We start from the raw sequence: 58,271 nt of genomic DNA on the forward strand, positions 1-58,271 counted from the left end.
TAATAATTTGCTTTTGTATCTTAGGGGAAGTCAAAATGCAATTTCTTGGAGCATTTTTCAGAACAACCTCATTAACCTCTTCATTATTTCCTGCAAGCCACTCCAAAAGTTCAAGGAAGTTTCCTTTATTGTTAGATTCCTCATTTTCATCATGTCCACGGCATGACAAACCTTGACGCAAAAGAAACCTCAAACATCTAAGTGAATGGGTCAACCTAACCTTGTAGAGACTTAGATCATGTTGTGACACCTCCAGAATAACATCATCAATTGGTTTACCTTGTACAAATAAATCATATCTCTCTTGCGCAGCTTTGTGAGCACTATCTATACCTCCCATATGTTTGTCAAGTACATCACTACCTATGTTCCAATTTCTCCAACCACTCTTAACAAATTTACTGCCTCACTTACCAAACAAATAACATACCATGCAAAATGCTGCATCCTTCACAATACTATATTCAAGCCAAGGATATTTATGGAACCAAATAATACTAAAGCGACGATCTTTACCATATATGTTCCTGGTTGGGTAATCATGAGCATAAGGTTGGCATGGACCTTTTAGAATATATGCTCTCCGAACCGCATTTTGATCATTGGCATTATAGCTTGCAATAGACACTCTTAAGCCAGGATCATGTTCGAGACGATCAACATCACAAATTGGAGGTGGTTCTTGTTCTTGAGGTCGCCCTTCAGCCACAACCGGAATCAGAACATGATGTGGTTGTTCTTGAGATGTCTCTTCAGCCATAGTTGGAACTGAAGATGGTTCTTGTTCTTGAGTTTGAGCATGCTTTTCAGCCGCAATTTTCTTTGCTTTTGCTTCATGTTTCCTCCGGAAAAGTGAAGCAATATCTCCCTGCCTCTTCATCTCTGTGAAGCAACTCGGTCCTGCTCCTGCTACTACAAAAAAATTGAAGCACTAGTGCACCATGTAAACCGGCGGTCCATATATGATAAAACGATCCAACGAAATCATGGAACCGGGGCTGCGGATGGACCAATGGTCAATGGACTTACCAGCCACCAGGTGCGGCGGATGGACCGATGGATAATGAATTGATGCTAGTCCTGATTGATGCCTTGATGGAAGTACCAGGGGAGCAAGTAAGCATCCGATGCATAATGAATCGATGCCTTTATGGAAGTACCAGGAGCAAGTAAGCAACCGATGGATAATGAATTGATGTGATTGATGCCTTGATGGAAGTACCTCAACGGCCACCTGTTCGGCGATGGCGCTGGGCGCTGGTTGTGCTGCCTACTGCGGACTGCGGAGCAGTGGCTGGACCGATGGATCGGGCGCCAAGCGGAGCAGTGACCGCTAAGGCGCTGACTGGCTGACTGCGTGAGGAACGGAGGACGTGACGAGGAGGCGAGGAATCGCGACGGCACTCGACAGCGGCGTGAGGAGGCGAGGAGTCGCGACGAAGAACGAAACTTCCATGAGATTTTTTGATTTTTTTTTACAACCAGACTAACTAATTACTAATCGAACTGGGCTAGACTAGGATAATCCTGAGTCTACCAAGACTACCCTATGGGTCCGTCCCTGGAACGAATACGGCTTACCGCTTTTTACCATCCAACAAAATAATTGCAATGGAAACAAATTGATCTGGCTGCACGCGTGGAAAATCGAACGGCTGGGATCGAGTCCAAGACGTCGAAACTAACCGCAGTGCCCGGGCGGGCAGAAACCAAACGCCACCAGCGCACCACGCCGCCGTACGCCGGCGCGTTCCAGCCTTCGTGCGGCAGCACGCCTCCCCCGGTGGGGGCGCGATCCAAACAAAGTCCAAGCCATCTACGCACACCCGAAGCGCGTCGCCATCGCCTCCCCACTCCCTCCTCCAAAACCACCGCCCCCTCCCGCCACTGGCTCGCCGCGATCCGACTCCGAGATGCTCGCGCCGCTCCCGCGCCTGACGAGCGCGCTCCGCGGCCACTACGACGCCGACCAGGCCTACCTCCTCCGCAAGACCGTCCTCCAGGCCCTCATCCTCCCCAGGTTCCACCCCCTCCCCTGTCCGCCCATCGCTGGTGCCTCACCGTCCTCGAACCCCAATCGCTGCGGGGGGGAAAACCTGACGATTTCGTGTCATTCGTTGTCTCCGCAGGTCGCATGACGAGTGGGAGCTCGCGCGGAAGATCGTGTCTGGCTGGGACGACGGTAACGCCTCCAGAGCCCTCACTGCTCGCTTGCACGCGCCGGGTTGCTTGAGCTGCGCCTTTTTTTTTTTTTTTTTTTTGCTTTTTCGTAGTTATGCGCGTGTTTCTGTGTGATTCTAATTTTAGCTTAACTGGTCGGAATTGCCACTTGCGCTGCAGCTTCCAGCGAAGTGCGCCAGGCGTATAAGCAGTTTATTGGGTGCGTGGTGGAGTTGTTGAATGGGGAGGTGGCCTCTGAAGAACTCCAGCAAGTTGCTCAGGCTGCGTATGCCCTGTTTGGTGGCGATGACACAGAATATGATGCCGCCGAAAGAGCCCTTGTGAAAAGGTATTAACAAACATGCTGTGGCTAAAATATTTTGGTTGAGACTCCTAAACTTGGTAGTTCTGTTATTTTTTTTGCTGTTATGGGACTCAATGCTGCGCACTGCGTTCTGTGAGTTCTTAATGCATTGGAATTTCAAAAACAAAGCTGCCGTCACATGCTGCAAGTAGCGCGCTAACCTGATTTATCGCATATAGATGGCCAGGATCTCCCGAGCGATAAGCCAGTTGCATAAATTTAATGTGTAGTACTGATCGTTTGCACTAGGTTACATCAGTTGTGCAGAATATTATCTTCATACACGCCTTATGTATCATGCAGATGCTGTAATTTCTTTTTGCTGGATTTTCCACTACTTACATGTATGTATCTCACCAGGAATGAATTGGAATGCCTTGTGGGCTACACTGTACAAGATTCAGTTTTAAAGAAGCTAGCTCAGTTAGCTCAGAAGCTTGGTTCCCTTCAACAGGCAAGTGCCCATGAATTTGTCCAGAGAAAAGCGGAGGATGTAGATGAAAATGATAGAAGTGAATTTGGAGCAGACTTTGATTTCAAGCCACCTGGTCGTTTCATTGTTGATGTTTCTCTTGATGATGGCATACCCTTAGAAAGTGGTGGATTGGGCACTGAGCCATTTGAAAAAGGGCAGTATGATGCTTGCGGCACATCCACAGCTCGTAATTCAACTGCTGTTAGGGGTTCTGTGAGTTTGAGGTGGCTAAAAGATCAATGCGCTTTGATAACTAGAAGTGGTGGCTCAATGCTCTCAGGAGATGAACTTGCAATGGCTTTGTGCCGAGTGCTCCTATCAAATAAAGCAGGAGATGAGGTTTTTAATGTCATACTGAAAACTGCCTCTAGTTTTATTTTTGTTGCTGAGGTCATCTAGTGTTCCCACTTTGCAGATAGCTGGTGAACTGTTGGACCTGGTTGGCGATGCTGCCTTTGAAATAGTTGAGGATCTTCTTTTGGTAAGAGATACAGGCCTTGTTATCTTCACTGTACAGTTCATTTTGCTTTATATCTTTGATATAATGCAGGAATCAGATGACTAAAAGAAAAAATTTGAAGACTTACTCCTACTGTACAGTTTGTGTTGCGCCTCTTAGTCCTGCATCTTTGCAATTTGTTCATGGCATATAAACAAGACATATTCCGGGAATCAATTGCTCACATGATAACATTACAGAAAACCTTACATCCTAAGAAAAGTTGAAACAGATGACCAAGTAGAGAAGTGCGCTGTTAGTCCTCTGTGCAATGACGTCCTGGAATCTGGACCTTAAAGAAATCTTTGCTAGATCCATTAGGAGCTTAAGAATCCTTCTGCTAGTGCATATACGTTCTAACACTGCATGAATTGTCTTCATTCTTTGCTTCTGAGCTTTATTTATTCTGTTAGTTTTGGCGATACAGTTAAAAAGGTTCTCTGCAGTAATGGCATAGTTTGCAAGAATTTGGATGTGGAGTTGTGGACATAAAAGAAACATTGAAATAAAGGAGGCATCATTGCTGTGTTCTTTTATGCATCATATTTTCTTTCTTGGTTGTATCTGCAGCTTTTTACATAATGAATTGAATTGTTTTACTCTGGCTAATTACTGTAATGTTGTTTCACTGTTACAAACTATGTTCTATAATGTTGAAAAGACATTCTTGCATGGTTCTTACTGGCTCTACAATAGATATAGTAGAATCAAAAAATGGTTTTGTAACACTCGGCCCAACTAGTAAGGGGCCTGAATGGCAAATGCGTTTAGTTGTGGTGGGTTAAGTCCCACTTTGGACGTTTTGAAGCGTGAATCAGTAGCATATAGTGCTTGAGGGCCCAAAAGTGGTAACTTTGGATTAACCCTTTCCGCGTGAAGTGAAAATGAAACCCCAAGAGAGTTGCTATGTGTGCATAAGTCCCTTCTGCATGCGTGCTAGGCATCTGAATGCCCGATACTATATGCACATCTGAAAATATTGATGTACTAGCAACTGACATTTCATTGACCACTAGGAAATGTGATGGTGATGGTTAACTGATATATTGCTTCTAAACTTGTCCTGCAAACTTCTCCTTGACTTCTTACCACTTTTCCAGTTAGTTCAATGTTTCCTTTCATGATCGCAAAGTAGAAAGCTTTCATTGTTTGTCATGATGATCAATTTCATTTGTTTTTCCGTACCATATGATAATGGAATCTAATCTGATTATTTCATGCTCTGTAGCATAGGAAGGAGCTAGTAGATGCAATTCAACATGGATTGATGATATTGAAATCGGAGAGAATGTCCACAAGCAATCAACCAAAGATGCCAACTTATGGCACACAGGTACGGCGACTTCCTTTAATGAGTGTGTGCTATTTTCATTTATGGTAGATACCTTGTTACATGTTAAATGATTTCTCATCTATTATGCCTGCAGGTAACTGTACAAACAGAATATGAGCGTCAGCTTGATAAGATTAGGAGGAAAGAGGAAAAACGTGGCAAACGTGGTGCAGACCATGGCACTAATGATATTGGCGTTGATAATTTCTCATCCCTCCTTCTGGCAAGTGAAAGAAAACAGCCATTGGATGATGTGATTGGGACTGGAGAAGGGGCAGATAGTTTTACAGTAACTTCTCTTCCTCAAGGAACCACAAGGAAACACATGAAGGGGTATGAAGAAGTGAAAATTCCACCTACTCCAATGGCATCACTGAAACCCAATGAGAAGCTGGTATGCACATAGTCTTATCGTTTATTTTCCTCTGTACATGTTCTTTTATTGCTTTGAAGAAGTTAATCTATTTCCTTAAAATAAATTCAATGAAGCATGTCAAATCTGCATTATAGCATTTTGATATGATTGCCCAACTTCATAATAGATCTCGTTTCTAATTCAAGATATCTCTATTAAACTCTGTGACCTTAGACTGAATGCTGAGAATGTGGAATGGTTAATATCTAGGATCAGTGATAGATTTGTTTTACCTTTTTCTTTTTCACTTTATTGATTTTATTTGTCGATAGAAAAAACTCACATTTGCATGCATACAATATTACGATCATCCTCTTTCTGATCTTTGCTTTGCTTGGTAAAGTGACTTCATCTGCATCTTCATTTGCAGTAGCAGGTTTGAACAGCTGACTGGCTGTGCATAATTACTGGGAGCTTTTTGTTGATAATTATGGAGTTCACTTTGTTTTTTGCAGATTGAAATAAGAGAGTTAGATGAGTTTGCCCAAGCTGCCTTCCAGGGATACAAGTCGCTCAATCGTGTGCAGAGTCGTATTTTCCAAGCTACTTACTACACCAATGAGAATATTCTAGTGCGTAATTAAGTCCACCATATGCAATTGTGTTTTTTTGTTTTAATTACTGCACTTGCGCGATTATGTATACCTCTGCTAACATAGCTAACTTGCATAAATTTTCAGGTTTGTGCTCCAACAGGTGCTGGCAAAACAAATATTGCAATGATTGCAGTTCTACATGAGGTATGCCAAAACCTGGAAACAGTTGTACCAAAGCCTACAAGTTGCTGAGTTTTACAAGTTTATTTTTGTTTTGTTGATTTTTTTTTTTGCCTTTTGATAAAATCTTTGCATTAGAATCTTAGATATTGGATCAACACATTTCTTTAACAGGTTAAACAGCACTTCAGGGATGGCATTTTGCATAAAAATGAGTTTAAGATAGTTTATGTTGCTCCAATGAAGGTATTCTTCTCCCTCACATTCTCTTTAATCTGTTATTGTTGTATATTCTGGTAATCATTACATTTTACAAAAAAATTGGTATTTAGGCCTTGGCTGCAGAGGTGACAACAACATTCAGTCGCCGATTATCTCCATTGAACCTGGTTGTTAGAGAACTTACAGGAGACATGCAGTTGACCAAAAACGAGATTGAAGAAACACAGGTACACACTCTTACTTTGTTTCATTCTTTTAACTTCGGTTTCTGTTCTGTACTTATTTGGTGCATTGTGCAGATGATAGTGACTACTCCTGAGAAGTGGGATGTCATTACACGCAAAAGCAGCGACATGTCACTGTCAATGCTGGTCAAGCTGATAATCATTGATGAAGTGCATCTGCTAAATGATGATAGAGGTTCAGTAATTGAGGCACTAGTAGCTCGTACTCTTCGCCAGGTAAGTTTTTGCAATAAAGAGAGCAACTTCTCTTTGCCTTGATGCTGGCAAAAATCACAGTAGAATAATTTGTAAAAACTAGAGGAAGTAAAGATGGGTATGCATCAAACTGATGACATGTCCGTAGGATGATAACACGGTGTCTGTTCTTTGTCTTGTTTTATTTCCTGTCATTCATTTCTCGTTGCCTGAATGATAGCAAAAATCATGGCAGAATAATTTGTAAAGACTAGAGGAAGTAAAGATGGGTGTACTTCAAACTGATTACTTGTTCGTAGGACCATACAATGTGTTTGTTCCTCTTTACATCTTGTTTTGTTACCAATGGTTCATACTTATGAATTGACTGAATGTAACAGGTTGAGTCTATGCAATCAATGATTCGCATTGTTGGCCTATCTGCTACCCTGCCTACTTACTTAGAGGTCTGTTAGGTACCTACCTTAAATATCATGTATAGTACCTGCAATTTAATAACATCATGGAATTTCACATTTTCAGGTTGCACAATTTTTGCGGGTTAATCCGGAGACTGGCCTTTTCTTTTTTGACTCAAGTTACCGTCCAGTTCCTCTTGCTCAGCAGTACATTGGGATCAGTGAAAGGGATTACACTAAGAAAAATGAACTATTCAATACTTTGTGCTATGAGAAGGTCTTTTTTCTTTGATAGCATGGTTCTATCTAGATTTCTGCATTCATATTATCTTTAATTCGTACATCAAATTAATAGGTTGTGGAGTCCATTAAGCAAGGCTACCAAGCATTGGTTTTTGTTCATACTCGTAAGGATACTGGGAAAACTGCTAGAACCCTGGTAAGTCTTATACTTCTTTTTTTTGTGGGGCATCACCTAATTTCTCGATAGCAGTAGCATTACTAATACTGTTTTCCTATTGTCGCAAATGTTACTGTTTATCAAGATTCTGATGCCATGCTTGTACATATTCAAAAACAGTGTTGCGTCTTCTCAAAGTTTTTTTGTTATTTAAAATTATATGTAGAAAGTATGTTGGAACCCATGGTTTGAAATATCTGATCCACCGAGCTATATTATCCCTTGCTAATGCTAAGTCCCTCCAAATGTTTTCTCCATAAGTTCTTTAATATATTGTTTTAAACTGATGGATTCTACCCATAAGACACCGTTCACGATTTCAGATCCTTCATGTGTATCTTTTTTCGTGACGTGGTATTTATGTTATTACTTATTTGACAATTTCTGATTTTTCATTCTTTTTTGCATGCTACTCAGATTGACCTAGCTGCAAAAGCAGGGGAACTGGAACTATTTTCAAGTGCAGATCATCCCCAATTTCCATTAATCAAGGTATATAGTTACCTTTATGGTTTCAGTGTTAACGCTGATCTAGTAACTGTTACTTACTTAGTCTTATGGTTGCAGAAAGATGTTAGTAAAGCAAAAAGTCGTGAAGTTGTAGAATTTTTTGAATCTGGATTTGGCATACATAATGCTGGAATGATGCGTTCTGACAGAAGTTTAATGGAGCGCTTGTTTGCTGACGGGCTTCTGAAAGTGAGTTTTTCTGCATGCTCCAGTGTTTATCTAGTCTTATGCTAACTTATTTCAATTGTAGGTCCTTGTTTGTACAGCAACATTGGCTTGGGGAGTAAACTTACCGGCTCATACAGTTGTTATAAAGGTTAGTACCTGTTTGTGTTTTTTGGGTCCTAAACTATAATTGATGGTGCATTCATACAATACTGGTTGATTGAAAGAAATTAATGGTTTCCTATGCAGTTTATTGTGACGTATTCCTTGACTTAATATTTGTAGAGTGAAATTAATGCCTGTCCATATATTAGTATCCAACTCTGTTTAGTGCAATCTAGTAACTACTTTTGGAGTTTAGCATCAATACAGATGCATTGGTACATAATAATGTTCATTCGGGAAGGGCATACTGAAAGTCTCAGGATTTGCCTGAATTTAGTTTTTTTTTTTACTGTTTTGATCTGATGGATGAGCATCACTGCCCCTATGTTTACGCATACATCTTCAGTTGATCCAAGGATTCCAAAACATGCATGTTTCCAATTATCTGCAGCCTCTTTTATGCACTGCACATTGCTGAGTGAAAAAATACTCCCAACAACAGGGCACACAACTATATGATGCTAAAGCTGGCGGGTGGCGAGATCTGGGGATGCTTGATGTGATGCAGGTACCTGACTGAACTTGTTTATTCTGTTCATTTCTTTCTATCAAACTGTATGTTTCTAATGTTCATGCATTTTTTTGTTAGATCTTCGGACGTGCTGGAAGGCCACAGTTTGATAAAAGTGGTGAAGGGATTATTATCACAACACATGACAAATTGGCTTATTACTTAAGATTATTGACAAGTCAGCTTCCAATAGAGAGCCAGGTTAGCATACCAGGATGTTAAAAAATATCAATAATACTTTGTACGTGTTCAGTTTTAGGGTAAATAAGTATAAGGCCATAGTCCAGGGGGTGATCCTAATATGAAGTTGGATAAGGGATCATGTCTGTATCCTGATCAAACAAACTTCAATCAGTTAATCTTGGTATGAATTATCCCAGCTAGGGGATGGAACAAACTTCACATGACCTAATAGTTTTAAATTTGTTTATTGTGGCAGTTCCTTATGACTAATTATGAGATCTTGATGCAATGCTAATTTGCAAAGGTTTCCTTTTGTACTTTTCTTGTTTGTGGTCCTGGCAAGTTGGTTGACTGTTTTATATCCTTTTGATCCACAATTATTTTGTCGTTAACTGTATTAATCTTGCAGTTCCTTGGATCTTTGAAAGATAATTTAAATGCTGAGGTTGCCTTGGGCACTGTGACAAATGTCAAGGAGGCCTGTGCCTGGCTTGGCTATACATACTTATTTATAAGGATGAAGACTAATCCTCTGGTGTATGGGATAACTTGGGAAGAGGTAACCTGTTCTCCCATCATTGAGACATTGACACCTTCGATGCAAATCACTATATAAAATAAACTTGTCTGAGAAGGATACATTTTGTAGTATCAGGTTTGTGATATATCACTTTGAGTAAAAAAAATGACAAACAGTACTAGTGCATAAATGCGATTTAGATTTGTGATATTATCTAATTCCTTTTTACCCATAGGTATTCTGGAAGTAGCACATGTCTGTATTTTGCTAACAATATATTTTACCATGTCACAAAAAAGATGGTTTTGTTCTCTTTGTGGGGTTCTTCGTTGTACATGTGATGGCTCTACCCTCCTTTGAGTTCTGACTATAAAACTCAAGTTCTAATTTCTAGCTCATATATTGTGCTAAGGTTATTGGAGATCCTTCTATGGGCGCCAAGCAAAGAGCATTCATTATTGATGCTGCACGTGCGCTAGACAAAGCTAAGATGATGCGCTATGACGAAAAGAGCGGCAACTTTTACTGCACAGAACTTGGTCGAATTGCAAGCCACTTTTACCTTCAGTACTCCAGTGTTGAGACTTACAATGAGATGCTTCGACGTCACATGAGTGAAAGTGAGGTATGCAATTACTTTGTCTCTTTTGTATGTTTCTTCAGCACAGCTTGTGATGCTTGTAAAGTTATACTAACCTTTCTGGGTACTACCAGGTGATTACTATGGTGGCCCATTCCTCTGAATTTGAAAATATTGTAGTAAGAGAAGAAGAACAGGATGAATTAGAAACCCTTGCCAGGAAAGCGTGCCCGTTGGAAATTAAGGGTGGGCCGACTGACAAACATGGGAAAATTTCGATTCTTATACAGGTTACTGTTGGAGAACTGTTACTCTCTCACTAAGTTCGAACTAACAATATTTTAATTGAGGTATTTGATCAATTTTTCAGGTTTATATTTCCCGTGCTCCAATCGATAGCTCCTCTTTACATTCTGATGCTCAATACATTAGTCAAAGTTTGGCTCGCATTATGAGGGCATTATTTGAGATTTGTCTGCGTCGAGGGTGGTCTGAGATGTCATCCTTATTATTAGAATATTGTAAGGCCGTGGACCGCAAAATATGGCCCCATCTCCATCCACTTAGGCAGTTTGATAGGGATCTTTCTCCTCAGGTTTGCTATCATTTATCACTACTTTACTTTTTTGTGTTTCCCTTATTTTTGAAATGTAATTCGTGCTCTCTGAATTAGATATTGTGGAAACTTGAGGAAAGAAATGTTGATCTGGATCGTCTTTATGAGATGGAGGAAAATGAAATTGGAGCTCTGATCCGTTTTTCTCAACAGGGAAAGGTATGCCCTGAGTTAACAAGTGGTGTTTTTATGGTTGTTTTGAATATGTTGATCCACTTACTAATGACATTAACATCCTTTTACTGAAGTTGGTTAAGCAATACGTTGGATACTTCCCATATGTCAACTTATCTGCTACTGTGAGCCCAATCACTAGGACAGTTCTTAAAGTAAGAGCTAGTGCCAATTAATTATTCTGAAAGATGTCTAAATTAGTTAATTATTTATGACTCTTGTGATAATTTTGTAGGTGGACCTTCGTATAACTCCTGAATTTGTGTGGAAAGATCGTTATCATGGCATGTCAGAACGATGGTTGATTATCGTTGAGGTGTGTTAGTGTACATGTGTTATGCTTATGTACATGCAGCTACATCATTTTAGAGATGTAGCAAGATTGGGAGAACTTATTTCATCTCCCTCCACAATATTAATTATCTTGTTGCCATGAGATTTTTTTTTTGTTAGAGACCACGTCCTCTTTTTTCTCTGTTTTTCACTGCTGTTCTGTTAGTATGGAGCCATGGAATAATACAATTATATTTGTTTGGGTTGAATGTTTTGAGGAGACCACTTATATGACATTTAAAGATTGATTCGAGGATAACACCTGCATAGGCAGCTATAGATCTCAATATATTCTTCAGGAATCTTTTACATCAACTGCAATGAGCATGCAATTTATTAATAGTTACTACAGGCTCGGCCATTAGTTTGACTTAAAAGATATCTCACTAACAATTTCTAAACTTTTAATTTCTCAATCATGCCTTTTTTTGCCTTCTTTTTTCTCGGACATTTGCTCTTTACAGGTTTTCAATTTATATTTGTCGTACTCAATTCATATTGCAGGCACGCATTGGTCACTAACAATAACATTTTATTTTCCAGGATTCTGAAAATGATACCATTTATCATTCAGAGCTATTCACACTAACAAAGAAGATGGCGAGAGGAATCCCTACAAAGCTATCTTTTAATATACCAATATTTGAACCTCATCCACCACAGTACTATATACGAGCCATATCGGAGTCATGGTTACATGCTGAGTCACTCTTTACCGTTTCTTTTCATAATCTGACCTTGCCACAGGTGAATTTAGCAATAGCTTACTGCAGCTCCATAATGTTTACTTTTTATTATCATATACTGAATGCTCAATCTGTTCTTCACACAGACAAAAATAACACACACTGAACTTTTGGACTTGAAGCCTCTTCCACTGAGTGCTCTTGGCAATAAAACGTATGAAGATCTGTACAGATTTTCTCATTTCAATCCAATACAAACTCAGGTGCATTTTGGAATCCAGTTGGTTTTCATTTTGGCTGTCTATGCTATTTTCTACATGATAGTGGTTGTAATTAAACCTTATAACCATTATAATCTAATTGTTTTTTGTAATGTAACTGTGCCAAAGGAACTATCTGTCTGTTTATGTTGGCCGTGATAAGTGTATGTATATGTATTAGGAATTGAGGCCCATAGGCTTTGTATATCACTGTACTCTGCAAACCCTACATGGACAATATAATTCATTTTCTTCTCTTTCAGGCCAGTGGAAAAATATGTATTCTGGACTGAACATAAAACTAGAGAATCAAGTAAAAGTCACCAAATGCTCAATATATGCATCCATTTTGCTAAAAATAATCAAAATCTCAATATATGCACCCATTTTTTCTAAAGATCACGGGATGCTCATTATACGCATCTACTTGCTGCATGATGCCTGTACATCGATAGTACTGTTGATAACTGTAGACTCCAGCTTGCTGAATTTTTCTCTCTTATATGTAAACTATAATACACTGTCTTATTATTTTTTTCAGGCTTTTCATGTTCTCTATCACACCGATAACAATGTACTCTTGGGAGCTCCAACAGGGAGTGGCAAGACAGTTTCTGCAGAACTAGCAATGCTTCATCTATTCAATACACAACCGGACATGAAGGTCTGTTTATTGAGTTCCAATATAAAGCTGACATTTTTTTTGTGGTATACTGGGATTGAGTTACTTTAATACCTTTTTGTAGGTAGTTTACATTGCTCCTCTAAAAGCTATAGTGCGAGAAAGAATGAATGATTGGAGACAACGTCTTGTAACTCAACTTGGGAAGAAGATGGTACAGAGTACTCCGTAGCTCTTATTTCTCCAGTACATCAATATGTATATCTTAATTGAAGTAACGCTTTTGGTAGGTTGAGATGACTGGTGACTTCACTCCAGATCTGATGGCCCTATTATCAGCTGACATCATAATTTCTACCCCTGAAAAATGGGATGGGATCAGTCGAAGTTGGCATAGTAGAAGTTATGTTATGAAGGTCTAAACCTGTCCATATACTTTTAGCTACTTAGTTTTTTTTTCATTCTGTAGATTATACAGAAAAAGTTAATTTGATTTTAGTTATGGGATATAACCTATACAATTGTTGATAGGTTGGGCTAATGATTTTGGATGAGATACATCTTCTGGGAGCTGACCGTGGGCCTATCCTTGAGGTACCCCTTCTGGGACTTACAGATGACCGTGGACCTATCTTCATTTCTATGAGTAACATCTGTTATGGCCCGTAAAATAATATCTTTGCTCATACTATGTGTCAGTATGATATGATTTATTTAACGTTTTTTGCATTGATTCAACTCATTCTCATACATTTTTGTTTTGTCTGTTCCTGTTTCTTTTAAACCTGTTCTCTTCGTCAATGTTTACCATAATGGAACTTTGCGTTTCAGGTCATTGTATCAAGAATGCGATACATATCATCACAAACAGAGCGTTCAATTCGGTTTGTTGGTTTATCAACAGCATTAGCAAATGCTTGGTATGTTTCAAAAGGATGCTTTTGCATGCAATTGTTTTCTACCTGTATATCTCCTTATCTATCCAATGGTTAGATAATTTGATAGAGCTATGCCATCATGGCATCGAATTTCCCCCCCATGAAGTGCAAGTAGCCTCATGTCAACTAGCATGAGCGGTCAGTGTTGGTGAATTGTGTCTGACCATCTACCAATGGTTGTTGTATACATGCAATCCCGATCAATGTTGTAACGATATTGATTTTTATTCGTGCGCTTAATCACTGTAAATTGTAATAGTATTAAACATTTCTCTAGGATTTGAATGCGAGGAGCATTCTCACATAATGTATTTGAGAATCTTGGGTGTTATCACAAAACCCTATTTAATATTGGTACTATGTGTACCTACATGACCACTGGAACACTTTTCCTCCATTGGCTGACCACTTCCATCTGTTACAATGCTTCAGTGATTTAGCTGATTGGTTGGGCGTTACGGATGATGGTCTATTCAATTTCAAGCCTAGTGTGAGGCCTGTACCTCTTGAAGTGCATATCCAGGTTAGTAAGATTTTTTTTATTGCCTTAAGTTCCTATCCTGGTTGATAAAGAATTGGTGCTGACATTTTTCAGTAGAGCCAATCTCGTCAAATTGGTTGCATTGGCTATTTTTGCCTGGAAAAGCCTGCATCCACTATTTTTGTATTTATATTTCTCCTTAACAAATCTATTTATAAGCTCTTGTGCATTTTTGTTGTGGTCCTTTATGAAAAATGCACAAACAAGTATATGGGCAATGTAATTTTCAGTTTGCGCTTTGCAGTTACTTCGAGAAATATCAAATGACAACATACTAGATGGTTGTTTGAAGGAGGAACATGTTTGATATATCACAGCATAAAATAGCTTTGCATCCTGGATTCATGTTGCCTTTTCTCCTTTAACAGGGATATCCTGGGAAATTCTACTGTCCGAGAATGAATAGCATGAACAAACCAGCATATGCAGCCATATGCACTCATTCACCCAATAAACCAGTTCTCATTTTTGTGTCATCACGTCGACAAACAAGACTTACAGCTCTTGATCTCATTCAGGTGGAATGCTATTTTGGATTTATGCTACTAGATGTGTACATAGATTGCTGCTATCTTAATCCATTTAATGTGCTCTACTTGCAGCTTGCAGCATCAGATGAAAAACCAAGGCAGTTCCTGAACATGGTGGATAACTCCCTAGACATGGTTCTTACACAAGTTTCTGACACTAATTTGAGACATACTCTGCAATTTGGCATAGGTCTGCATCATGCAGGTTTAAATGATAGAGACAGATCCTTGGTTGAGGAACTCTTTTCAAACAACAAGATTCAGGTGTGCTCCGCTTTGATTTTTTTTCTTCTCAAACACACAGGAGAACTGCATGTCATCATATTAGAGTGAGAAAATGTTTGTTATTACCTGTGCTTTGATATTGACTTTCCTAGTTAAGCATATTATTCATTTTCATCATGGCTGGTTAAAAATTTCTCTTGTAACCTGTGTTAAACTGTTAGTTACATACTTGAGCAAAACTTAAACATATTTTCTTGTTGCATGATGTTTTGCCAGGTACTGGTGTGCACTAGCACATTGGCCTGGGGTGTCAACCTTCCAGCCCACCTGGTCATAATCAAGGTGACATAATGCCTTGCATTTTCTTTGTCTTTGATGGCTATTTACTTTGGGACTTATTCAATATGTTTCTTGTAGGGCACTGAGTACTATGATGGCAAAACAAAACGATACGTTGATTATGATATTACAGATATTCTCCAAATGATGGGTCGTGCAGGTCGACCACAATATGACCAGCATGGCAAAGCTGTTATTCTTGTTCATGAACCAAAAAAAAGCTTTTACAAAAAGGTTGTGTATTTTTTTTCATTGCTAAGGAACAATCTAATGCATCTTTTATCCTGAGTTTAACACTAAATGTTATAATTTTCAGTTCCTCTATGAACCATTTCCCGTGGAAAGTAATCTGAGGGAACACTTGCACAATCACATAAATGCAGAGATTGTTTCCGGAACCATCAGCAATAAGGAGGAGGCGATTATTTATCTCACTTGGACTTACCTATTTCGCAGACTGGTGTTTTTCTTATAAACTCCTTTTCAATACTTTGTTTTATTTTCCTGCAACTTAAACTCAACTCCTTTTCAATATTTTGTTTTTTTTAAGGCGATACTTTGTTTTATTTTCCTGCAACTTACACTCAACCAGCTACAGGTTTTGGGCACACAATCATTGAGACTTTGACACACTTCAGATCCTTTTTCATCCTCATATTGACTTTTTGGCTTGCACATTTTCCTAATTATTTAGGGTCCAAACCAGGACCATTACCATAAAGACAGAAATCATATGGATAATGTTCAACAATTTATGTAGTGATATATAAAGTCTTTGCGCTGATTAATATTTGTGGCTCGTCAAAGTGATTTGCTATAAAGGGATGAAAACATTTAGTCAGAACCTTTCATAGCTGGGATTCACTTAAATCCATTTGGAATTCTGATGTCGGTATAGTTATCTTGTAAAATCTATGTTTTGTCTTGTTCACCATGATTTTGTTGCTACATGGCAGGTTGTTAATCCAGCTTACTATGGATTGGAGGATGTTGAAACGAACACCTTGAATTCTTATCTCTCGAGGTGGCAAATGAGAACTTCATTAAGCATAGGTCTTGACTAGCTTTACAACAAATTAATGATATGTCTTCCCATTTTGTTGAAACAGGTTAGTCGAAACTACATTTGAAGATCTTGAGGATAGTGGATGCATAAGAGTGGATGACCACTCTGTGAAGTACTTGATTTTGGGGAAAATAGCTTCACAGTATTACCTTAGTTACCTTACTGTTTCAATGTTTGGGTCAAATATTGGTCCCAACACATCATTGGAAGTAAGTTTATGGCCTTATTTGTTACCAAGTCATTCTTTACCCTGGGTTTAGTGCCAGGTAATTTGGAATGAGATAACGAATATCTTTGATTATGTTTCTAGACCTTTGTGCACATACTGTCGGCTGCTGCTGAATTTGATGAGCTTCCTGTACGCCACAATGAGGTGGGTTTTCCCATTTTAAGAAACATAAATGAGTCGGCAATTTTCAAACTTATCTTGGTTAGTTTGACAAATGTTATGGAAACCATACATGCATCAACCCTGCTAGATTAGATATGTAAGAGTCCTAGTCGGTTAGATTGAATTTGTTATAGAAAGTCCAAGTATTATTAGTATTTCATCTCTTGCTATCTTTAGGGAGTTCGGGTATCAGATATATCTATAGGAGTACTAGCTGATACACTTATGTATCAGTCCTTGCATTCTATAGTTATGTACTTCCATATTAGAGTCGGACAGTTGGTTACGATGTATTAGTCGGTGCCTAAACTATAAAGGACACCCAAGAGTCATAGCTAGAATCAATCAAGAAATAATTCAGTAAAGGGCTTGGCTCACCAATCGGCTATGATCAGAGCCTCTTCTCTATGGGAGAAGCCCGAAGAATAGACAGTGATGAACCCTTATCTTGCTGTATTAATCTGTTATCATATTATTTGGTATTAGAGCAACGTTCCTGCCGCCATCCAGCCGCCACAAATTTCCACCGCCATTGTTTCCCCTGTGTCCGCTGCCGCTATATCCAATTTGTCGCTGCTGCTGCCCTGCTCTGCACCAAACGCCAAAATCAGCCACTGCTGACCCTAACAATCAATTTGTGCCGCTGCTGCTCTGTTCCTCGCCCTTCCCTTGTCCAATTTCTTCCATCGCTGCTACAGTTTCTCTGATGCTACCACTCCTCTGTTTTCTGTTCCTCTCTCCCTCTGTCAAAGTTTCTACTGCCATCGCCCTCCAACAACTCCACCGTTCCTGGTAGCCTGCTCTTTTCCCTCTGCCAAAATCTCTAGTCCTGTCGCCTTCCACCTGCTGCCCACCAGCTTCCGCCGCCAACCCAGCACCGCCCTCCACCAATCACGTCGCCAGACACCAAATCCCACCACCACTGACTTCAGCACCCACATCTTGACGCTGATTCCCTGTTCTAGGGCAAGAAGACTTCTGCCCTCTGGTTTTCCACCGCCACTGCTCTTCCTCCTCTGTTTTTAGCTGCAGAAACTAAAATTCCTAGTTGCCTGCTCTGTTTTAATAACAAACCGTGTAAATCTTAGGGCAGAAATAAAAAGTAGACAAAATTATGACCCTGGTCTATTGTCTCGTTCCAAGGCAAGAGATCAGTGTCTTGATTTGGAGGAGAGGAATTGAATTCATACAGCTAAGGTGTTCTGATATTAGTACGCCCTGAACTTGATTCTTGTCTTGTTGTGATCTTTTTTGCATTTATGCTCTTTGCTGATTCAGGATAACTTGAATCGAACACTCAGCGGAATGGTCCCATATTCAGTTAGTCAGCACCACCTTGATGATCCGCATGTTAAAGCCAACTTACTCTTTCAGGTACAGGGAATTGAACATATGATTGGGATACTGTTTTTGTTCTTTGTTTACCAGTATTTTCATTTTGATAGCGTTTGGATACACAATGATGTAGTAATTATCGTTTTTCTTTCTATTTCTGCCTTGCAGGCGCATTTCTCCAGAGCAGAATTACCAATTAGCGACTATGTCACTGACTTGAAATCAGTTCTTGATCAGAGCATACGAATTATACAGGCCATGATTGATATATGTGCCAATAGTGGATGGTTTTCAAGTGCATTGACATGCATGCATCTCTTGCAAATGATCATACAGGTAAATTTCATTGGTTCAGCTTTTTTATGTTTTTAAAAAGATGAGTTTAAGTCCAGTATTGGAGGATCTCATTGTACTGTTACGAATTTCAGAATTCAAATCAAACATATATTTCTTTAACTAAATTCCATTTTAACTTTCTCAGGGCCTCTGGTTTGAGAGGGACTCATCACTCCGGATGTTACCATCCATGAATGATAATCTTCTAGATCATCTCAAGGGTAGAGGAGTCTCAACAGTCCCAGCCTTGTTGGATCTTTCCCGTGAAGAATTGCACATCCTACTTCAACCATTCGATGCGTCAAAGTTGTATAAGGTGCTACTTTTGACACTAGCATTTGTGAGAACAATTTGTTTTCCAAATGATTTAGATGTTAGTTTAAAATAAAGTGGTTTGCCTCTGAATTGTCCATTTTTGTCCAGCCTCCTTGAATTAGTAAAGGAAATGCAAGTACAACAAGCTGATTGTTCGGAAATCATCACTACCCTACTATTCTGGTGTTGTCATTATTTCCCTAGATTGGAAAGAATGCTGGCAAGTCTGTTTTAAAATTTGGCCCCCAAAACTATTCTTTTTGTGAGCTCAGCGACTTATGATCTTTAATGCCATGAATTTCTAGCGTCATGGTGTTATTAGTATTAGTTGACATTCTATTTATGCAAAAATGTGTCAGGAACGGTCCTGATATTTGGTTGACTATGTTGCTACTTGCTACTCGACACTTCTCTTTTCGTTTACAATTTGTACCGTCAATTAAATGACCTCGTTAGTAGTATTTTTCCTCATACTTCCAAATGTAGATGATCATCATTCTGTTTCTCTCCTGAATACCGTATTTGCATTGAGCAGGATCTGCAACATTTCCCTCGTGTTGATGTAAAAGTTAAGCTTCAGACTGAAGAGAAGATGCAGTCCAAACCTTCAACTTTAAACATCAGGGTACAATTGAAAAATTCACGGCGTTCAACATCGAGAGCATTTGCCCCTAGATTCCCCAAGGTCAGTAGCTATATAATTTGTCATGATAATATATGTAATGATTAAATGTAATGTAGAGAGCTCATTAATAAAGATGTTACAATAATTACATCACAAAAGCATTGGTATGAGGGAATCAAAATGAAGAAAAGGCTAGCTCTAAGCTCTTAATGATCTAGAAACCCATACGAGAGTTGAGCCAGAAACAAGCTTATATGTTTGTAGAAAACAGTAGTACCTTTTAGATCTGTAATATGTAGTGTAGCAGTATAGCAGGTTGGACAAATAAATTGTTTCATGTTATAACCTGCAAACTTTGTAATATGGCTTCCGGATTGGCTGTTGGATAGCAAAGGGTGGAAGCGTACTAGACCTCTCAAGGAGGCTGTGAGCAGCTGATTATATGGAACTTGGGTTTAATCTTTGCTTAATCTGAAGCAATGCACCAGGACTTATTATTTAGAGCCGGCCCTAATAAGCACAATCTAATCTGGCTAACAATTCTGATCTCTAAGCAAACTTGAGATCCAAGTAACTAACTGAACCAAATCAAACTATTAACTTAAAGATATATAGCAGAAAGGCTTATCTCTAAGCCATGAAAGCTGTTGGTGCTGTGCCAGCCTCAGCTGGCCCCTTGTTGGCCTGCTTGCGGTGGGACAGTTTGTGTTTGATATGATTGACTGAATAAACAGGCTCACATTTTTTTCTCTCCATGTTTGATTTTTTTTTTAGCTTGGTTCTGAAACTGGTTCCCATTTTATGGGATCTTCAGAATGGAGCAACATGTAAATAAAGCTTCATTACTCCAACTGGAAACCAAAGCTCACAGCTCTGGTTTGACTGGTATTGTATCACCTTAAATCTGGTGACAATGTCAAGCGTTCCTGGAATTATCTAGTGAGCTAAAAAGAACTTGCAGAAATTGGGAAACACAAACTGATGTAGTCATAAAACTATTTGGGTAGTTCCGATATTTGAAGTTTTTGGTCTTAGAACTTACCAGTTGTCTGAGAAACTGTTTTGTGATGCTCTAGAAATCATTAACCTTTATTTGTTCGGTTGCCCACTAGTTGTGATTATACAGCCTAACTGGATGATTACAGTATTAGGATGACACATGTTGCTTGTATATGTCGTAAACTCAGTTGAGTAGATATGTTTTAAGAACATTGCTGTTTTGCACGCTTGTTGGAACTTCAATTTTTTTGTATGATAACTATGATTGTGTTAGCTCCAATCTGGGAACCTGATTAATTTCAATCTCTTCAGCTTAGTGTTTTTCTCTTTGACCTGTTCCAGCTAATGTCTGTTGTTGGACTTTAATGGATGTTTTGCATTTAAACCTTTGATTTGATGCTCACGGTAGGCAAAACAAGAAGCTTGGTGGCTGGTCTTGGGGAATGCTTCAAATTCAGAGCTGTATGGTCTGAAAAGAATTAGTTTTGCAGATCGTGTGGTTAACACTCGCATGGAATTGCCACAGATGTTCAATATCCAGGTAATGATGACGCCAACACATGTATATGAATTTAGCTAAGGCTAAGCTAAGCTCAGTGTGAAGATCTTCTATTCTCGTTTTGGGTGACTAGATGCTTGTGCTTGAGATTCATTGATTACATAGTTGGCTTGTTACTTTTGTCAGTCTCAATTTCAACTTGAAGTTGAGTGCTCACCAACTTTGATGAGCCTTTAGCGTAATGAAGTCAACACCCAGTCACCAATGTGCCTTTTTGGCTTTCCGTATGATGTGCGTCCCATAGTATACATCTTAACTGTTGGTCCAGTACAGATGGGAATAGGAGGCTGCTGTGTAGATGTTGAACCTGAGGAATATTCAGAGACCTAAATCTTGCAGAACAATCGTTGGATCCTGTCAGTGGCTGCATTAACCATTAACATCAGCAATATGCTGTGGATTTGCAAGGAAAACTTTCATCTTTTACACGTTCTGCTTAAGATAGCTTGTTTCATACAAGATGGTCTTGTATGGTTCTGGATTTATTTTCCTCGGATGTGTGCTTAAATGATACCTGGACCTTTTTTTTCCTGACCTTTATATGTTCTGACGAGGAAATTTTCTTTCAGGAGACGAAGCTGATTTTGGTGTCGGATTGCTATCTAGGGTTTGACTTGGAGTTTTCTCTTGAGCATCTCACCAAGGGTTGAGCTCTTGTTCTGCAGTTCTATCTTTCTTAATGGATTATTGTCTACGATGGTGGCATGGTGTTGCCACTCCCGCAATTTGTATATATTTTTTTGGGAAGCGAGCTCTCCTGATCGCTAGTCACGCGTCTTGATCAAGAATGCAGCAAGCGATCCCTGTCCCTTTCCATTGTAAATTGCTGCATTTTGAGACCGATACTAAACCATTCTCAAAGATGGAACGTCAGGAATTGTAGGATGCCGATGGTAAACCAAGAGTGAGAATATTATTGTAACTAGAGCGTCCGGACGTCAAAAGGTTACATAATTGCCATGCCAAAGCGCATCGTACTCTGCACGCGGAGCATATATGCAGACTGTCACGACTGAACGCCCATGCGCAGCCTGCGACCTTGTATGTCTTCAAGATGGTTGAAAGAGAAGGAACGTCCGTTTTCTCATGGAACACTTCAATGACCTAAATTTAGCGCCAGTGCGAGTATAAATATTTCGGGGAAAGGCACGGAGCCAGCGAGTTCAGCTAACCTTGGTTAGCCCGTGGGGTATGCGTGAAGTCTTCTTTCGCAAACCGTCACAGGTCAACTCCGACCAGTCTCAAGTCACAACAGGGAAGAATGTATACGGAACGGTAACTATATGGAGCTGTTAAACAATGAATGGGTAACTTTCACAATGCTTTCGAAACGAGACATTATCAGACCTGCAGAGATCTTTTCATGATCGACTTCAGCTCTTTCGTAACAGCTTCAGAATGATGAGCATCCCGACAGTTCATGGAGACATGAAACACAATACAAGAAGTAAAATATTACCTCAGCAATATTGGCATTTTAAATTTACAAGAACCCGTTAGCGTTTAAACATCACGGGTACAGACATTACAGGAATCTCCAAGCACTTTACCCGCCACTGGTTCCATGAATGCTTTCAGCACTACATAATACTAGTACCTGCTGACTAACAAGGGTGATCAGTTAGACTGGACACACTAGCCAATTTGCATCCCATCCTAAAGGAACAAAAAAAAAAACAGAGAAAAAAATGTTCACATTATTATTTCCCACTCTAACCTGCCAATACTCCATCATCATGGATAGAAATATGACAAATAGCGAAGAAGTTCGCTAGATGCACTAAGCTAGTAAGCATCGACTTCTAACAAATTCTGAAGCTAATTACTCTTCAATTCATCAGAAAAATGATGGGGGATCCACATTTTTCCCTTAACTTTCCACAATATACAGGGACCTATACTCGATATAAGGGGCAAATAACAGCAGCCAGCACTGAGTTGATCAGCTGGAACGCATCCCTTGGCATCTTCGTCGTATTGTGGTTCTCAAACTACCCCTTGATAATATGACTGTTCTGTATAAAAGGCCATGCTTTGCATGGGAATAAGGAGCATTGGCAATCGAAGGGTGCAACCCAAGGTGATGAGCAGCTGGAAAACAATGGACGAAATCAGTTCACTAGAGCGACAAACAGTACGCCCCTTCAGGAAGATTTCCGGGCACTGCAAAAGACATGACATGTCTTTCAGGAAAAATTCTCCGAGGAATCATTTCTGAAGCTGATGACCCCTCAACTGCTGCTGCATGGTTCCGGCCATGGAATCTTCCCAAACGATTTACAATAGAAATTCTCTCCAAATCTTGGCACTCCAGTTGCACATCTAGCATCGAAGCCCTCTTGTTCAAGCTGCAACAAGAGGCAGGATGGAGTCGATGAAAATAGTATTTAATGAACCAAGCTAAATATCGACATATCAACATGAAACTGATCTAGACATCATCCTAGGGGCTCAGGGTGTAATAGCTGATATATCCTAAGGAAAAGCAGGTTGGGAATGAGTATCAAGTACTCAAGTGAAAATAAAGATCACAAAATGCTATCGAGATTAAGAAATTCAGTGTGATTTACATCTGCATACATAATTAAGTGATGCTAAATGCTAATTAGTTTATTGTGCAACAAATGAAACTGTGGATAAATAATCCTAAGAAAGGTAAGGAAAAATATATGGTTGACAATGTTAGCTTGCTATTGTACCAGTGCTCACCCTACAGATGGAAGTGGGGAGAAAATCCAAAATGTGTTCTTTGTTAAAACTTCAAATATTTGTACTAGTCATCCCCAAAGCATATAGGCAACATATCAATGCAATCACATTTTTGAGGTGCAATTACGCATTAATTTTTGTTTTGTGCGCTAAAATAACAATAAAATTCTGGGGGAAAATGATGTTGTAGCACCCTTGGAAATGTCAGGTTGAAGCTCCAAATGTGTCAGAAAAATTGTTGCGTGCAGTAACATTTTTCCTTTTTTTTTCCTTTTGTTTTATCATTTGTCCGAACTCCTCAGTTTTGTTACTATTCACATAAAATGAATTTGAACTTGAAATTGTAAATATAGACACAGTAAGCTGAGAAAATATAATACATGAATGCATTCTACAGGGTGATTGCACCTGTTATCTTCCCATAAACATTACTTCATTCTAAATAAGTTATCCTTGGACTTGTCATTTTTCAAGGTCTCACACATTGTACAACTAGTGCTGCCTGAAATTCCATGCACCCCTTTTTTTAGCAACAAAGGATGTATCATTACAGGCTTTTTAAACATAAATGCATCAATAGCAGTAAAGCTAAGGCGAAAGATAAAGAATAAAACACCAATATGAAGCAGGGTAGGCTCTTCATACCTTATAAAGTCATTTTCCATTTTCCGGATTCTTCCAACAAAGACTTCCACAGCCTTTGACAATTTGTTTTCCATTTTCTTGGCACTTGTTGTTTGTTCAGATGGGCTAGTCAACAATAGAGTAAAATCAGATAAATGAGCATTTAAACACACTCCATGCTTGTAATAGAAAAGGGAAAAGCACATAACAAGAATTAATTACTTAAGAGAAACTTACTTGTTTTCATCATCCACATGAGAGCAGGAGTTATACAATGAGGATGATGCCATGTTGCATGCGTCCCTTAGTGTCAACATAGATAGAGTATATGCTGTGCTTTCATAAGCTGATACAGCTTGTGCTCTGAGAACAGTTGCTGGTATAGCAGGGAGAAGTTGCTGAATCAACTGGGTGGTCAAAATCAACCTTTTCCGCGGTAAATAATTTAGAGGAGCATCATCTAGAGTTTCTGCCTCGTCCTGTTTCAAAATTTTAGTTTGGCATCAAGTTTGAACTCTTTGAACGAGACCTGAAATAGCTGAAACAGTGAAGTTGTACTAACCTTCTCGATTAATCTATTAGCTGCCCAAGCCCAGTCCATCTCGGATGTGCTGCGAATAAAGTGAAGGTTTTCATGTTTGTAAGCAATATCAAAACCATATAAATTAAAACAATTCCAGAAATAGAGACAACTGAAAGTCATAGGAACTAGTGGTAACAGGTAATACGCTGCAACATTATTGGAAACTGCAGCACCGCAAAAATAGAATGTTTACCTGATGTTTCTCAACTTTTGTGGGCTTTCAATTATTTTATGCCAAGAAACAAGCACATACTCTGTAGATTTACGCTTCTTAGGCCTTCTCATCATGGAAGTTGCTTTTACATTCGAAGGAACCAAAGCTTCCATTTTCGTTGATGGGAGATATTGCCCAGGCCCAACGGATTGGCCAGATTCAACTCTATGTTCAGCAGAGTTATTGTTGATGTTCCAAGAAGCTTTGGGAAAATTGTATGGCAAAGTTGTGGCTTTCTGTGCGTTGAGCATAGCAACATTCTGACCATTTCTGTAGTTTCCATAATGTCCAAACCAAGAAGGTGCCATTTGAGGGTTTATCCTTGTTATCTCAGTTCTTTCAACAGAATTTAATGCTGCACTTGTGCCGATAGGCTGAACTTGATTTTGATGATCATTCTGTGCAGTAACCATACCATGAGATGGATGCTCTCCAGAAGGAAGCTGAGAAGGTATGCTAGGATTTCTCTCTTCACTCCTTGAAGCAAAGCTCAGCATTTTCATGTCTGAGGGGGATGGCCCTGGGACACCAGGGCTTCCAATGTTACCCGTGGATGACTTGATTGAGTTATTGGCTACATGTGCAAACATCTGACCAGCCTTCCAGTCAATCGGTGAAGCATCAGAACCAATCTCAGATTTTATCGTCTTTCCAACTGCATTGCCTGGATCAATATCTGTATGACTCATGGCGTGCATTTGATGCAGAAGAGAGTAATTTTGCTGCTGAATATTTGAGGGTGCTGGGTTTCCATGTAACACAATGCCACCGCCACTATTAGCAGTATTGTGGGAAGCATTCATTGCCTGAAAGTTAGCTTCTGGGTTCTCCCCTTGTTTAGCACTCATGATACCTTGCTGACGCAACTGTGCAAAGGATGAAACAGGGTTGGCCAAATTCCCATCTGAAGAAGGCTTCTGCAAGGATTCATTCCCTCCGGATACAGTAGTTCCTGTCGACTCAAAGTTTGCCTTCTGAGAAGAGGCTAACCCTGCATCACTGTCCACAGCTTGTTTTGTATCTTGATTCTGTGAGTTCGCTGAGCTTGTCGCTACATCAGGTGGAGTTGCTGCTTTCTGCCCTCGATCATCTGTCTTCTGAGAGGTCCATAAGTTGGAAGCTGCAGCATTATTTGGAAACATCATAGACTGGAGGATGTTGGGTGTAATCTTGTTAGCTTGTATACCAGCTAGACGCTGTGCTGATATGTTTGTCCAGACATTCTTGAATACCGTTGCGGAGCTGCCTTGCTGAGGCTGTTGCAGCATGGGTACATGACTAGATCTTGCCTCTGCCGCAGGATATTGCTGGCCTGAACTTAGCTGGGGGAAACGTCCAATTGGCTGTCCAGTACTATCTGTTTCTGAAGTGTGAAATGGTGAGGATTGTGAGTTTGGATGGGGAGACGTCAAAGACTGGCCAATCGTGGAAGCTAGATGTGTCCTGTCATCCTCCTGTGCTGAGTGGTCAGGTTGCTTGCCATCAACATTAGTCTGACTAGACCATAAATGGCCCGAAGTTGATTGCCGTTGGGATGGTGGCGCTAATCTCAATCCAAATCCTTGCAAAGAAGGATGGTTAAGATGTTGCTGGGCAGAAACAATACTGAGAGAATTGCTGGGCATGTCAGCAGCAGCATTAGTATTTCTTGAGTTGTCCACCTTATGAAGAAGCTGAAGCATATGCTGACTACAGAAAACATATTTTTATCAGGCTCCTTGTGAACAAATTCAAGCATGCTATGGCTACAGAAAAGAATGCTGGATGAAATAATCATGCCAAAAAAGAATTCTCATGGAACAACAATGTTACTGAATACTGCAAAACATTTCAGTAGAATGCAATTCAAACGAGTACTCTCACTTTGTACATCCAGAAAGACTATGGACTGCTGGTTTACTATACTGCAAGAGGTAACGCACAAGGCAACAGTGCTGCAGACATTTGGGTTAACTTAGTACTAATGGGTGTCAAAAAAGCCTATTACCACAAGTTGTTTCATTTTGATAAAAATAAATAAACAAATGCAGCCATGCAGGAACACACTGAATAAATGAAGCAGGAATTGAAACTTCAAACATCCCAAGTGAGATGTTGAAAACTTATTCAGGAATGACCTGGTTTGAGTTAAAAAAGTTGGGAGTACCTGTTTTGAACTGCTGCTCTATTCTGAGACAGACCAGCATCAGATCCTCCAAAAGGTAATCCACTTGAGCTGTTAGGGAGACCATGCCGAGATTGAAGTTGCTCTTGTCCCATCAGCATTTTCTAGAAATAAGGGAATTCCGATAAAAAAAAAAAAGGGAATTGCCTCATGAATCAGATTGAAATCACAAACAGGGTAGGAAAAAAGGAGGTACAGAAGTGTATCAACAAAAAAATCAACCCTCTTCATCATGGAGATGAAGTCGGCAGACATACCTCATTTATTGAAGGTATATTACTGGAAACATGGGTGTTGGTGCCAAAATGATGCTGCAGGTTATTCCGCATCTGATGTGACTGAGGTGGAAACAGGCTATTGGACACTGAATTGCCAGGAGAATGCCCTATGTTCATTCCTGAGCTCCCCGCAGCACGATTATGCAACATGTAAGATCCCATTGCTTGCTGACCAGACTGGCCTAAATTCTGGGATTCCTTTCCAGCAAAGACAGAATGCCTCCTGGCAGCAGAATCACTTGTCATATGTTGTCCATGGTTTAAAAGGTGTACTTGTCTTTCGTTTAGGGTTGCATTTAGATATTCCTGGTTGCAGTCGCCTGGTCTTTGGTCTGCACTTTTTCCTGGTGACTCAGAGTTTTCTTGAACCCTATGACCCATATTACGGTTCATTCCCACTTGTTCACCACTCCCACCAGTGATCATCTGATAATTATCCTGAGCCAGCATTGGCATGCTTGAGCCCATCATGCTCATATTTTTACCATCAGACTTTTCATTTGGCATTTGTGCAGTGCCTGTATCAGATTTCATTTGCTGAAGCCTCTGGACTGAATTTGCATTACCTCCACTTGACTTCCAAGAGTTCTCATTGCTATTAAAGACATTTGGGGTATTATTTATGTCTTGTGCAGGTGCATTGTTGGCTTTCCAGTTATTTTGGTTATTACTGGACTGTCTGTTGATACTGTGATCAGCTGCATTTTGTTGTGACATCCAAAATCCATGTGTACTTGGTGGTGTAGCATGTGCACCAGTTGAGTGTGAGTTATTTCTTAGCAGTTCAAATTTCTGATGTGCCCACAATCCATTTGCTAAGTGCACCTGTTCTTGTCTCCCATCAGATTGATTTTGCTTTAAGCCCTGTTGAAAGTATTCATTGTTGACTTCTGAAGTTGACTGATGATTGTTGACAGTAGCACTAGGAGATTCGTGAGGCATTTGGTCCCTTCGCTCGTAGGAAGTTCTTATGGCATGCTGAAAACTGGCAAGATTTGGGTTATGCATTGTTCCGTCAGCATAGCTGGATGCTGGCGAATGACGTGCATTTTCTAGGTTTGTACCACTTAATGTAGCAAGCTTATTCTCGTCGCGACCTGATAAACTTAAATTATTAGCAATTATTTGCTCTGATTTTTGGAAACTCAAGCCACTCCACTCTTCCTTGGGACTATTTTCACTAGTTGTAGACTGCAGAGCTTCCTGCATAAGGGCACTCCAGCTCCCACTCTGTAGAGAAGAGTAAGCACCACCAAGATTATCATTGTCCAAAGAATTACCATGATCATTTTCACCCCTTAACAAGGCTCCCCAGTTGCTATCCTCATCATTCCCAAATAAAATTTTCTCCTCGGTAGGGTCAAGGCTAGCCCTACCACTTGCTGGCCCTACCTGCACTGATGATTTATCTTGCACGCCCTCTTGAAAATCAACTTGGTTTGGCCTACCATGAAAATCTTGGACTTGAAAACCAAGTTGTGGATGATTCATCGTAACAGGGCTGCCTGCCTTGATATTATCACCTTGACTTTGCATCGGACTATTATTTAAGAAACCCCCTTTTCCACGAAAATTCTGCATCAAACTGGAGGCACCTTGCAGATGAAGACCATGTTCATTCATTGAAGAGTTGAATGGTCTGGATGTCTTTTCAGACTGATCTTGACCTCCCCTTGTCATTGCACTCTGGGAATCAGCAGGAATCCCTAAAAACTGGGAATACTGGTTTCCAGACCCTCTGCTGCTGGTAGCATGCATTGGAAAAAAAGATTGGTCTACTTGGTGGGTAGCTAACCCCATTGGTCTCATGGATTGGCTCTGAGTATTCGTAAGCATTGAACCATTCATGAAATTTCCCATACCAGGAGCACCAACAAACTGATCCCAATTTGTGCTACCGTTATTCAACATTTGAGAGTTGCTCGTCAAACTTGGGTCACCACTAGCAAAATTATGTGGCCATGCAGAACTTGTGCCCTCATTGTTTGACATTGTTGAGAATTGATCAGCAGGCAATGGTTTTGCAGGAGTATGAAACTGTCCAAAAGTGGGCTGCATCCTGACTCCATGATCAGGCTGCTGTAGTTGTTGCTGTCTTTGAAACTCCTGCAATTGTTTGTACATCATTTGCTGTTGCCACATCTGAAAATCATTATCACCCGCATGCTGTGTTGGGTGAAACTGTGACATTCCTGGAGTGCCCCTATGGGTTTAATGCCCGTGAAAGAGTGGCCGGCTTGCAGTGGATAAATCCCAAACTTTCATATCATATAAAACTTCAAGCAGCTTTCACTACCGTTTGCTTCTATGCTGGTATCACTAAATTTAAGCTGCAAGATATCCAAAGTCCTGTCTTCTATTCCTCCACAGACTGCAAATGTTGAAGAATCATTACATCAGATCATTGTTGATCATGCAAAGAACAAAGAAACAAGCCATATCCTGGTTGCATAAAATTTCTCCTCATTTAGGAGTATGCCACAAGGGGTACGCAAGCAGGCAAAACTTAGTGTACCAAGGAAATCCGCGAGCAAAAAAAGCATGCAAAGTAATGGCAGAACGCATCATCTACAATACATGTTCCCACTTTTGACAGTACACTTTAGGGATTTATTCAAACGAAATGCCATAAGATGATCATGAAGATAAACAATTCACGTTTCCAGACCTACAATCAACAGCAAAATTAATCTCCTCTTGCTTCGAAGATAGAAGCATAGTTGATAAATACAACAAGGAGAGATTCGATGTGGGCGCACAAGGGTGCACACGGGTCAGACAAGAACAGTCATGAAAAATATGCAGTGATACAACTCCATTTGAATAACGAGCTTGCATTTTGACATTTAAAAACATGTTGATTATAATTGAAGATGTCATTTAAATTTCATGCGCATGACAATTGAAGGAAGTTATTGCAATCACAAGAGATAAAGAAACAGGAGCTTCATGCAGCTCACGAACAAGTACTCGAATATCCTAAAGCTCCTCGTCTTGACTGGTAGCCATAATTTGACAGGAACAGGCTTAAGAGAGACAATAGTGACAAAAGCACAGTAAAATCTATATTATTTCCCGACTAGCATTAGTAAAAGACATCTCTCGCCTCACAAAACACTGGGAAGCTGAATAAGCAAGCAAATACCACACAAAACCACCCCTATGACCCCAAGCAAAGAATGGAAACTCGTGCAGCACAACAACTACATCAGAGGGTTCACAAAGGGAAACTACACAGATAAAACACCAACCTCATTGGACTACTTGACAACAAGCTGTAGAGCTCAAGACACAGACCTCATTCCCCTTAGGGCACAAAATCATGCAACTAGAAGAGAGAGTGTAGCTACAAATTGTGGATAGTAGCAGAAACATCCCTCCATATACTTGCTAAGGCCAAAGATCCAGCCTTTTGCCCCCATAAACACGGTATGCAGCTTTCTAAAGCTTTGAAGATGCGGAAGAAACATCAATGAAGCAGCTTGAACGCTGCCGCATCCACTTGACCAAACAATATTAGAGCTTGAAGCTCAAAGGAGCCGTGGAAAAAGGAGGTCCATGAAAAAAGAGGGGAAAACAGGAACAAAGCTTGCCGCGTCTGCAGAGGCATCCCTAAATCCCCACGCTTCTCCCCCCACTTGGAGACGCCTAAATCCCGGAGCACGTATCAAGGAGCAGCTCAAACTACAAGATTCAACGCTTCATGAGCCGCCTTTAGAGAGAACCTGAGCTCGGGTGAACTGAACCCCAATTTTGAATCCACCAAACCCCTTTCCATCCGACATAAATTATCCACCAAAAACTTAAAATTTAGCATCCGGTTGAGCTCCCGCAACAAAAACATCGCGAGATCGAGCAGCACTGAGCTCCCAATTTCCCCACCCACACAGATCCCACGGAAAAGGCCCGAAGGATTTCCCCCCAAAAAAATCCCCAACCCCTATCACGGCACGAACCCTCCCCATGTGCCCCCGCCCGCCCGATTCACCCCCAGTAAAAGCGCGCCCGGGGAGAGACCCCGCGAATTCCGGCCCGAATCGAGCGAGACCTACCTCGATCGACGCGGCGCGGCGTGGCGCGATGGCGTCGGATCGGGATCGGCAGCGCGGCGCGAGCCCGGCGCTGCAGCAGCCTTCCGCGGCGGTGCTGGAGCTAGGGTTAGGGTTTCCTGCGGCGGAATGACGAGGGTCTCGAGCTCCGGAGCGCGAGCGAGAGAGGTGAGAGAGCGACAGCGCAAGCGAGCGAGGAGCGAGGAGAGAGAGTTGCAGCTCGCGGAGGGGTGTGCGAGATAAAGCGTGGCGTACTGGCCCTGCGAGGTTTTCAACGAAGGCGCCCCCGGTCCGGTTCGGCTCGTGGGGCCGGTCGGGTTGAGCCGGTGGAGGGAGACCCGGACCGTTGATTCGCGGTCGGTGGGGGCGCGGGCCGTCGGATCGGGAGGGAGGGGTGACGCCGTTAGGGGACGAAAGGGACGGGGGGATGGGGTAGGAAAGGGAACGAGAGCCTGGAGATGCCAATCCGCTGGAGAAGTGATTACTGGTGAGTAAATGTGGTTTAGTTGGTTTTTACTTTAAAGAGAGAGGTTGTTCGGTGGTGAAACACGAGTTTTTACTGACCGTATATGGGTAATGTTAAGCCGGAATTTTAATATAGTCATGCAGATGTCTCATCTCATATATATCATATCTAATGGAATCGCTCTATCATAAGTGAAAGTACTAAGTAGGTTTTAAGATTATGGCCGAGTAAATAGGTGTATCGAGTTATTAATTTGACAACACTAGTAATTGTACACATGTTTTTACACACGTAAAATCAATTTAGAATATAGCAATTCAAATAAGTAAAAGAATACAGTATAATAAAAGACGGATTTGCATACATGATGATAAAACTCAGGATGCTGTGCGACGCAGAGATGCATGGTATTAAGGAGATGATCGTCATGTTCAATGAAAGTGGACAGCATTGTGAGGTGGGTACGAGCAGATGAGTGGAGGTAGTCGACGCTCGTTCGCAGAGATGACACGTGACTCTAGTTGAGGTTGTTGTATGTCGATCCATATAGGCGGTAGTAGGGACCAAAGACTATGGTCGAATTTGGAAATAGACCAAGAGAAGGAAAAAGAGCATAATTGTTGAAGATATTGTGTAGTTTTGAAAGAGAGGAAGGAAATGGCACACCGTTGATTGGCCTTAGCCTTTAATTATGTGGTAATAGTTTATTTTGAAGTTTTAGAAATAGAGTGACATAAAGAAAGAGAGCACACTGCAATCAAGGAGGATGATTAAGGACGACACATGGGAAATAGGTTGATTGTTGATCAGTTAATTGATCGTGACTTCCCATATTATAGAAGAAGGGATGAGACAAGTACCAACTTTGATTGTGGACCGTTTAATCGTGTAAGATATATGATGAAGATCGTTCAGATCTATCATAACTCATTTATTTTACAAGAGTATAGGTAGATAATATGAAACTCATTCAACACACATCAAGTATACTATTTTGCTATGTTAGTTGTGGTGACTGGTGGTCAGCAAGTGTGACTTTCAAGCTTGAAATTTTTTAGGTGGATAGCAAAGCTTATCAGTAAATTGTTGTCTTTTGTGGGTATCTCATGTGCGCTTGTGTTTAGGTTAGCTTTATGCCATATTTGTTTGTTTCAGAAATTTGTTTTCAAGGATCAAAGTTGAAACAAACAGTTTGATTTTGGAAGTTGATTCTCATAATCTAAAGCTGCCTTTGCCATTAGAATCCACAAGATGGGCTAGAGGTGCTTTTGTGGATTAGATGGATGACGATATGAGGTTGTTATTGGAGGTATTGCATACTTTAATACATGTTATACTTTATCCGCATCAATATACAATCGTAAAAGGCTATGATGCAAAAGAGCCCATGCTTTGGAGAGTCAATTTCTTCAAAGCCAAAATCCAAAATCAGCTTTTGCAAAAGCTACAACCAAACAAACATGCGCCCACTCATTGCATTGTTTGGATGTTGTTTTGGGATGACCTATGTTACTTTTCAACTACATGTAGTTAGTTTACCTTGCATTTAATCAAGAGCTATACAGTGATCAGTACCACCTCTTTACCAGTGGGATAAAATTAGAATATCTTTAGAAGTTTCAGTATATCAACTCAAACCGATCCTGTGACTATCCTAAAAGGTGCATATATAGATCATAGATTGACGATGACTCCGATTGTGAGGGCCACAATTGAGACGTGACAAGCCTAGCTACACAACAACATGGCACATGAAGCATATCTTGGTTTTTGAATATTGAGCATAAGTGTAGCAGAATATGTGAAACATGGAGTATACGACCAATAATATTCCTCTAACTAAGCTAATAAGATAGTTTAGGATGTGAGCATTTCTCTTGCAATTGTAGAAGCAAAAGCACCCATACCCCCCTTCCATTACACTTGCTACTAGTACACGGATCAAAATAAGTAACCAATGAATATTCGTTCAGCCATGCATATATATCATCATGACCCTCTTTGAATATAATGACTCCAAAATAAAAAAAAAACCGGTGTACCTCTCTTATCCAAAGTAAAAAAAAAGTCCTATAATAAAAAGGAAAGGAGATCATGCATGACAGCATCACGCTACTCCCATCAGAAGCAGGCGTTTGCAATCTGTTAAAGCAGCAGCCAATGGGAGATCAATTATTATCATACTCACTTGTCCTGCTGCAGCTCTCTGCTGTTCCCGGTGGGTACTACGAGTAGTGAGGTAGGAGTACGTAGTACTACAACGCTTTCCATGTCGTCATCAAATCCCTTACACGCGCACGTTCACATCATCACATGACCTTGGGAACCGGGAGTTTGTAGGCCTGTACATCTGGAAGACTGGAACATTCCCATGCCAAAGCAGCCAGCTGCTGTCAGTTAACGACAGTTGGTGAGGTGCTGCACTGCTGCTACAAGACAGGCATGCAGCTGCTGGTGCTGCAGGACGTGGCGGGCTCTGTTGTAACTCTGCAAGCTTAAGTCTATTTCAGTTTAGATTATGCTTATAATCTATAAGCTGAAATAAATATGTAGATAGTTCAATTTAGTTTTAACAATTAAGCTATTAAATTATAACAATTCAGTAATCTGTATTTTATAAATTTATATAGATTATACAATTCTCAGCTTCTTACAGTCTACAAATTAATTTTTATCATCTCAATAAAACAAACATACACATAATTGCATTGCATGCATGGCCGACCGCCGGGGCAGCACGAGACAAACCAACCGTGCAGACGCAGTGCACGCCGGCAGCTCCGTTCCATTCCTCTGCCTGCCCGCTGGTTGGTTGACTGCAGCTGCGACGCCGCTACGCTGGCAGCGTGTGTGCGTCACATGCCATTGCACGGCCAATGGGCGCAAGCTCAAAGGGCGTGCGAGCACTTGCTCCAAGATTCTTGGGCAAAGCGACACCTGCCTGAGTGCCTGCCTCCCTGCCTGCCTTTCCAAGGAAAAACAAGACCTCACCCACACTCACACATATGCATGTGTAGACAGATTAGATAGATAGATACTCTTCTCCTTTCCATTTGTTGTGTACTAGTGCATTAACAATGCTGACTTAGGACATTTTTAATGTCTATAGATGCTACTATCTCTTAACCGAGAGAGTATACTTTTCAAAATTTATGTGGCTCATGTCGTTTACAATTTTTCATACCTTACAGAGCAAAAATATGCTAAGATAACTTGTAAGTACCAGTTCTTCATCTCTCCTATTTAACAACTAATACTTGCTCTCCTCTACGAGATACAAGAAATCGTACTAATCACAATATTGAGAAGTGTGCTCTTTCAGCTAAGAGATACTCCTAGCAGCTATTTCTAACCATTAGAGATGCCCTTAAGAAATGTGTAACCAGTGGACTGATAATTGGTCACATCACAAGCTAGGCCCTTGACATTCCCTTTTTGTACTTTTGTGCAAGTGATGAGAGATTGAGAGGACCTATATGCAGGAGTATTTATCCATCTATTCCCATGACTTTTGTTGGAGCCGGTCTCCTCCTTTTTTGCCCCCGAAATTAAAACTGCCACTGAGGTTGACTTGAGCTGAGCTGCCCTTTTCAAAAGGCTGCTTGCTGACTTGGACAAGCATGCAAAGGGGCACAAGGCCTTTTGCCAGTAGTTTTAATTAAAGGCCCTCGTCATAATAATTAAACAACGGATTCTTGCAGCACCCCGTGCGCTAGACCTGGATTGCACTTTCCGATGACGATGTGTCCGGTCGCTGGGGGATCCGACCTGACGGCGACGCGCCGACGCACGCAGGTGGCTGCCTGCATGCGCTGCTCCCGTGGGCCGCGGCATCAGTAGGAGGGAGGCACGCGCCACCTGGCAGCTGCTGCTGCTGTTTTCCTTCGAAAAGAACATTGAAAAGGGCCAAGTGGAGAGGAACGTTCCGGTATTGATTACTAGTGGTACGACTGGCTCGTGGTGGTGTGCATGCATGCGTCCGTCGTCGGCTCCTGGTCGCCGCTTCTCTCGGCATCACCCTCTCTCCCCCCACGGTCACGGAATGTCCGCTGCATCGAGAGGGATGCGTGTGTGGTCTTGGTCATGCGAGGCTGGGAAAAAAAACTACGCTTTGTTTGGACGTAGCAACGTCTCTCTGTCTCAACTCTTAGAGAGAGAGAGAGAGACAGAGAGAGAGAGAGAGAGATCAGTGTGGCCTGACCAGTTCAGAATCTTTTCACTAATTTAATGCAAGGCAAAAGCTCTGCAAGGATCGATAGCACACAGCTGGTAATTCAAGGCTGCAAATGTTTGACCAGTGTCTTGTACTAGTATAATTTGAGGTAAGCATTGGAATTCTGGAAAAAGAAAAGGAACATGCAGGCATCTGGTCCACACCCTGGGCCATCTTTTTAATTCGTATCCTCCCTTTATGAATCTATTAAGTTCCAATCATCAGGAATGGATATGGGCATGCTTGGGTCCCAAACTCCCAAGTGCTAGTGGATTCGAGTTGCTCCTGCGTCGATCGTTTGCTTGGAATTTCATGACAGGAGCAGAGGGGTAACGTAGGCTCTTCTTCGTACCAGCTCTTCGCTGAGCAGGGCACTCTCCCACGATGCAGGTATGGAAATGTATAGAGCACAGAGCCATTCGGAATATGGACGAGGCGGACCATACCTATAGCAACAACAATATGCCTAGAAAACCACATAATTCTTCCGTGCATAACTTAGGTGCTCGTTGTCGATGGAAAAGGTTTTCTATTTTCCTTTCCAGATATATATTTCGAGCATGCTGTGCTTTGTAGTGTAAGTAATACTGCCTCTAAAATGAAAGATTGTATCAAGATCGGGAGAAGAAAAAGGCAAAACTTTTTATATTCAGGGACGTTGGTGGGCTGGCAGGCCCAGCCTGGTTGTAGGACATAGCGGGCCAAGGCAATGTAGTACAGAGTACAGACAGGCAGCAATGTTTTCTTTCATCTTTTTCCACACAGACTACCAAAATACCAATCAATCCTTCGAGCACCAACAGACAACGTCAACGCTAAAGACCACAGACACAGGCATCTATCGCTCCATTACAACAAGAAATTTGCCATCTCGATAGTAGACTCGCACCAAAAACAACATATTTCACTGAAAACCACCCAAGGCAAGTCATGCTTTGCACGCGTAAGTCACCAAAATCAATAATGCATCCGGAAGGAGATTAATATTGTACATTTACAACAGCCCAGAACAAACTTGAAGCTTGGCTAATGATCCTCAGAATTCAAAAGCAATCTGGTGTAATTTGAAGAATGGATAATGGCCAATGATCTTCTACCAATGCAATCCCAGCCTTCCAGGTGACCCTTGGGTAAATAAGATGTCCTTTCTGTGGTTTAGCGCTACTAAATCATTCTGATCCCAATCATTTCCATAGTAGTAGTATTATATTTCAAGAGCTTAGATAAGTTTTCAAGACTTGCCAAGGCAAGTAAGAGACTAAATAGGAAAGCGGATGAATCATAAACTAATTGTTCTTACTTGAATAGTCCAATAAGATGCATCAAAACCTTCAAGACCTTTTTATTTGCATCTCCTCCCCAACAAGATCAACTATTTCATCAATTCTGAAATAACAAATGAAATCATCATTGCTATCACACTAGTTATGAGACCAAACCAGAAATGAGGTGTTCATAGTTACACAATGTTGATAACAAATACAGGAGGATACAGTTCTTCCGAATACAAGATGCGAATTCTGATTTTGTTAGTATATAAAATTCATAAGCTATAAAAGATACAAAATAATTACCTACTCATCTTGATGTTCACATTAGCAAGCCAAGTTGTTAAATAAACCTGTAAAAGAAGAATGTTATGAACAGTAGAGGAGAGGATGCTGTGAATGTCTGTCTATATTGCACAGCCCAAAGAGGGCAATACATATTACAAGAGAGGAAGACTCTAGAGACTAAACTCTAGAACACTAGGAAAAGACACAAATACCCTCAATACCTTTACACCCCTCCCCAAAAAAAAAAAACACACAAGGCGCATGCAATTGCATTGCATTTGGAAGGGTTGATACTAAGCACTACACTTAGGACACAATACAACACTGATTGCATCCAAAATCCGACTCTTCATGTCGTCATCGCGGTGTGCAGCTCTAGTAAAATGTGTCTTCTTCCGCCCAAAATCGTGCGACTGCCATGAGGGCCGAGACAAGCAGGGGCAACACGATGAAGGGTGATGTAGATGACACAAAGAGAGATATGTCAAGCCGATGAGATGTGAAGAGACACATGGCTCCCTACAAGTCGATGCAGGAGGGTCGCTGCCATGTGGAGAGAGAGACCCAAGCATGGCAATAAGAATCGCAGCCCAAGTGGTCATCACACGCGAAGAGCGTGGTGGTCCCGATCCAGCGCGGAGGGTGATAGATTACCAACGAGCCATCGAGGTAGGAGCAGAAATGCTGTCTTCAGAGTGCAGCAGATTTGAATGGACGTGGCGGAAGCAAAGACTCTAAGACTAGACATACTAGCAGGCAGCAGCGGAATATTAGCAGCAGCAACAAAAGATAGCTGGCAGCAGAATATTGGCAGCAGTGACAAAAGATAGCTAGCAGCAGGTTGATGCAAGTAGCAGTCTATCTTCCAAACTGCAGGCCGAATAGCAAGCATGGCCTAGCAAGTCAGATGGAAGTATGGCCCAGCACCACACATGCACCAGTAGCACAAGCAGTAGTAGTGCCCATCTACGCAGCCCAATCAGAAGAAAATGAGCCCACGTGTGACCCAAGTGGTCCTCGCAAAAAAAAAAAGTGGTCCTCCAGAGCAGTAAACAGCCAGCCACGAGGCTTGCCCTCACGGGCAGTCAGGTAGTGGCAGTGCAGCTTGAAGAAGATGCGGTCCTGGATGGGAAAGGGGCAGCCGCGGATGGAGGTCCTCCTGCTTGGTCTCGTGGACCGAGTGCTGGGTCCTCGGTCTCGTGGTTCAAACACTGGAACGGCAAGCTGGAGGTCACCGAGGCATAGGCGGCAACAGCTCCCTCCCCCCCCCCCCCCCCCCCCCAAGACGAAGATGCCGCTAGCGACGAAGCAGATCCGGCCACCTGAAGCCCAGCGATGCAGATCCGACTAGGAGGCAGTTCCTGGTATTGCTGCTCGACGAAGACGGGCGTAGCCGACGATGCTTGCTGCTGATGCAACGCGTACTGCTACTACTCTACAGCTAAGAGATGGCCGCCCTCAGGAGTGGAGATTGCTCCTCCCGGGGGCAGCAGAGTGGAAGCGATTTTCTGAGCTAGGATTAACCGAAGCTTTGATACCATGTTATGAACAGTAGATGAGAGGATTCTATGAACGTATGTCTATATTGCATAGCCCCAAAGGGGGCAGTATATATTACAAGAGAGGAAGAGTCTAGAGACTAAACCCTAGAACATTAGGAAAAGACACAAATACCCTCACTACATTTAACAAAGAAGTTAACAAGATTAAAACCCTTGTTTAAGAAGCAAGATAGCTTTAGCTAAACATATTTGATCTAATCCAAAAGATGATCCTTCCATAAATCCTTTGTTTACATGTGACAACTTAGTGCTCACTAAGCGTACCAAACAGAAGATAGAAGGTACATCCACCAGGAAAGAAACAGTTTTGTATGCAACATGATCTGTCTAGAGAAACTACAAGTTCCTAAATACCAAATTCTGGGGATTTTGCAAAACTTTGCAAATTATAAACACGTACCTGTAAAACTTCATGCGATGGGGAATTGCCAGGCCGCTGAGTCCCTGAAATACCCGCACGCCAATTTTCAGGCAGTGGGCAAGTCTCTCCTGACTGAAGGCCAATACTCTGAAATTCTTTTGATTCTCCATCATATAGCTCATCCTGCCAATCTAATGATGTTTGATGTTCTACACCTTCCTTGAAAATAATCGAGACAAGTTCCAAGATAAGCAGTCTCTAGAAATGCAAATGATTCCATTGTCAGGAGGTCCTCGAAAGAAAAGAAGAAAGCAGTCTCTAGAAATGCAAATGATTTACTTAAAATCTGATCTCCAACTGCACAAGCTAAAACAAAGCTGAACTGAATGCATGAACTTTTTTTGCGATCAGTAAACATCACCATAGAAACAGGATGATGTACCTTCAACTTTAGCTCCGAAACAAACATCTCAACAAGCTCCTGGGCAAGACTCTCTGAGGTAATTCACAAAATAAAAGGAAATTAAACATAAGAGTTTTATCATGTTGGATTAGGAACATGTCGACATGAATCTGAGCAGCAATCTCAGAAAAAACCAAGATGTTTTTTCTCAAACATGAGAAACTAGATATTTAATCAGTTAATTTGTTCAATGGGCGAGTGCTGCATGCTACGACTGAAGTATATATTATAACTCAGAGTTGTTTTTCTAATATATCAAACTCATTTGACTTCTTGAGCCTTTTAAAAGGCAAATATATAGGCTAGGAGATCCTTGGCACATCCAACAGAGGAAAGGTCATAGTGACTTGGTAAGTTAATCCGGACATGCATGGAAAACGAAGAGTAACTCACCAAACTCTAATATGGAAAGCCATCTGACTACTGGGGCTCCTCCACTGTCTCCTGAATCATTCAAATCATATTGGCAGCCAGAAAATTCTGCAATGGGACTATTGGCAGGCACTTTGGAAAAACAGCGCATAGAGCGGGAAGCTTTAACCAAGTCAGACAGAGCAAGGACCTATCAACAGGATAAAGAAGAAAATATTAGTACTTCTCATCAAACTACCATGCCTTGTGGGTTAGAACTTAGGACTTGAACAAGCACTGCCTTGTAAATTACCATCTCCTTGTATGCCGACAGAAGCAGGTTACGGCATTGCTCCTAAGCGAAGCAAGAGGCAACAGAATCAGGAGATTAACACCGCAAGGGAACATTAAACCATGAAGCTAAGCGAAGGTTCACTGAATTGCTTGCCAAGGTTTTATTACCTCCCTACGCCCCAACTTGCCGCTCGCCTTGTCGCGGATCCCGGGCATGTCCTTGAGCGCCCACAAATCCATCCCCAGCATGTACCTGACAAAGTCCACTCAATCATCGGTCACGGAAATCTCAAGCATGAGGCGCCGCCGAAACGAAGAGAAAGAGAGGGGGCTACATACCTGCGGGAGATGTGGGCGTTGACGAGCGCGGAGGCGTGGGAGCGGCCGTCGTCGGCAGCGGCCAGCCACCGGTCCTTGGCGGCGAGCAGACGCGACCACTGGTTGCGCAGGTTGCGGTGCGCCGCCTGCCGCCACTGCCTCAGCGATGAGGGCGACGGCGACGGGGAGGCGGCGGACGGGTGGGGCGGGCGAGTTGGGGTGGCTGCGGAGGTCTCCATTGGTTTGTCCGCGAAGAAGGGTTTTGCGTTGTTTTGTCTCCTGGCCCGCTTGAAAGAGATAGAGGTGGGCGGACCCACCAACAGGGCGAGGTGCGGCGGTCTCCCTACCTACCGCTAGTGGCGAGAACCTCCCCCCGGCGGCGAGTACCCCCAACCCCCAAGCGCAGCCGGCCAGCCGCCAGCGACAGTTGGAGTCGTAGCAACTGCGACCGGCGTCCGTGCGTCGAGTTGGGGAAGAAGACCCTCGCCTAAGGGCCTACAGGGCCTAGAAGGCTACGACGGATTGGGCCAGAAAAATAGAGGTGAAAAGGCCCAGCCAGCAAGCTTAGCTCGTTTAGCAAGGTCGCCAGTGAGCTGTCCCCTGCGTTCGCAGGTGCTCGCCTACGCCTACGGCTAGGTTCATTCTTGTTCGATCAAATTTTGCTGGTCAAATATGAAATTCTTGACGTTGTACATAAATATGCAGTTATGTTATAATCAATTGTTTTTCAACCTACATTCTTGGCTAATTTAAGGGCTCAGTTTTATATAGATCTACAAACTTGACTACAATTTATTTCTGGCTATGGTTCTTTGTTTAATTTCAAGTTGATGTAGAAATGCATGATGATAATGTGATTATAAAGATATAGATTAGTGATTATCAGGTTTTATTGGATAAAATCAGAACGATATGGGTATAAAGATCAATAGTTTGTTTTTTTATTGTCGGTAGTTGATGAATATATTTGTTAGGTCTAATTCTATCCGTTTTGGACTAGATTTTCTCTTACACTCTGAATATTGTTTGGACTTTGGACTTCTCCCTTTGTTAATCTGCAGGCCTAACGTCTCCAAATAATATATTTACATACAGATTTTAGGAAAGAAGAAGAAGCAACTTAGTAAGGATAGTTTGGCAGCACAACAAGCATTAACCTCAAGGGGTGAGTCAAACTCTCTTGCTTTTTTAGCATCCTGAATACCTTGGGTATTTTGTTCAAGTTACTGCTAAACTAGGATGGCTTGTACCATAACAACTTAACAAGTAACAAGTTTTGAAACTGATTGTTATTGCTACTGGTGTGGCGACTTTGGTGATGGTAGTCAGTGGTGTTACATATTAGAATGAACAATTCTACGTAAGTTCATTTAGAGCTCCCTCCTAAGTTGCATTTAATGTGTTGATGTTGGGGTAAATGTGAGCCATTTGGGCGACATCTTCATATTCCCTTTTCATGATTTTTTCATACTTAGAGATTCTCTTTTGAACACTATCTACTTCCTTTATGTTGTCCAGGATGTATTGCTTTTTTGCATTTCCAAACATGATTAATTTGTGTCCCCTTATAATAAACAAGCACCTTTAAGCAATTAGGGCTGCTGTGGGTATCATATTGGAACCTTCACTATGTTTTGGAGCCTTTTAAGTCATGCTCTAATTTATTGCAATAATTTCTTGCTTTTGTTGATACTTTCAGTTAATTGTATTCATCTCAAGATTTATTGTAATAACTTCTTGAATAGGTATGCTTATGTCCTGTGCTCCTGTTCGAGCTTGGTGGGTCTGGCGGTATTTGGAATGTGTTTTTGGCAATTGCATCCTTCATACCATCACAACTATTATACCCATGCAATGTTAATCTATTTTGCAAACTCCTATGCATTCCTTTGATTTTTCAGATATTTATCGTCACTTCATGTGTTGATCTTTCTTTTTTATTCTGTACCATTCTTCTGTGGCTTTAATGATATAAATACCCCGTAGTAAACTGCCTTTCTTGTTTTGTACTATTCTTCAGTGGATGTGGCTGTGATGATCTAAAGCTTCATAGAGCTTTTGCCTTTTAGTATCTTTCTGAATTGGTACCTTGGATATTTTGTTCAAATTGCTAATAAACTAGGATGGCTTGTATCATAACAAGTAACCAGTTTTGCAACTAATTTGTTATTATTGCTGTTGTTGTTCCTACTGGTGGTGGTGGTGATGCATGGCAATGGTGTTACATATTGTAATGAGCGATTCTACTTGTAAGTTCACTTAGAGAGAGAGAGAGATTACATGGTGCTTCCACCATAAGTTGCAATGGTTATGTTGTTATTGGGGCAGAGCTGAGCCATTCAAGTGACATTTTCATGTTTCTTTTCCATGATTGTTTCATCCTTCGATCATGATTCTCTTTTGTGCTCTATCTACTTATTCATGTATGCTATCCAATATTCTCTATTGATTTCAACTTTAATTGTAGTGTTTTGTTTCATTTATTTCCATTACTTTTTTGGTTACTGTAGCCATTTTTCTTTGCCTACCTAAATGCTAATGGACACTTCTAAAAATTAGCTGCCCCATCGTGCAGTAGTAACAAAAGGAAAATTTTATGCCTAGCTAAGAGATATGCACTTTGATGTGGGTTGATGCAATCTAAGGTTTGGATTAGTGGTTAGTGCATCAGTGTATCTATATTTTGGATAAATAAACTTTATTATTCTGGTTACATGAGACACATGTAAGTAAAGTTTTCAGGTAACATGGTACCCATGAGCATGACAATCAATTTTAATTCCAGGGCTATATGTGCTCGTGTTAGTCTTTTTCTGTGGATATTGGTTTATTAGTTCTAACACCTAAGAAGTGGGTAGTTAAAATTTAAATCATTATGGAGTATGGAGTCTGGACTTAGGGCAAAAGGCTATTCTGTTGTTGTTTGGACATGAATTTGTTATCCATTATGTGTATACAAATCCTACCACATTGACATCATCGAAGATTCTGGTGTGTGCTACTTTCTACATTAATTATGGGGTCAGGTTAAGGAACAAAGAATGTCAGTTAACATTCGTTTGTTTTGTTGAGATAGTTTGGGTTTAGTAATTCAGCATTGATGTGCAGCAATGGCTTATGGTCTTATTTGGGTTGCCATTTTTTGACTAGTGCGGCAATGTTTCTGAGTTTTCCATTCAGTCATATTGCTTTTCTCTTACACTCTGAACTTTGTTTTTCCTACAAGAGTAGATGCTGCCATTATCGTGCGTCTTAAGGCCAGTTTTGAATGAGATGATTGGTGTTCAGTACTCAATATTTCTTATTTGCTGGAACTATAAAATGTGAATAGAGCTCATGTTTGAATAATTATTTATGACTGAAGCTTCTTTTCTCATCTGCATAAGATTTTTATAGATAATTCATTTGATATAAACATGACATAAGCTGTTTTATGAAACACATACTGAATTAGGCTGCTTCAATTGCCTGTGTACTAATTGGTGGGTTTGTTTTTTGGTGCTTTATCTCTTGTGTTCAGAAGTTTGCCAATAAAATAGCAAAGTACAATACCAGTTATGCTTTGAAACCCTAACGTTTGATGTGTTTTTTGGGTCCTATGCGATTTTGTGGTTTGTTTTTGTCACAATGGTTATAATCTAAATAGATGATATTATATGTATTAAGCAACCATCTTCAAATATATCAAGCAATTCTCGTCAACTGAAATTGGATTATATGAAACCCCAGTTTAGGTTGCATTACACTTTTCCAAACAATTGCCAAGAGGATTAGACGTTTGATGTTTCATATGCTTGACTATAATAGTTTTCTTGTTGCGGACTCTACAACCGATTTTGCTGGTTTAGCAGATAGGTTGAGAGATAGCAAAAGCACATACTAGAAAATTACGCTATCGTAACGAAGAAAGAATTAAGGAATATAATGTGCTATCTTAATGAAGAAAGAATTATATGGCTTAGAAATTATTTAGCTAAATCCATTAATTACTTGAACAAGCGTAAAACAAAAATGTTAAATAAAAGTGTGTTATGAAGCTAAATAAATTTAGCGCATTGTATTACGTGATTAAAGGATTATTCATGTAATTCTTACTTAGTTAAGATAGTGCATTATATTACGTAATTCTTTCTTCATGAATACATACGCGTGTTAGAAGCTAAATAATTTTTTTTACATATTGTTTTATTTTTAGATATGTCGCTTTCATGCATAGTTTCCTCTCCAAAAATAACCTCTCCCGTTGGGGAAGGTTCATAGATCACTTTAAGTCTTAAAAATAGGACACCCTGACCTCTTGAACCTTGCTAAAAGGCTTCATATCTTTTCAATATCGGGGTGCCACGAAGAGTAACGTTTAAAGCCCGTTTCATCTATTTTTTTGGATGGTGCTCATGTGGACAAGGGTGTGAACAACAATGTTGTCCAATTCCGCGATCATGTCATTAAGTATAATCATGCATTATGAGTATTATGTTTATTTGTTAAGCATATGGTGAATGTTTGTTATTCTAAATGATGGTTTAACTTTTGTTTAGATTAATGAAAATACCTGATCGTTGAGTTTTCTATTAGTTTAACCTCCGCTTGTGTGGTGGGTGAATCCATTCAAAACTCATTTTGTAATCGTGGCACAGAAATTCTTAGTTTTTGAAGCATTAGAGCACCTCATTTTAGGATATTAAAATAAGAAGAGAAATAAAAGGTTTTGCAGCTGAAATAGGTTTTTTCTCTTACATGTGGGACCCACTAGTCAGCACCACACCTCACCCTCCCTCTCCTACTCGTTGCAAAGCAGCAGCCCACCCCTCTCCCTTAGCCCACTCTCTCCCTCACGTGTTCCCTCTCACTCCCAAATAGAGCAGCAGAAAGGAGTTGCTGTTCTCTCCTCTCCCTCACTCAAACTCTTTATTCTCCCTCCAAATCCTACCCTAAGAGCAAGAATCAAGGTATGCATGTCGTCCCATTACAATTCCTAGCTTCTTGGTTTTCCATCCACCCAAGATTTTCTTGCATGCATGAAGATTTGGAGGAGTTTCAAATTAAATTCGTCACCCCCTTTGCTTTGAATTTTTCAGCAGCCTTCATCCTCTTCTCTGAGCTTCTTCCTCCATTTTCTTCCGCACCCGAAGGTCTCCGACCTCAACAAGAATCTTAGGTAAGTTGCCTAGGATCTCATGGTGGGAATGAACATTTTAGTTTTGCTTTGGATGGGTTTTGCAGTGACATTATTGCTTTTGCGAAACACCGTTTCGTTTTTGTGGGTAGAGGGAACCTAGAGCCTTTGGGTTAGTGCAAACATGTTCATCCTCGAGTTAGAAATATATGCAAGTTGAATCGGCCAAAAAATCATCACAAAACTTGTGTTCTGCTACAACCCGGAAGTTTTCGGGTATAACCCAAAAGTTTCGGGTTAAACTGAGCAAAGCCTAACCAAGAGCCCTCGTTCAGAGGAACACCCGGAGGTTCCAACCATTTGGAAGTTCCGGCCTTAGCCCGGAAGCTCCGGATTAGTTTGAGTTAGGATTGAACTGATGACCCTTGTTTGGAGGTTAAACCAGAAGTTCTAATACTTGAATGTTCCGAGTTCAACCCAGAACTTTCGACTTCCTGTTAGAAGTTCCAATATGGTTTAGGTCTTAGAACTGGTTAGTTCTTTTGCGTGTCTGGTACTTTTAGCTTTGTATTGCACCCTCTTTTGTTATGTTTGTGTAGCCTACATTTTTGTACCTTATTTATGGTCATCGCATTGCACGCACTCTTATTTAGAGAACGAAGGATCGAAGCATGACACAGGCGTGCTCGGAGGTGATCAAGACTTTGTGGCTGTTAATTATGAAGCCGAGTAGCAAGGCAAGCATCTAAGCATACTCTACCTATTACTTTGGATCATATGATCTCTAATTTGATAATTTATGCTTTATGTAAATTATGCATGTTATCTAGTCGATGTCGGGTTTTTATGGATAGAGCCTAATTGTTGTATCGCCTCACCTTGATATTGGTTATTTTTCGATCCTTTGTAACCCGGGTTGTAGTTATGTGTTTACCAAACGTAAAATGAATACGATGTGCTTAGAAGGCTTAGGTCATTTGTAGAAGACAAATGATGATTTGACTATCGTTCGCGGGCTTAGGGCTTATTTAATTGTTCACAAAGGTAATGATGATTTTGGGTTGTATCAGTGTGAGGATGAGACGATATGTGGACGGTGTTAGAGGTAGGTCGGGAAAGGAGTCTCAGATGTCGTAGACCATTTGTATCGATTAAGCACCATCGTTGTTGCAATTTTCTCAAACACTTTTCGTACTTATCACATATCAATATAATGTTAAGATAAGCTGAATACCTTTTGTAGTTCTAATCTTTTATCTTGTTGGTCTATGGTGTCGTAGGCATAATAGACTTGTAAAGGTAACATCGTAAAGGTGTTGTGGGTATAATAGAATCGTAGAGGTATCTAGTTTGCTCGAGAAGTAGTTTTAGCTACATTTACACTTTATGTGTATCTAGGGTGCTTCAGGAGTAACCCTTTTAGACCTCCGCACTTAGAGATGCATGTTTAAGTAGTCGGGACTCAATTGGGAAAGGTTGTCACAAGTATCTACTTGTGTATACTTTAACGGTTAGCACAAGCCGAATAGTCCTCGTGTCGTATGGGTAAAGAGATACTCCTATAAGGTGTAAGATCAATTCGAATTATCGCGCTTTTGATTATGAGTATACTTATGTTCATTTACATCAATCATAGAGTTTTAATATTGGAACATTGTAATGAATATTGGGAATGGATGGTGATGTTGATGACGAGTTGAGATGATTCCAAGGATAGATGTGTTATGTCAATGATCTCAAGATAGAAGGTTGCTTATAGTTATGTGTAGATGCTCACACCTTAAGTCAAAATCTGCTTTGCATATGAAATTCATTTAATCTTTATGGCTGATTTCTTGTTACGCATTCTTAATTGTATTCTTCTTAGAGTCAGGTTATTATTAAGTACATATTATGAATTAAGTCTTGTGAGTATTTTCGTACTCACGATGCTTTGCTTTTCAGGTGAGAAAGAGTTAGTGTTCGGCTACTTCACGTTCGTCAAAGTTGGCGACGAACAAGAGTAGTGCTACCTACTCGAGAGATATCTTTTGGGATGGTGCTTATGGGCATATACACATAGCATTACCCATCTTTTATCATTCATGTGTTTTTCCGCTACGTAGTAACTCTGATCCATTAGGAGGTGAAACTGTCTTTTATGCTTATAGTGTTTGATATATAAATTATTGTGAAATTGTAATCACTTAAAACCTTGTAATCTAATTTTATTACTCACTCTTTATTATGTCTTGATATGGTGAAATGTTGTAAATGTATGTGTTCCGATCTTTGGTATAAAACACATATGGGACTACCGAAATTGGATTCTTGCTAATCATTATAGTTGTAATTCTATAAATGATTACCTTAATGATTAATTAGAATATAATTTAGAAGATTTCTCATGTCTATGTGCGGGTAAAAAATTGCGTGTGTGTTGTACGTGTATGTTCCTAGTAATTATAAAATCCGGTGTTAATTGTATCTGGCCAAGAGACGTGGTTTTCTGCAACAATAGAAATGTGGTTTTGTGATAATTTTCTTCTTGCGTCTATTTTAATAGCGGAGGATTCAAAACATTCTCCACAGCAATTATCAATTTGTTGGGACCGAAATCCCAGACAATGTGAAACTTCGCTTACAGAAATGCCGAAGGGTCCTCAGGGTGACACGTGTTTGGGGTGGAACAGTTTTTCGATCGATCTTTTGGGTACAATATGGTCCTATTTATATCTCGTACTCGACCACTCCAAACGTGGTTTACAGGTCCTACCCCTTTACCTGCTACATTCTCGGAATATTCAGGAGTATTATGGTACAATTAAGCATATTTATATAATTACAACTCTACCCCGAGCGACCAAAGCGGGCTCCACTATCCAGTCATGATCTTCGGCTCCAAAGATTCGCCGAAGTCTTCTCCATTCCTTCGTTCGCGGGATGGCCTTTGGCTTCTGAGCGAAGACCAGCTGCTACCTTCGCCCACCGCGGTCAATCAGGACCGCTGGCACGGACTTCGGCCTTCGGTCGAAGGGTCGCCACCGTCTTCGCCGGCACGGGAAACCGAGACTGTGGGTACGCCTACACCCTTCGACCGATGGAGCTTCGCAATCTTTGCAACCTTCAGATGCAATTTCTGAAACGAACATGTAGTGACAAACATGTGATCTTTCCAATAGATTTCGAGCTATCCTCCGAAGAGAGGGACGGGAGATCATCCCCAACACAATTTATCACAATGTGGTTGACAAGAGACGAAACAAGAAGATGTGGTGCATAATAAATACGTTCAGAAAGACCACCAAGCAGGATAGTTGCAAACAGGCAACAAAAAAACAGAAATATATTCAGTTCACAAGGAACTAACTGATCGAAAAACATACAGTTACTAGCACGGTCCATGAGCACACTGCGGAGGACGGATTGATGATGGATGGTCATGCCTGTTGAAATGTAGACAAATGCGCATGCCTGAAAACCATGCCACCTCTGGTTAGGACCACTCAAGTTGAATGCTGTCAAACCCACCATTAGGTTTTCATGTGCAACTTGTATCAATCTATGTATCAATACATATAATTTCAACAGAAATAAATATTATAAACATACTTCAAATATTATATCTGAATTAAAGCCTTTTAATGCAGCCAAATATTAACAGGTAGATACAAGCTTTACATGCAACTTAGGTGCGAACAAACCTTCACCTTCTACTTTTCTTCGACATCGATGTAGTCGTTTTCAAGATCTTCATCTAAATCCAATAGAGTAAGAGTGTGTACATAATATACCCAGCAAGTTATACCTGAGGAATAAGTAGATGTATAATGGTAGAATAAGGATAGCACCATATAATCTTTAGTGTTTTTTTTTCTGGAGAGCAAAGATGCAGAGATATAGTTTGCAAATACCTTTTCAACTCAGTTGAGAAAAATAAAGTTGAGTTTAAGATTATATTGACTCTGGGGAGATACACATCCATCTTACTAGTTTTTAAATTTTGTAGTTAGTGGATACACTATCCTCGCTAACTAAGACATAAAAGCTTGTATTTAAAAACATAGGTACATTGTTCACTCACATATCAAGGAGTTACTCACACCATTAAGCTAATTATTAAGATCATACTACAGTGTCGTCTATGACTGTGGACACTACTATTTAAATAGATTTAACATTCTGCAAAGATATACAACTTTATTTAAACAATATGCAAATACCCATACTATCATCGTGGTTGGAACTGACATGAGTATTCAAATATATTTAACAATCTACATATATGTATAACTTTTACTCACATGATATGCACAAAATTTACATAACCGTCGTGGTTGGAACTGGTATAACGAGACACAACACCCTCAATATCCATCCTAAATCAAGATAAGACTACTTAGCAATATCATGGTTCAAACAGCCTTCATAGAATAATTCAAGGGAATACCGCTTAGCCGTCCCATGTCTCAATATAGCCTTCATAACAACACCAACCAAACCTCAAACTGTGCACCATTTGAGTCTTCTCTTGATCTTCGTTGCCATTATTGTCCTTCAAATGGGTACCAAACTAAGAAACTATTTATTTTGACTTCAGATTATCATTATTGTCCTTCAAGTGGGTACCAAACTAAGGAACTATTTATTTTAACTTCAGATTATAACTTTCAGCTCTTACAATCTGATAATAAACAGACAATTTCTTACGATAGCTTTTTTACAATCTACTAACTAGATTGTAAAAATCCAAAAAGTTAGTTTCCCTCAGCCTCATCTTTTTTATAGATTGTAAAGTCTATTTTACTAAACTACCTATTAAATTTTTTTAAATCCATAATTAAAAACTTTTTATAATATAATTTTTTTCAATCCACATTCTACGAGCTATTTTTCAATACCCTAAATATACCCCGCAGAGCGTGCAGCTCCGCCACCAGCACATCTCACGTCGCTGACCCGCAGGACTCACCGGCGACGTAGATCTGCGCGCACGGTGTTCCCGCCGGTCCAGGCGAGAACCAAGGACAACCTGGTCTTCATGGGGAAAAAAATAGAATGCTTACTGTGGTCCATAACGTTTTGACTGGACGGAAATGGCAAAAAAGAACAACAAATTACAAAACCGATGGCAATAAGAACATGTTCAGTTCAAAAGTAACTAAAATCGATCGCACAGCATCCAGTTATCAAGGCATGAGCAGACCGCGGAGGATGGATAGAGATGATGGCAAATGCACATGATAATTGACACCACACTGACCTGAAAAAACACGCAGATTCTGCTACATGACTCGTTGAAATCAAGAAGGCAATCTAAACAGAATGTAGCCTCTCAAGTTACAACCATAACAGCTGACCAAGCTGTACTGCGATTTACAAGAAGATTCAGCTATAGCCAAGACATGGTTCCGCAGCTACTGATCAAAAACCAAAGAAACCAAGCTCGGTCGCCCTTTCTTTCTCGAATGTCTCAAAGTATTGGTATATGATGGTCACAGCGAGTAGTATACCAGTTCCTGAACCAATTGCACCCATGAAATCAGCTAGGACGGTCAGTGCACCAATGCATACTCCACCAAATGCTGCAGCAGTGGGGATATATCTGTTCAGTTCCTTCTGCAAGTTGGACTCCCGATGGCCTGGCATCACCATTTGTTGTTCCTGTTGAATTTTCAGTGTCATGAGTTTGCGGGTAGCTGTTGCATAATGAATTTGCATTCTTAAACCATTAAACAGTAGATTAGCGCATTCAAAAGTTTGCTCCATATCGTAGCTAGAAATGATAGGCATTGATGTCCCCAGCAAATGGCAGGAGAAACAGAACAAACGAGGTTCCAGAAATGGAGAATAATGGTTTTCTGAAAACTGTAAACCATAACACTAAAGGTTCATCCTTGCGTATGAAAAATGGATACTAATATGCCTCACAACAATAATGTACTAAAATCAAATGTGTACCATATAGAAAACTTCCACAGATCTGGCGCCACAAAAATCAAATTTCCATGCACTGTTATTACACATGCAATTAATAAACTATGCATCGACATACTGGCCTCCAAAGTTCTCAAAGATATAACGTTTTGAATATAGTTACGATGAACTATCTTAGCCTAGAAGGTTAATTAGATTAAAAATATATATCATTCATAAGAATTGTTTTTACCTTGAGCTGCTTAGCAACATCCTTCGCTGATGAACCAGAAACTTCAATCCATGTCTTTGAGAACATAGCACAAGCTGACAGCATGAAGACCACGTAAAACAGTCCGTGGAATGGATTTGCAAGAACATCAGCCAAACTGCATTGTTTCCAACATGCCATGGTCAGTCAAAAGAACAACAGCCCATTATTTTAGGAGTAACAGAAACTGTAAACACAATCATGAAGAAAAGGTCTTCTCATCGAAGGAACTAGCTTTTCACCTTGATGGGGCAGTTACATAGTAAGCAAGACCACCAACAGGAACAGAATGGCCAGAGTACTCAGATTCCTTCCATTTTCCAAGAAGGTTAACAAGGAAATTTCCACTGTACTTCCTGTAGAGAAGCTGCAATAGCAATAAAATACTTTAGCACCTGGACACACATGGAAGATTTACATTACTACAGTGGTGGAACTAAGGTCTGTGTACCTGGGATATGAAATAGAGGTTGGTAATCAGTGCAGAGTGCAGAATGATGGGCATATTTGAAGTGTAGAACAGCTTAATTGGATATGAGCCTTGCTGCCCGCGGGCATTCTTTGATCTCACTGGAAGCACAACACGGAAGCCTTGGAAATAGATAACTATGAGGAAGACCAAGACAGTAGCAAGCAAATTGGTCACATTTGGAAGATTCTGGCGGTAGAAAGCCTCACGAAGAGCACGGACTTTATCAGTTCTAGTAATCAACAGATGGAACAATGCAATGACAGCCCCTTCAAATTCAGCACCACGGCCACTGTTGATGGTTGTGGGGCTAAATGCCTTCCAGATGATGTTCTCACTACATGATAGCAACTATAAGCCAAAGCATGACAGAATAGCACATCAATAAGAGAAATGAAGTTCAACATGCTTACCAGATATTGGTAGCAATGAACAGAGAAATGCCCGATCCCAAACCATAACCTTTCTGGAGAAGTTCATCCAGACAAATGACAATGATTCCAGCAAAGAAAAGCTGAAGGATAATGAGAATAGCATTCCCTGTCCCAAGTTGGCTTACACTGCCATACATTCCAGACAGAACATATGCCACAGCTTCTCCAATAGCAATCAGGATACCAAGCAACTTCTGTGCACCGTTCCTGAGTAAAGTGAAATATACATCACAAGACAATTACTGGATATAAGAAATACAGATAAGCAGGCTTTACTATTTCTCTGGCAGTTCACTTGATAGAGGATATGCTACAAACAAACTTAAATATCCATACACAATTACAACTATAATAAATTGGAGGTTCTGTTATTTTATATAAGTGTAATACTTACAGCAGAGCACGATCCTCTCTCACACTGTTGTCAACTTCAATGATCTTCGATCCCACAAGAAGTTGCATTACCATCCCAGATGTTACAATTGGAGTAATACCCAACTCCATAACAGTACCACGGTTTGATGCAAGGATAACACGCATCCAGTAGAAAGGATCAGCTCCAGTAGTCGAATGAATGCCATAGAGCGGGAGCTGGCTGCACACCAGGAAAATGAACAGGGAAATAACAGTGTAGATCACTTTTTCTCTGAATGGTATTTTCCTATCCGCGCTCTGCACTTCTGGCAAGAAAGCTAGAAAAGGCCTGACCAGGTACAGTACTCTAAAGCCGCCAGCCATCTTCCTGTGCTCAGGAAAAGAAAAATCGATCAACATTTTGCCTAATGCACATGAAAATCTCAGCTTGGTACAATGATGTAGCAGCATGCAGTCAATCATGATTCTGATTAACAAGTTATGATGCACCCATTTGACCGAAACATAAATGAGCCTACCCACGCTAGAAGAACCTTTTCTATACAGACGCGGTAAGCACGATATTTGAAATAAAAAGACGAATCAACACAATTTTCTTTCTTCAAGAAGACATAGATTTGCAGTTGAACAACACAATGCTCACTTTACATCAGAATTAAAAGAGCAAAACAAAATCCTCGTTTCTGAATAAAGATTTAACTGAAAGCGCGCAGGCGCTGGAAGCGCTGGGTAGGCCCAAGCCGCAAAAAAGGATGCAGATGATCTACAAATATCTTTAGTCATTTTCCTGCCCATCTAACAACATGCAGAGATGAATCCACACACAGAACCGAATGACTAGTTGGCTCATGTAACGTTTATCTATGCCATGAAAAATATGCAATCTTCACTGATCAATTAGCTCGGATTGCAAATAATTTAGCTAATTCTACTCTTTCCAAACCGCATGGCCAACCACCACCACCACCTGTTTCATCGTTTTTGCTCAATCCCCCCAATCTAATATCTAACCCCAGAAAAATCTCCATCCCTCAAACCAAGCACAAATCTATCAACCAAACGTCAACCCTGTCACTCAGGACGATGAGAAACCCCCGCGTAATCACAATCCTTCAGAAGAATCGCTAAATCTGAAACTCCTCTAGAGCCGAGATCCACGCTGGAGAAATGACCAGGAACAGACGCGGGCGGCTTTACCTGGCTGATGCCGACCCAACACCAAGAAGAGCAGAAGCTTCGCCGCCGCAGCCGCTGACGACGGCGGGAACCCCTAGGCAAGAGAGAGAGGGAGAGAGGAGAGAGAAGAGCGAGTCTGCGAGCAGCAGGGTTTTAGAGAGAGGAGATGGGAACGGGGACGAAGCGAACGGCACGTTGTTCTCCCTCCCCTAGCCTCGGGCCTAGCTCGCCGCTCGCTGCAGGTGGAGCCGCGTTGTCCTGGAGGGCGTCACAGGCCGTCGGATCTGGAGCGGGCGGCTGCGATGGGCTCCCGTGACGTGGAGCGGGTGACGGAAAGGCAGGGATCGCGTCGACCACAAGGCACGCCGCACGAGGATAAAAAGACACGCTTCGCGGTCAGACCATATTTGCTTCATTTCTTTGTCTTTTTAAGTTCTGCTTCTCATCCTCATTTTTTTTATTTTTAACAGTTTTTTTAAAAAGGTTTATGAAAAAAGAAAATTATGTTTTAAAGGGAATAGTTTTGAAAATCTCACCGTGACGAAAACCATAAAGTAAAAATATTAAAACACTAAAAAAAATAAAAATTCTTTTACGAAAATTTTTTCATCCGTGAAGGAACTCTCAAATGATCTTAGGGTGACCTGGACTCGTTCTTTCGGGAGAAAAGGTTTGCCGGGGTTGCACAAGACTGAGCAAAATGCTTGCATTTTCCCCCAGATGGTTAGGCATTTTTTTGGAAGATTTTTACGATACATCTAAATGAGTGTATACTGTCCATTTTCTTCATCCGGTGGTTTAGATTGACCCAATGATACTCTATCGCCCACCAGTATCATGAGTATTATTAAAGAGTATCATAGGTATCATAAGGGTATGATTGGAAAAAAAACCCATGATAAACTTGTAAATTGTATGTTTAATTAGAGAATGTTAAAATGTTAGTTTATTCCTCGGATAAGCTTTCACTTGTTCTGTTTATTTCATTTATTAGGGTTTCCACCCTCCGTCGGCTGGTATGGGTGACGAAGGTCCGAAGTCCGATCAGTCAATGACGTAATTACCCCTAAAGGTACTAAGATAATTACAATAATACCTACTAAAATGGACGGTTGGATCACAACAATGATACCCTCCACCATTTAGTATCATGGTGTACTGTAAAGGTTCTCTTTTTTTATACAAGGTTATTTACAAGTGCCATCATGCGAGTGCATCATTATTGTATGTCTATAAATTTTACCGTTAAAACATTGGTGTATCTATAAATATCAAGATATCAAGATTTAAAATCATGGTTACTTAAGCACCATGGTTTATATTTTTACTAATAAGGTAGTTAAACGTATTTAAACACTTAAAATATTTGTTTCATTAGAAATTATAATTTTTATAGATACTTAAAATTCTCTTTATTTAAAGACCTAGCTATAAACAGTTAGTATTGTTCATGCGTGCTGCTCAACTCTAATTCATAGGTGCCTAAGTCCAAACAGATATGGCACTGAATACTGAAAGTGAAAGCACATTATCTGCTAAATAAAAGATTATCACTCCGTCAGAACTCTGATTCCTTAATCTGCTTCATACTGAGAAGAACCACTGGCCATGATGGTCCAACGCGAAGTAGCACAAAAGGTTTGACTCGTCAACGTTGGTCGTACTCACGTGTGATTGCGAAAGAACCAGGCTTCCTGAATGACTACTGACCTCTCGTTGGGATAGACTTTTTTTTGCTGGTTTTTTTCCTGTTTTCTTTCTCTTTTCTTTCACACGGTTTGCTGCAATGTACATATAGGATGATGAGATACTGCGTGAGAAGATTTGTCAGCTTTCTTTCTCTTTCCTTTCGAATGGATTGATTTGGTTATTTGAGATGCTGATGATGATATATATCTTCAGATCCTACCACTTTTGGGATACAATAATCACCTTTGACATGTGATACTTCAACTTATTTCATGTCCCTAGCAACAATTGAGCATCATGAGCTATTGTGATTTGCGAATTATTATACTAGTGGTCTCAATGAAGCATTGCGAGATTGGTTGGACTGTTGCATCATGTATCTCATTAGTTGCTAGGGTTGTGCTGGATTCATCAAGAGTTTCTTGCAAATGTTGAGTGCCTTGGCGATGCCGTTTGGATCTGGATTCCAAAGTAGTAAGGAAGAAAGGCAAATCATGTCCGAAGATCCCTGAATGGTACTAGCCTGTTAGGTGGCTGGGCTGGTTAAAGTTGGTTTGCCGAATCAGTTCAGAGTTCAAACTACAAGAACAACGTCGATTTTAGGTTACAAAATTACCTACTGGATTAGGTGTGCGATTGCATGTTGTTTAATTTGCAGTGGTATATGGTGAAAATATATTTATTTGGTGCAATGTTATATAATGAAATTTTAGTATGCTCCATAACGCAAAAAACAGGATACAATGGACTTTTAATATAGCCACAGATGTAAAACAGACATCATGTAACGGTGATGGTATGAAGTTAAAAATATGGCATTTCGGTGGTATGAAGTGAAATCAAACTTTGTTGATTGTAAATAATGAAATTGGGACAATCTCTATGATATGTCGTCAATTGACTCCTATCCTAAATATAAACAAAAAGAATTTTCTCCCATTCCTAATTAGGCCTACTCCCTATACAACCCATCTAATGTGCTACTCATCTCCCACGTGGGCTAAAACCAGGCCAAACTCACCCAACCGAAGAAGATCCAAATTTCTTTATTGGAGAAAGTCCATTTTGCTTCCCTCAACTATTGTCCGAGTCCGTTTTCCCCCTCAACCGCAAAACCAGGTATTGTTGCTCCCTCAACTATCTAAACCGGATTTTTTCCTCCCCGTGTGGTTTTGAACCTGATTTTATCCTACGTGGTGCTGATGTGACATCCAAGAGTTTTAATTTTGCTAATATGACGCCTACGTAGACACCACAGTCATCACCATCCATGTTCCACTATCCCTTTGCTCCAGCAGCAAGACTAAAAAAGGTTAGGGTGACGACGAGTGCGCATGTGCTCCTTGTCGAGCTCCATTCCGCGCGGAGCTCCCCCTCGACATCGAGCTCCTTGTCTGTGAGATCTTGTTCACAACGAGCTCACCCTCCGCGCCAAGATCCCATCCACGGTGAGGTCATCCTCCGCACCGAGCTCCCATCCATGATGAGCCCACCCTCAACTTTGAGCTCCCCTCTGTGGCAAGGTCCTCCTCCATGTCGAGCTCCCCTCCGCTCCTGATCTCCCCCACGTGCCAAGCTCCAGTCCACGATGAGCACGCCCTCCACCGCTGACCTCTTCACACCAGTGACGACCCC

At 40.7% G+C, this 58,271-nt stretch overlaps 4 protein-coding genes across 5 annotated transcripts; 1 reads left to right on the top strand and 3 right to left on the bottom strand.

The window, feature by feature from the left end:
• Positions 1-1,671: 1,671 nt before the first annotated feature.
• LOC133916654 (DExH-box ATP-dependent RNA helicase DExH14) lies at positions 1,672-22,091 on the top strand. Its single transcript, XM_062360425.1, has 49 exons — positions 1,672-2,020; positions 2,130-2,182; positions 2,341-2,509; positions 2,885-3,338; positions 3,415-3,480; positions 4,727-4,831; positions 4,926-5,225; positions 5,702-5,818; positions 5,927-5,986; positions 6,137-6,208; positions 6,295-6,411; positions 6,484-6,645; positions 7,005-7,070; positions 7,147-7,299; positions 7,378-7,461; positions 7,900-7,974; positions 8,050-8,181; positions 8,243-8,308; positions 8,765-8,830; positions 8,912-9,034; positions 9,426-9,575; positions 9,949-10,161; positions 10,251-10,406; positions 10,487-10,711; positions 10,790-10,891; positions 10,981-11,061; positions 11,142-11,222; positions 11,783-11,986; positions 12,072-12,188; positions 12,727-12,849; positions 12,932-13,021; positions 13,098-13,223; positions 13,339-13,401; positions 13,639-13,727; positions 14,178-14,268; positions 14,655-14,804; positions 14,889-15,080; positions 15,318-15,383; positions 15,459-15,614; positions 15,697-15,840; positions 16,337-16,404; positions 16,490-16,655; positions 16,757-16,819; positions 18,116-18,211; positions 18,341-18,508; positions 18,654-18,824; positions 19,359-19,508; positions 20,857-20,988; positions 21,576-22,091. Exons 1-49 carry the CDS (start codon positions 1,914-1,916, stop codon positions 21,654-21,656), a joined length of 6,261 nt encoding a protein of 2,086 aa, XP_062216409.1. The 5' UTR covers positions 1,672-1,913; the 3' UTR covers positions 21,657-22,091.
• Positions 22,092-22,451: 360 nt separating this feature from the next.
• LOC133916655 (uncharacterized) lies at positions 22,452-31,879 on the bottom strand. Its single transcript, XM_062360426.1, has 8 exons — positions 31,631-31,879; positions 27,558-29,949; positions 27,283-27,404; positions 25,116-26,825; positions 24,902-24,950; positions 24,577-24,818; positions 24,361-24,465; positions 22,452-23,354 (listed from the first exon to the last, which is right to left on the bottom strand). Exons 2-8 carry the CDS (start codon positions 29,766-29,768, stop codon positions 23,126-23,128), a joined length of 4,668 nt encoding a protein of 1,555 aa, XP_062216410.1. The 5' UTR covers positions 29,769-29,949; positions 31,631-31,879; the 3' UTR covers positions 22,452-23,125.
• A 5,375-nt stretch (positions 31,880-37,254) lies between these two features.
• Positions 37,255-41,695, bottom strand: LOC133916657 (uncharacterized). 2 transcript variants are annotated; one of them, XM_062360428.1, is made up of 9 exons: positions 41,233-41,695; positions 41,062-41,146; positions 40,913-40,954; positions 40,642-40,810; positions 40,228-40,280; positions 39,825-40,043; positions 37,881-37,927; positions 37,607-37,692; positions 37,255-37,454 (listed from the first exon to the last, which is right to left on the bottom strand). In XM_062360428.1, the coding sequence occupies exons 1-8, from the start codon at positions 41,448-41,450 to the stop codon at positions 37,638-37,640; spliced, it is 888 nt and encodes a 295-aa protein (XP_062216412.1). In that variant the 5' UTR covers positions 41,451-41,695; the 3' UTR covers positions 37,255-37,454; positions 37,607-37,637. The 2 variants fall into 2 exon arrangements, with proteins under 2 accessions (XP_062216412.1, XP_062216411.1); XM_062360427.1 differs by having other exon boundaries at positions 37,255-37,480.
• Positions 41,696-51,449: 9,754 nt separating this feature from the next.
• Positions 51,450-55,133, bottom strand: LOC133916658 (uncharacterized). Its single transcript, XM_062360429.1, has 7 exons — positions 54,969-55,133; positions 53,791-54,138; positions 53,376-53,603; positions 52,945-53,299; positions 52,736-52,860; positions 52,476-52,611; positions 51,450-51,970 (listed from the first exon to the last, which is right to left on the bottom strand). Exons 2-7 carry the CDS (start codon positions 54,132-54,134, stop codon positions 51,731-51,733), a joined length of 1,428 nt encoding a protein of 475 aa, XP_062216413.1. The 5' UTR covers positions 54,135-54,138; positions 54,969-55,133; the 3' UTR covers positions 51,450-51,730.
• Between the last annotated feature and the right edge of the window lie 3,138 nt (positions 55,134-58,271).

Source organism: Phragmites australis, chromosome 4 (genome assembly GCF_958298935.1).
Source record: "Phragmites australis chromosome 4, lpPhrAust1.1, whole genome shotgun sequence".
NCBI classification, from domain to species: domain Eukaryota; kingdom Viridiplantae; phylum Streptophyta; class Magnoliopsida; order Poales; family Poaceae; genus Phragmites; species Phragmites australis.

Coding starts and splice junctions, on each gene's coding strand:
- LOC133916654 (XM_062360425.1), top strand. CDS start 1,914: ATGCTCGCGCCGCTCCCGCGCCTGACGAGCGCGCTCCGCGGCCACTAC. Junction 7,071..7,146: donor CCCTGCCTACTTACTTAGAG/GTCTGTTAGGTA, acceptor TCACATTTTCAG/GTTGCACAATTTTTGCGGGT. Junction 8,831..8,911: donor GGATGCTTGATGTGATGCAG/GTACCTGACTGA, acceptor TTTTTTTGTTAG/ATCTTCGGACGTGCTGGAAG.
- LOC133916655 (XM_062360426.1), bottom strand. CDS start 29,768: ATGTCACAGTTTCACCCAACACAGCATGCGGGTGATAATGATTTTCAG. Junction 26,826..27,282: donor AGAGCAGCAGTTCAAAACAG/GTACTCCCAACT, acceptor TGTTTTCTGTAG/TCAGCATATGCTTCAGCTTC. Junction 24,951..25,115: donor CAAAAGTTGAGAAACATCAG/GTAAACATTCTA, acceptor CTTTATTCGCAG/CACATCCGAGATGGACTGGG.
- LOC133916657 (XM_062360428.1), bottom strand. CDS start 41,450: ATGGAGACCTCCGCAGCCACCCCAACTCGCCCGCCCCACCCGTCCGCC. Junction 37,928..39,824: donor CATCGCATGAAGTTTTACAG/GTACGTGTTTAT, acceptor CTTCTTTTACAG/GTTTATTTAACAACTTGGCT. Junction 37,693..37,880: donor GTGAACATCAAGATGAGTAG/GTAATTATTTTG, acceptor TTGTTATTTCAG/AATTGATGAAATAGTTGATC.
- LOC133916658 (XM_062360429.1), bottom strand. CDS start 54,134: ATGGCTGGCGGCTTTAGAGTACTGTACCTGGTCAGGCCTTTTCTAGCT. Junction 53,604..53,790: donor AGAGAGGATCGTGCTCTGCT/GTAAGTATTACA, acceptor CACTTTACTCAG/GAACGGTGCACAGAAGTTGC. Junction 52,612..52,735: donor TATGTAACTGCCCCATCAAG/GTGAAAAGCTAG, acceptor GAAACAATGCAG/TTTGGCTGATGTTCTTGCAA.